Genomic DNA, 72,089 nt, shown 5'->3' on the forward strand with positions numbered 1-72,089 from the left:
GGTTGCCAAGTTTGTGGCCTTATGTTGATGGAAGTCTAATTTTTTTATTGATTATTATTCTGATTTCTTACTTTGAAGATTATTATTTTTTTTTTACTTTCATGGCGCTGGCAATTACATCCAAAATAATATATGCAAGAATAATGATCATCTTGTTTAGTATTGGTAATTTAATATTTGCCACCACTTAACAGAACTCTCCTATCTGAAGCTTTGCCAGAAATCATTTTCCTTAGGTACAATCATAAAGTCAATGTGATATAGGACCGATGTTGTCTAAATTATAATTGACATAGAGTATTGAGTCCTAAAGGACAAGAAAAAATTTAACAAAAAGTCAACTCTACAAATAACTATAACTCATAAAAGGAAGAATAAAGATACTCAGCCCAAAGTGGCACAAATGGTCAGATAAAAACAAGAGGATCAAAAGAAAATAGAATCATGAATTCCCAGAGAAGGAACAGGGGAAAATGATCATAGGTGAAGAAACCAGCCAATCGATAAATCAGCTAGATTGAGGTTAGAGTTAGACACTCACACTGGATTTAGAGATGATTTGTAATACCAGTGAGAATAATTTGAGAGAAAAGGAAAGGTGAGGTTTTTATTTTTAAAAAATGCTGAAAAGAGCAAAAGTCAAAAAACAAGCATATATGTGTTCAAGTGAGTATCTGTATCAGTAAATATTTTAAAATCTATTTCTATATTTTTCAGCCATTTTAATAATATCATACCTTCTTCTCCCTCCAAATTTATTGTGACCTAATCCCTTAGTGAAATTGATCAGGCAACGATGGTAGCAGTAACTTCACTGCTTATGTATTTGTAATTAATGCTTCACTGAAGTTGAAAATTGGAATATAGTTTCATATTTTTTTCTACAGGGTGATCTGGTTACTCCTCTTCTCATGCTTTTTTTTTTTATTTCCTGTCTTCTATTTCCTTCTTGCTAGGGGTAGTGCTTTAGAAGGGAAATGTAGACTACTGTCAAAGTCTCAGAGTCCCCGAACCACACAGTCTTCTGCCAGGTAGGACTGCAAGGCTGGTATTAAAGATGCTCATCACCTCCATCCACCAAGTCAGAGCTCCACACACATCACTGCCCACTGCCAATCACAACAAACGTCCCACCTCACACAGATGTTTGGGGGAAACCAATTGATTAATAAATTCATATTATGGATAAATCAACCACGTTTATCTTTTAAACTTTGTGTAAGAGAGATTTTACAGCATTTTCAGGCCTTGTTAATCCTCATCAAGTAGTTCTTCCCACCCTTTAGTGTGGTTCTAAAAAGGCTTAAATGTTAGATACTGCAAAACAAAGCGCTCTGTCAGAGTTCTAATAATTCAGTTAAAGTCCAAGATTAGTTCAGTCTAAGACTTACAGACATGCTAATTTAGAGTTGTAGGTTTCCCTAACATGTATAACACGATAAAAAAAAAAACAATCTCTGCCTCTTAATTAAGGGTCACTAGGAAAAATTGGTAACAAAGAAAAAGATTTCAGACATTAGATCTTCAAAAGACTAGACAAAAAGTAATTGTTAAAATAAGTGAAATGATGCCAGTGCAGTGTCCCCTGCTACCTTATCAAATTAATTTTGTTACAGACAGCACAAAACAAAAGTGTATTTCTAGTTTTCTGAGTCAGACTATGTTTAGTTGAATCATATGTTACCTGTCAAAATACAAACCTGTCCAATTGTGACCCAAAGCCTTGCTTAGAATTTCTATCAAGGAGTCATCTAATAACACAGTCCTTATTTGAAATGGGCTATCAGGGCCTGGCCTCAAACTCGGTTGTAAAAACACAGAAGCCTGCTTCTGCAATGAGAATCAAGCCCTTGCTCTTGCTTGGCAAATCCCTTTATTGGCACCTCTACAACCATTTCTTAAATACAGATTTATTTGCCCTCCTTTTGATCAATGAATTAGTTCAGATTTGGTAACAAAGTAAATAGTCCACAAACAGAACCAGATCTTTATTTTTAAACCACAGTTCCAATTACTTGTGTGAAAACATTGGAATTATTTTATAAATAGGTCTAGAAAATATTTTGTTTCCTATTTGTGAAGGATCTTAGACTCCCTCATTTTAACTATACAGAGGGAAAGACATCCTGATTTTACAGTCCTTTTTAGTGACTACAGTTCTCTATTTTTTCCACAAATATATACATGTCTAACACTGTGCTCAGAACTATTCCAAATGCTTAATTCTGCAAATCGATTGCAGTTCTGTTTTACCTATTTCCATTTGAACCAAATCCTTTGAAAAGATATGGGAAATGCAAATCCTTTAACTAAGAAGGAAGCCTGATGCCACCTGAATCCTTATGAACTAAACCAAGTATTGTGGTCAATACTGGTTATTATAGGGCTAATGATGATGGATTAATTGATGGTAGCATTTCTAAGAAAATACAAACCTTAATCAAGAGTGTACTATGTGCAGTCACTTTTTCACTCACTGAGGCAATATAGTCTCCTTGTGAAAGAGTAAGATAAAACTTAAGGGGAATAAAGGCCAGATGCTACCCAGGTCTACATAGAAGAGCTTCTGGATTAGAAAACCTCCACTTAGAAAATATTATCTGATTTAATCTGATTTGTTGTATGGGAAATGATAACCATTATACTGAAACATGGAAAGAACCTAATCATCAAGAATTATCTTATTGAAACCTCTATTTTTTTACTTAAACCTTTAAACAGACCATAAGTTGGGTATTTTTATTACTATTATATAAATAAGAGACAAAAAAGCTAAAGAGATGTACTATAATTTGTATAAGGTCACAGAGTGAGCTGGGGTAGGGTTGGAATTTGAAGCCAGATTTATCTGGTCTCAGAAAGTCAATTCTTACCTGTCTATGACAAAGCAATAGCCTTATACAATTAAACAGAATACTTGGATAACAAACTACTTTTTTCAGTGTGCAACTACAAATCAATACCTATAAAGACTCTGAACATTACTAAAAAAAATGTTTGAATGTATAATGCACAGGCTGCAGTAAATAGATGAGAGTCATATAAATAGTACACACATTCATGGTTTGAACTTTTATAAAATAAGCTTATATGAAAAAGGATGAGTCAATCAATTCAATTTATACACTCTTACATGCCCAATAGTATCCTTGTGTTTCTAAAAGAAACACTAAAATATAAATCTCATCAATCTCTTTTAGTGGGTAACAATCTATACCCATCAGACACCTAGATATAAAAAGCCAAAGAGCAAAATTAGTGATGATAGGTTTAATACTAAGATTAACATTTATTTGAAGTATATTTTAAACTGTATTACTTAATATTTTGAAAATAACATTAAGGATAATCATAACACATACAATAAAATACTATTATTAATACACAAATTAAAGAATTGTAACACAGGTTCATTCTTACTCAAAATATAGTTTGAAAAAGGGTGTGTTCATGGTAACTTATGACTCTTAAAAAATTCACTATATATCTAGTAAGACAATTACATGCAAAGTCTTTTGGTCCTGATACTTTCATTTATCTGATTGGTACTAAATTTTGACAGGAAATGAAAAAGCAACTTTTTTTTTAAAATGGGGGAATCAAAAGATTCTAACAATTCTTCCTAAAAAGCATTCTTTGGGTTTTTTAATAAAATATCTTTATCACAGCTTTGGCTTTCCATCTTAGCAGACAAAGCCAAGTACATGGTCAGTAAATGCCATCAATACCATTCATGATTGCATGAATACAGCAAAACCACATGCATAATAAACAGCTCCTGCCCAAAATGCAAAATGCAAGACTCTCTTTTATAATGAATTTAATTTTTTAGTAGTAAATATTGAGAAAGTCTACTCCTTGACTTCCAGCCCAGATTGCCAATCATACATGAGCTTTTCCCTTTATCTCCAAAGTTCCCAGAATATAGATTTTAAATCCCTCTCAGGTTCAAATTCTTTAAAATAGTTTTCCAGAGTCAGGAGAGAGAGTAGGAATAGCTTTGAGAATTATGGAAGGATAGAGAAAAGCTAAAAGACATAATGTAGAGGCTAAAAGTTATAAGCCATAGAACCTAGGGATTTTGGCAAAGGAGTAGACAACAAAACCTAATTGTTAAAATGAAACACCAGGCCCAAAACAGAGTTACTTTAGTTAAGCCCCACCTAGACTTAATACCAAAGCTAATTACATTTTCAGCCTCTCCCAGGAGTGGAATTTTAAACCAATCAGTCAATATTCCTGATCAGCTCTAGTGAGATAATCCTTATAATAAAAGTCCCCTCCCTTCCCCCTGAGGGAAGGTGACTTTGCCTGAAACAGTCCTTTCTTTTGCTAATAATTTTCTTGTCCACACCATTTTTGCCTATAAAAGCCTTCCATTTTGTACAACTCCTCTGAGCACCCTTCCGTTTGTTAGATGGCATGCTAACCTGGTTCATAAATCATTGAATAAGGCCAATTAGATCTTTAAATTCACTCTGTTGAATTTTGTTTTTTAACATAACACATGCATAAAAGCATTAAGAAAGAAACTCAAAACATTCTTTCTGTTCACTACGTCAAACCTGATATATTTTCAGGTGGATATGACTTGGGTTTAGCCTAAATAATTAGTGTTAAAATGATCAAGTGTACTTATACAATTAATACGAAACCTGATTCTGATAAATGCAAAGAGGAAATGAGGGGAACTTCAGGGTCATCCTTCCATTTCACCATCATGATCTGAAGACTTGGATTTTTCTTACCTCTGGGAGATTTTGAATATTTCAAGTAATCTACAAAACCTTTCTTGGCATTATCAATATATAACAGATAGTCACTTCAAATCCTCTTTGGAATAAGCAAAACATAGACATGTAAATGGATAATTTACAGCAGATATCCATTTAAAGAAAAAAGAGAAAAAAATCTACATTAAGCTAACTTATTGATGGTAGATATAAAAATCCATCATTTGTTTCAAGGCTTGTCTAATGGTTCCAGAGAGGACTTAGAAATTATGCAGTAGAAGAAGTAGGTGTTAGGGAAATTAGCTAAATAAAACTATAGACAAATGTAGTCACACAGTATTACTAGTTCCCATGGAGATTTTTATGTGCATCTATTTAACCCACCATAATGATCAGGCCTTAAAATTGGAAAGGAGAGTAAAAAAGAAAAAAAAAAACAACAGCAATCTTTATCCCCATTGAAAATATCTCCATATTTTAATCTCAGAATCATGCAAGACACTATGAAAATATATCCTGGTTTCCCCAAGACATGCAAAAGATGATTAATTCTCTTATGGTTTTCCTAGACTGGAGTGATCGGGTACTACACTGCTTTATTTCATAATTTCCCTAAAATTAGCATTTGCTTATAAGATCTTGATAATTGGTCTAATATTTAAAAGTCTCTGTAATTCCTAAATCATTTTATTCTAAATATTCTTTGCAGTAAATATGTAATATTCTTTTAATTCTATTCTATAATCAGAATACCAGTGATAAAAAAAATGCTTTGCTCATAATTATTCTGTCAAAAATAAATCAACCCTGATTACATATAAACTAACTGATATTTCTCTTCACATTCTATTCCTACAGTTAATCCTGTAATTGATAAATATTATGTTCCAATCTTAAAGTATGAACAGAAAATGCAAACATTTTTTCTTACTATTTAATGTTACTCTAATTTTTAATCAGGGGTAACAGGTCATGAGGTAAAACATGTTACCTCAAACACTAATAAGAAAAATAGAAAAAAAACCTGAATCAAAAGGCACAAAAAATATGCTCTTTGACTTAGTCACCTGGAAATGTATCCTAAGAAATCACTCATTTACATAAAAGGACCATTTTTAATAATGTAAATATTCAATAGAAAATATTATTTGTAAGAGCAAAACTTGGAGATTAACTAAATACGCCATCAGTGGGAAATGGTTTCATAAATTATGGAACAGCCACCAGAGAGAAATTTAGGCATGTAAAGTCTTTTTGGAAACATAGTATGCATTATGTTTAATATCATTAAATGTCTGTGACAACATATGCATGGTATCATATGCTAACAAAAACATGAAAAGGGCACTTTTGTAAGGGTGGTGAAATAATGCTAATCTGCATGCAAATTTATATTTGCTGTTATGTGGTTTTGACAGTGAAAACTGACAAAATGGTAGTACTATTAAAAGGGGTGGAAATTAAAAGGGGTGGAAATTATCATTTTTATATTATATAAATAATTTATAATCTACCAATTAATAAATGCACATTTATTGATTCATTTTGAAGGTAAGTAGTCCTTGTCAGGTTAGAATGTAATTATTTTAATCCCTTATCTTTCTTATGTAGAGACAATTCATTTTCATGAAAGTTACATGTTAAGTGAACTTCCACCTTCCATTTTTAATTCAATAACTCCAGTTTCACAAATTCCAACTTTTATGGCACATAAATAATGCTAGAAAGGAACATGTGCTACATGCCTATAAATGTTCAACTGTTTCTGTTTCTGCAACTTTTCTCTATACGAAGGATAGCAGGTTATATAATTATAGAAGTGGCATTTATGACCGCAGGCTTTCAGTATTGTGTAATCATATCATGCAGTGTGATACATTAAACGTAAGGTTAAAAAAAGCAGGCAGGCTATACTTAAAGTCAACAAGAGGCCATCAACCTAGAAGAAAAAACAATGACTATGGCATGAATTATGACACATGGGGCTATGTGAAGGAGGCTCTTTCAACCACAACTATTAACAGCTTGTGAAAATACCATTAAAGGACTCATTTCAAAATGGTAATATTTATCAAAGGCAGACAGGTTTATATGGTGTTCATCAGATTTGAAACAGTACTACTGGAATTTCATTGACTTATGAAAGAGCACTGAGCCACAAAGGCTTTCTCAACACCTCTTCCCGGACCCCTTTTTATTTTATACTTATTTGATATTTTGTCAAGATGAGCACTACATGTAATTAAGAACACTGAGTTCTAAGTCTGATTTGGTTTTTTCTTTGCCACAAGAACTTGGACATGACATTTAACATGACCTCAATTTGCGCATGTAGGAAACAAAGAAATTAAAGAAAGATAGCATCCTTTAATAAATAATGTTTTAACTAGGATATCTCTTGCTTTTCATGGCTTGTAACATTCCCCTGAACTTTTTGTTGTTATTGTTATTATTTGAGACCTTATACATTTATGTTTGTTTCCATTTTGTTTAGCAGCTATCCCCAAAATAAAAATAGAAAATGGAGAAATATCAGAAATGTGTGTCTATGGAATACACAGGGGATCTTTAAGGTAAGGAAAGAAGAAATGTAGGAGGAGTAAAAATTAAATAATAATCAGAGTGTATGAAGTTTTACACTACCAAAACCCAAGTTCCTAGGGAATTCCATTCATGTCTCAAAGTAGAACCAAGTCACAGGAGGTGAAGACTACTATTTTGGAAAATGAACAACTGCCCATCACACCCAAAATCCACCATCATTGTCCTGCCTTTTTAATGAATCCAGACCATCTAGATTGGAGACAGTCATCCTCTACCTGTACCAAATGGAAATAACCTAACTAATCCATCTTTCTAGGCAGAGGAAAATGATTCCTAATTTGGACAACACTAAGAATATGGTCCACCCTTGTCCCCAGCACTGATTGGTTAAAAAGGATCAGTTCCCTGAGGACAGCTGGAGCTGTTATATCTTCTCCAGATGCTTTAAGAGTGGGAAGTGTCCACACAGAGTAAGGGGTAGCTAAGAACACGTGAAGAATAGAAAAAAAAGATGTCAATATCCTAAAGTCCCAGAATTTATCCATATGTTAAGTTACATGGCTAGAAAAAATTAGGCATTAACTAGTTTTTAGATGGCTGCTAATCAGATGACTTTAAAATAGATTATTCTGGATTATCCAGGTGGGTATGATGTAATCACAAGGGTTCTTAAATGTGAAAGAGGACAGCCAAAGAGTAGCCTCAGAGTGGGGGATGTGAGAAGGACTCACTGGCTATTGCTATCCAGAAAGGAATGCAGCCCGCTGACAACTTCTGATTTCTGGAATATAAAATAATAAATGTGTGCTTGTGAAAGCCCCCTCATTTGTGCTAACTTGTTACAGCAGGGATAGGCAACTAATACAACAGCCTTGCAGCCTCTAAGAAAAAGCCTATTTATGTTGTACAATTTCTGAATGGAAGCAAGTTTTCCCTATTTCTTGAGGAAAAGCTAACTCTGCTGAAGCTAAACTTTTCCTGGCCAAATTGCTATACTAGAGTCACACACAGACAGCATGGGCCTGCCTTCCCCTAATTGGACACCTAGCTCACCTTACAGCCTGATTACAACCCTATCTGTGAAGACCTTTGCCTGTAGCTAAACTAGTTTATATTTTTAACTCAAATCGCTTAGACTACTAGTTTTTTTTTTCTGTAAGTAACCTTGCCTATATCATAATAATGTTGTAGGAATTAAAGCAATGATTCAGAAGAGAGTTTTCCATATTTTGGAATCAGAAAAATATAAAGCTACCAAATATTTAACACTATTTTACCAAAAAAGTCTGCTTTGATAAAAATATAAATTGTGTTATAGAGTATTATGAAATTAGGATATTTCCAGTCAGTCAAATGGAAAAAACTTAAAGAATACTTTTCAAAAATTAGATCATAATTCATAGATCTACTTTCCCTCATATGTGGAAAGTTAATTGTATTCTCTCAGATGTTTCATTTGAAATCTTATGTTTTTGTTCATTCAAGTGACTGATCTTAGACAAACATGGGAAAAAAAATACCAAATCTGAGAATTCAACCAAAAAAAATTCTCAGATTTGGTATTTTTATCCTCCTTTTTTTATAGTCCCACTTGAATTCCTCACTATGTAACACTATTTCTTTGACTAATTTTTAGCCTTTTTTTAGAAAAGGATAACTTTATCCAGAGTTTTGTCTAAAATACTATGGTTGCCATTGCAAACTTATGTTTTGCATGTATTTCTTTGAAACAAAATCTTACCTCTTTGTGTCCTCTGAATTTAATCCTGGAGGATTTATCTCTTTGTACCTAAAGAATATAAAGAACTGCATTATTCCATTTTACTCGGCTTTCAGAGATTTCAAATCAAAACCACAATTGGTATGTGTCCACCCTTTTATCTAAATTGCCTCTAAAGCTGTATCTACACAAGGACAGCAACTTAACCAATGGGGCAACAGGCTCATCAGCTAAACAAAAATAATAGAGAATTTGTCTTTTTTTTTTTATAGAAAGTAAACATGTACAAGACTTTTGAAGGCTAATGCAATTTGTCTCTTAATTCCAGTAAGGAGAAACTTTTATCAATGTTTTGTTAGAGGACTATTTTTTTAAATACTTAAATATATTAAGTTGCTTAAAGTTCCCTTTGTTTAAAAGAGAATATAAGGTGACTTTTTATATTAACCATGTGTACAATGGGTAACAAAAAGTTGTAAGCGGATTTTTGGTTGATTTAAAAGCTTCTAGGGGCGCCTGGGTGGCTCAGTCGTTAAGCGACTGCCTTCGGCTCAGATCATGATCCCAGTGTCCTCGGATCGAGCCCCACATCGGGCTCCCTGCTCAGCGGGGGACCCTGCTTCTCCCTCTGCCTGCCACTCTGCCTATCTGTACTCTCTCTCTAACTCTCTGTCAAATAAATAAATAAATAAATAATCTTTAAAAAGTAAAAATAAAAAATAAAAGCTTCTATTTATCCTGCTATCAGTTGAAATCAACTGTCCTTGCAGTTTTAATGCCTGAGCGGCTGCATGTGCACCATTAGGTGACTGGTAGCGATTCTAAACTGCAAAGTCTGGATATGCCCTACATAAAGTCACAAAGTTTCAGTTCAACAAAGACATCTTCCAATTGAACCAGATCCAGCTCAGGATTGTGTTACAATGGTTGCAGAGAGGGGTAGTTGATGAGAAGGCTATTGCCTTTCCTGATGTTGTCTCTAAAAGAGTAATATATCCTTAAATATCTTAATGGTTCTTTATGTCCTATAGTATTTCAGTGTACTTACCAAGAAGGTTTTAACCTTCCCCTCAGCTTAACTAAACTTTAGACAGGCTTCTTCCCGACTCTAGCCCCCTGACCTCCCTTTCCTTGGAGCATTTACTTTAGAAACTTTGTAATTGTAAATTCTTTCTCTGTCCCTTCGAGATATAAATACATTTTAAAGCTCCTTGCCAGTGTCACAACTCAGAAAAGCCTTTCTCAAAAATCTAGGTGCTATCTTTTAAAAATGTAATCATGAAGGAAGATAGTGCCGAATCTCCGTTTCTGTGGGAGGGTAGGAGCCTAACGTCAATAAGCACACACAGAGTGCTGAATCACAAGGAATAATATTTCCAAATTCATAAATAACTCGAGGTCCTGGAAGTATCATTGGTGGACTTCCTCCCAAATGTCCTCCAGTATTCTTCTGCTAGCTCACTCGAGTGCTTAAAAACTCTCCTGGGCTTTGTTGCGGCAAAGCTGAATTCAGACTCAGTTATGGCCTTTCTTCGCTACTGCAGTAGCCTTGAATATGGTCTTCTTTGCTTGTTTCATTTTGTACAGCACAGTTTTTGCCTTGATGGTACCTAAAATTTCTGTTTAATATGTTCAATTTTCTGCTATTCTAATCTTTTTTGTTAACAGCATTCGGGGGGGGAGATAAACAAAGCTCTTTTAGTTCTCATTCTGACAAAGATGTACCCCAAAAGAGGCATGAAAAATCAAGAAATTTCTACATTTTAATAGTGCTTTGAGTTCCTAAGAGTGATTTCACTTATTTTCAGACTATTCCAAGGAGGCCAGAGAAATAGAAAATAGAAATGCATAAAGAGGTTTGGGAGATTTCTATTTCTCTAGCCTCCTTGGAAAAACCTCTTTATGCAGCCCCAGAACTGGGTAAAGCCACAGAGCTGTACCCAGACTGTCCAACAATGGATTATGTGTTAAAAGCATGGAAAAAATTTACATTTTTCACTGAAAGCTCAGGGTTGGTATTGGATCCAAAGAATTTGTTTACTTTAGGACTAAGAGGTGAGCTATAAAATATTCTCACTGGAAACCAAACAAACAAACCAAACACAAAAACAAACAAAACCTCAGAAAACAAAGCAGACAGGAGCTCTAACACTTCTTGGGACAGTTTATTGATTCCTTTTTTTTTTTGTTACTAAATCTACCCTCATGTAAAATATACTTCCTATGTTAGTAAATGGAACAATTTAGAAAAATTAGTAATTTTTAATCAAGGAAAGGTAGCTTGTTCGCTCTATTTCTAGTCAACCCTAATATATTCAATTAGCAGAAAGTTGGGGTCAAGAGAAAAATTCAAAACAGAAACTGAATAAGTTGAACAAAATGGGGATTGAGGGAGTAAGGATAATTAGGAAAGCATCATCACTGTGATTAAGATGGATGCCTTTTTTGTCTTCTTTTTTGGCTCCTTTCACGGTCTCCATAGATGTTATCCTTTCTCCAATTCTTTAAAAGATCTTTTCTGGGGCTCCTGGGTGGCTCAGTCAGTTAAGCGTCTGCCTTTGGCTCAGGTCATGACATCAGGGTCCTGGGATGGAGCCCCGTGTTGGGCTCCTGCAGGGAGACTGCTTCTCCCTCTCCCTCTGCTCCTCCCCCTGCTCATGATCTCTCTCTCTCTCTCTCTCATAAATAAATAAAATCTAAAAAAAAATAAAATAAAATATCTTTTCCACTCAGACTCCTCAGATTTTATTGTAGTGATCTATGGATCTAATTACCAAAATCTTTCTGCTGAAAACACCTTGCCTGAACTATTTAATCGGTACAAATATACCTGTGTATTTGTTCTTTCACTTGGCTTCATTACTAAAGAAGTAGACAATATCAGGTGTGAAAAAGACATGTTGGTGCAAATAAAAGGGAATGCTAGTCATACTGAAATCATAGCCATGTCCTCATCTACTGTTCTATTTTATTTTAAATGTCACTTGATTCTGTTAAATTATTGGGGCTTATAAAACAGTGACTTTCCTCATCAAATTATACTAGAAATTTAGAGACACATTTTATAATAGAAAAAAAAAGGATAATTTTTTACTGTCCTCAAGCAGACTGGACATTCTAAAATAAGGAATATGACTACTGTCAATGTCCTTTCACAAATACAAAGGTTGAAATGTTTTTCCCTCCCCTCCAACCACTACCCAGCACCACTGTCATATGGGAAATAAACTTTAACAAATGTGATCTCTAAAGAAGATATAACAAATGGCTATTCATCTCCAACATACATAATTTCAAATTATAGATTATTATCTAGTAGGAAAACCATAGTTGACATTATAGTATAGGGATGAGTCAGTTTCAAGGAATGAATGACATGTTACTGCTTATATTTAATTTAAGCAAACTCTTATTTCCATTCCTCTTTCTTTAACACTGCTTGGTCTTAGGGTGTTATGAACACCTCACTCAGTACTAGCTTTTCACTTTCTTAGAGTCCATAGCAGTGGAGGTAGTGAGATTTAAAGGCCCACGAGAATATATTCCAAGGGAAACCTTAATCTATTTTGAGAACTATAACTTCTGCTGAAATGGGAATTATTTTCTTAGATCAACTCTTATCGACTTAGTAGGTACTTGAGTGACTAGGGCTAAAGACAACGAACAGATTTTAAGCAAGCTGTAAATTGCCATCATGAGGTTGACATTAAAAAAAAAAGTACATGGCCTAAGAATTTAATCTGAGCAACCAACACTTTCACAAACGAGTCTGTGCCTAAAAAACATGCTTTGACCTAGATTAACCCTTGTAGCACTAGCAGTAGCTGTTACCAATATAAATTTGAAGAGTAAATTAAATATATAGAAATATTTAGCTTTTTAAACACTTTAGTAACTTTCTGCAGTAAGTAACCAACCACGTCAAATACATGAGTCAGTTGCTACCATTTGACCTCATTGAGCTATTTCTACTAGCCTAAGAATTGAAAAACCTTAGTCCTAGGCCCAACTCTGCATATAACTATGTGACCTTGGAAGAGTCATTAATCTCTACTGGTTTTAGTTTCCTTTTTTCTAAAACAAGAGCCATGATTAGTTCATCATTTGTACCCTTTCAGATTCAACAGACAAGTGGAATATTAGTTTTACTCTAAGGCTGAAAAAAATGTCTGAAGAGATAAAGATTACAATAAATTAAATGTGACAAAGACCTCAATTAATGAGTTATTAATTCATTCTTGCTGTGAACCATAAGCTACATTTTTAATATGGGAATGAAATAAGAAGTCTGTATGAGCTTTTAAAAACTCATTTTTGTAATAACTAAAATTTAAATAGTAATGTGTTAAGGAAAAACAAACAAACTTCTAACTATTGTTATAGATAGTTATTCATTGACACAGTCCAAAATTGCCAGACACTGAAATCACCAGTCTGGATTTCTACATTCATTACAAGGGCAATAAATGAGTTTTAGTTATTTTCCCCTTGTTCTCACTACTAGAGTCAGCCATACTGACCTACATAAAAGACCACATTAACTCAGACATGAGCCACTCATTGGTGAAGCACTGGAGGTGTGAATCAAAACAAAAATTGCACTGGGAAAAGTTAAACAGGCAAAGACATTTTTATTTAAGGCATTGTAATAGGGCATAGAGGCCAGAACTTTGAGCTCAACTCCACTAGAACAAAAGCCTAGAGAGATTTTTAAGAGCTGTAGTGAGTGGGGAGATCACAGGGCTTCTCCTATAACTGCTGTTGCTAATGGTAACATAAGTAAACATTCTCCTATCTTCAAGACAGAGGGTAGTTTTTCAACTTAGAGCAAGGCACCAACCCTCCCGCAGAAAATGGGATCTAGAGGTGCTATCTTTCTTGATGACTGCATTTCAAAGAGATGGCTCTCAGGTCCTTGAGAAAGACTTTCCTGGATATAAAACTGGCACAAAAAATTTTTTTAAAAGATTTACATCTTAAAGGATTAGACAAATAATTTACAAGGTTTCTAAAGTAAGCAATGCAAGAAAAAGGAGGTCAGAGGCCTCGAGTTAGGAAAAGGCCTGCCTATAATTTAGTCAAACTGAGAGGAACATTAAGGCCATCTTGGTTGGATGACACTGATTTGGCAGAAAAATTAATGCTTTGGAAACTATCCAACTAGAGTAGCAGGTTCTTATAACACATAGCTATATTTTCTGAGAAAATACAACTTGCTTCATGAGTCATCAAAAATTATTTTTAATGATCATAGCTTCATTTGTATCTCATCTTATAATGTATCCACTTTAACTATGTGTATACTAGCTTGCCATTTTTCTATTTTCTCGTAACAACTAAGGAGGGTTAAGTAAGTTAGAGAACATTAATCTCATTAGTTTAGAGATGAGATTGCTGGGGTTAAAAGAAGTCAACCCACTGGTTTAATCCACACATTGTAACAGAATGAGACTATAAGCCATGACACGCGTTGGTGTAAAAGGCTCCTCAATGTGGCGCTGTGTGTGTGACTCTATGTGTGTGATGGGTATAAGCAAAAGATGCAAACAATATCTACTTCTAATTGATAGGAAAGAAAATATCTTCCCAGGAACTCTGATAACTGTAAACCTAAATACAACATGTGTTAATTTAACTATTGCTTTTGCGGAGGCAAATATTTTTACTTTACTTTTCAAGAGTGTGTGGTCACTATAAGAGAAAAAAATACATTGCTTTTTAAGAGCTAAAATAACAATTTCTCTTAAAATATCATCATATGTCTAACATGATGTGAAAATACTATTACATATTTGATTGAAAAGAGAGAGGCCATATTCATCCAGCTAATCAGTGACATCCCAGAAGTTATTTCACTGAAAAGATGTTTTGTTTTCTAATCGAAAACACCTATAATCACCAGCAGAGAGCTTGGCTGCAACTTATTTGTAAAAACTTTGAGTTTTCCTTTAAGAAAATGTACTTACTTTGATCAATTAAATATTTTGAACCACTAAATGACTCTGCTGCCAAACCCTTTGTTGTCCTGCTAATGTTCTCAGTATTTTGGGTGGCTGAGCCAAGAAATAATGATGAAGTTATATATGACTAGAGGTAGAAAGGAAAGGCATATGGGAACACCTTCATATTCTACCTCATAACAGGCTAATAAATTTTAGACTGCCCTAAAGAGAAATGCTGGCTGTGTTAGAGAGGATCTGTCAGTATAATAGACAGAAGTTCTATAAACTTCCTGGTCACTGGCAGTTTAACTTGCTCCAGGTTTGAAAATCCCTGACAGCTCCATCTCTCCTTGAAGAGAAATCAAAGTTGTGGAATGTGAACAAACAACTGACAACATAAAATTCATTTTATTTGCACTCGAGATAATATATTTATGGGTAATATAAGTGCTATGAACTTTTGATCTACCAATGATGACCCTACCAAACAAAAGAAAAACGAAAAGCAAATAGTTTTAGAAAAGAAAATTTATTGGAAGTAGAATATTTTTGCAGAATTTTGTTTTCTTTTACAATAAATCTTGAGGTAGGCTACCTTTTCTAGAGTGTTTCTGAAATGAAAGCAATGCTTTTGAGGTTAAGGTTATAATTATATAAGCTTTCTGAATCGTATTCAACTTAGCACAAAGGTATATGTAAACAAACAAACAAATACATGAAAGACATGTATGTTTGCCATTTAAGCCTGTTCTTTTCCTGAATAAATTGAGAAATCAATTTAAAATAAAGTATGGGGGCATATAGTGTCGTATTTGTAAAAATGAGCAGTTTGGATGCACGCCTGTATGTTTCTCCAGCATATGAAAAATTTCACATTTGAGAGAACAAAGAGCAGGGTCGGTGAACATTCACTTGTTATCTATGCAGCTGGAGCTGATTCCCTTGGATAAACAGGATTCCAAGCAGCAGGGATGTTTGGGAAAGGCAGCCTACATATTGTGTTTGTATCAATTGAAACTGCATATGATTGTTTGTCAATAGGGAAAACTAAACGAGATGTAAAGATTCCAACAATTACATAGTTTCTTCAAAGGAAATGAAGAAATCACCTCTATTTCTGAAAACTAGAACAGGGTGGGGTGCGGGAAAGGGAAGGGAATGCTTATCTGAACGACCCAGCTTGCCTTCCTATTGTTCTGAAATCACTGATGGCTTGTTCAACATTCATACCATCACATTGCTTTGTTTATCTGAGGTTTGATATTCTCCAAGGTGTTTGATACTATAAGAACTATATTAATACTGCATTTATTTTTGGACTTAAATTTAATTTAATGCACTTTCATTGCATATCTAATGCTGAAACGTTTCCCAAGTGCTAAAACGGTCTGTCCTGAGTTAAGCAATATTCTTCTCTACTGAATATAAAGAAATAAAAAGTACAACCATTTCACTGGTGATGTGAAACTCAAATATTAATTGATAGTTATAAGCAAGTTGTATTATCTGACCAAGTAACTTTTATGGTGACATTTAGATTTTATAATGTCCTTTATCCCCAATATTTTTTTCTTTAAAATTAGACAACATAGAAAATTCCAATGTAATCATTACATATTTTATTATATGAAATTCATTTTTATTTTTATTATACAAAAATATATTTCATATTTACTCAGGAAAGAAAGATCATTCTCTTTTTTCCTCATCCCCATACAAGAACAGTCCACAAAAACCCTCCTATCATCACTCATGTGAAAACTTATAAACTTTATAAGTCCTTTAAAAAAATTGTGTCCATCTGTCAGCACGTTATGAACTGTTTGAAAAAGCACATATATAATAAGACAGATGTATTGATTTTGTAAATAATAATTGTCACAAAATGTCTCACACATTTTATTCAACTATGACAGCCATATTTTGGTATACGACTCAGAGAAACTCTAAATAAAAGAGCCTCAAATTGTGTTTGAATAGGATCTAAAATTTTCAGTATGTATCTGACAATCTCCTATGTTATTGATAATATTTACAAATTTGCAAAAACTTTTCACAAAATTACACAAGCATCATGAAATAATCATTGGTTTTTTATTAGAAATTTAAATATATATCCTTATTTATTTATCCAAATTTAATTATTTAGTTATTTTCTTTTATGTTTCTGCTAATTGCTGTGGACTACCAGGAGCGGGCAGAATTGGGGTGATGCAAGGTCATGACTGGTATAAGCATATATTAAAAGGAAACAGGAGAGAAAATATATATACAACGATTTTACTAGTTAGATCATGAAGAGGAGTTGGCTGGAAGAAGTATACTATGCTGAGGGGAGCCACTGACAGTGTGCCTGCTAAAGGGACTCCCTCCTTCACCATCCTCTTTATAAGCCACATCAGAACGTGGACTCTAGCTTAAGGGCAATGGAAAACCACTGAGGCATTAAGCGGGTGAGATAAATGAGTATATTTTATCTCAAGAATAATCATCCTAGCTGCAGCATAGACAAGAGATCCATAGAAGCAATAAGAAACATGTGGAGGCTTCATTAATTCAGGAGCGACATGCTAGTGGTCTAGTACCAGTGGCCTGAAAGCAGACATGAACCATGTTTAGAAAACAGAGTAAACAGTATCTAGTGAGAGATTAAAGAAAAGCCTGAGTCAACAATTGTTTTAACATTTTACCATTCACCAAGATTTGGGAGTGCAGAAATAGGTTCAGATTTGAAGGAGATAGATGATAACCTCAGAGGGGACCTATCGTATTCCTGTGAGCCCCAGAACAAGAAATCTGGAGTGGGAATAAAGGTTTTGAAACTAACACCACATGGCTACTGAAAAAAAAAAAAAAAAAAAAAAAGGAATGGATGGTGGTCAGGGGAAGTATATGGGGAAAAGGTGACATTAGTTGTGATGTCTCCTCTTTCATTTCTGAGTTTAGCTATTTGAGTCTTCTCTCTTTTTCTTCATTAATCTAGCTAAGGCCTTTCCAATTTTGTCAGTCTTTAAAAAAACAACTTTTAATTTTATTGATTTTTTTTCCTATTGTTTTTATATTCTCTTTCCTTTATTTCTGTTCCAATCTATTATTTCCTTCCTTCTGCTAACTTCAGGATTAGTTTTTTCTTCTTTTTCAAGGTTCCCTGATGTGTAAAAATAGGTTGTTGATTAGAGAGTTTCTTGTTTTTTGAAGCATTAGAGTAATATGTATTTGTCTATTTACTGTTACCAGTGAGCTTTATAATTCATGCTTTTGTATTAATGTCTAGTATCCTTTCATTTCAGCTTGTAGGAACTCCATTAGTATGTCTTGTAAGGTAGGCCTGGTCGTAATGAACTTCCTCAGCTTTTCTTTTTTCTTTTCTCTCTCTCCTTTTTTTTTTTTTTTTAATCTGGGAAAGTCTTTATTTCTCCTTAATTTTTTCCCCATATTTTAAATTGTAGTAATACACATATAACATAAAATTTACTGTCTTAACTAATTTTAAGTGTACAGTTTAATGACATTAAGTACATACTGTTGCACCACCATTCATCTCCAGAACTCTGTTCATCTTGTGAAACTGAACTCTATATCTGTTAAACAACAATACCCCATTCCCCACCTTCCCCCAACTCCTAGCACTCATCATTCAACTTTCTGTCTCTATGATTTTGACTACTCTTACAGACCTCATATAACTGGAACTATAAGTATTTGTTTTTTTGTGTCTATTTCACTTGGCATAATGTCCTCAAAGTTCATCCATGTTGTAGCATGACAGAATTTCTTTTCTTTTTAAGGCTGAATAATATTCTATAGTATTTATATATACCACATTTTGCTTCTTCATCTGTCAAGGGACACTTGGATTGCTTAAATGGTTTAGCTACTGTGAATAATGCTACTATGAAGATAAGTGTACAAATATCTCTTCTAGACCCTGCTTTTGATTCTTCTTCTATGTTTCCAGAAATGGAATTGGTGGATTATATAAAAACTCTATTTTTAATTTTTTGAGGAATGGCCACACTGTTTCCACAGTGACAGTACTGTTTTACCTTCCCACCAACACTGTACAAGAATTATAATTTCTCCACATCCTCACCAACATTTGTTATCTCCCGGGTTTTTTTTTTTTTTTTTTTGGATAATAGTCATCCTGTGAGATACTATATGTTATCTCATTGTAGTTTTGATTTACATTTTCCTAATATTCTAATTAGTAATGTTGAGCATCTTTTCATGTGCTTACTGGTCATTTATACATCTTCTTTGGAGACATGTCTATTTAGGTCTTCACCCATTTTTTAATCAAGTTGTTTTTCTATTGATGAGTTTTAATATCTGGATATTAATCCATTATTAGATATGTTATTTACAAATATTTTCTTCCATTCCATGGGTAGCCTTCTTACTCTCCTGATAATGTATTTTGATAAGATTTTTTTTTAGTTTTAATAACCCACTGGAAATTTGCGGTCTAATATATGGTCTACCTTGGAAAATGTCCCATATATACTTAGTGATTGAGTCCTATTGTTAGGTAGAGTATGCTACATACGTCTATTAGATATTCTTGGTTTATTTTGTTGTCTAACACGTTTATTCCCTACTTACCTTTTGTTTGATTGTTCTTTCCATTACTGAGAGTATGGTATGGAGGTCTCCAACTATTTTTGCTGAAATGTCGTTTCTTCAATTGTCAATTTTTGCTTCATATATTTTGATAGTCTGTCATTAGCTGTGTGAATATTTATAACTATTATATCTTCTTGCCATATTGAAATTTTCATTAATAAACAATGTTCTTCTCTCTCTCATAATCTTTTTTGATTTAAAATCTATTTTGTCTTATATTAATATAGCCACCCCTGTTCTTTTTTTGGTTATTATTTTCATGGAATATCCATTTCTATCCTTCCAACCTATTTAGTGTCTTTGGATCTAAAGTGAGTGCCTTGTAGACAGCATATAGTAGGATTGTGGCTTTTTTTTTCTTTTTCTACATTACACCTAAATTAAATTTAATTAGGTCTCAATGCATAAATCATGCTACCTTGTATATTAAACTGGTCATCCACCACCTTGGTAACATAGGCAATAAAGTTTGGGAGCTGTAATATTTTTCGCAGTTGTCAACTCAGCAGGCAAAAATGTTGCAGATCTGATTTTTTTTTTTTAACGTAAGTCTGGATGCTTTGTGGTTTATCATTATGGCTTATCATTTTCTGATTATTCTACTAATTTGTTAATTAAGTTTTTCCGCTTGAGGCAGAGGTTCACTAATTTAGGCCTGGCTATGTAGGGTTTTAAGAAAAATGACATAACTTGAGGATCATAAATGATAGTCCTATATATTAAAAATCCAAAAAAGTACAACAAATTGGAGTACTATTTTAATCTATATTTATTCCTTAATAAACTACTGTGATTTATGAGACAGTAAGCCTAATCTTCTGTTGTGGAAAATAAGTCAATGCAGTCATTTAAATAATTTTATCATAATATTTAAGGATGTAAAATCAATAATATTTATAAAGATCCAACTACTAATTATCAAAAAATGAAATAATTATTTCAAAAATAAAACATTATTTCAGAAAACTAGTCATTTTGTAGGCATCTCACCAAAGAATGAATTTGACAATTTTGTTTTTAATCTTTCCAGTTCTATGTTACATGGACATAAACTGAATGGTAGGTTTAATCATAATTCTTTCTTTGATTACATAAGAGAAAAATATTCAATTATTCATTGATTTGGAAACTTTTTTCACCAAAAAAGTAAAAAAAAAATAGAATTTATCCATATATTATCTTTAACTAATTAGTGCTGTTAACCCTGTAAAGGGTAATTCCCAGAACTAAATACAAAGGAAGAAAAAATAGTTTGAATGATGTACTTATTGAGAAATCATCTGCCTCATTATTGGCAGTGTACTCTTTTTATCCAGGTCTGAATATTTTCAAGTGATAATGTCTTCCGTTTCATACCACCTCTTTCACCTCTAAGTATCAAGGATCACACTCTCTGTTGAACAATAATAATAATAATTATTTTAAATAGAGAAAAACAAAGTTTCAGGGCACGGAGAAGCTTTACTTTTGCAGCTGAGTCAAGTTGCAATGAAATGCCATCACTCAAGAGCTATGAGAAACACAGTCAAGCAACCCCTCAACCTTGACAACACACGGCATCCTCAAAGGTAATAGATAATTAGCAATCATTGGTTCATGTAGCTCACTGTAATTGGCAATGGGCTGTTTGAATTAAATTTCTAGATTCTGAGTCTGCTTTTTTGTTACATTATTCTCCTAGGAATTTTGCCCCCAGGTACATTTCCCAAGTCTCAGTCCCTAGCTACTTCCGCCAAGGTGTACCCTCATCCCAGCCTTTTCTAAAAATTTATTTATTTATTTGAGAGAGACCAAGAGAGCAGGACTGGGAGGGGCAGAGGGAGAAGGAGAGAGAATCTCAAGCAGACTATGTGCTAAGCATGGAGCCTGATGCGGGGCTTGATCTCACAACTCTGAGATCGTGACCTGAGCCAAATGTTTAACTGACTATGCCACCCAGGAACCCCTCTTCCCAGCCTTTTCTGTTAAAAAGACCAACTAAATTGATAAAGATCTAGCGAAAAGGATGACAGTAAATACAGTTTACTAATACCAGGAAGGAAAAAGGCAACATCACTACAAATCCTCCAGACATTAAAAGGATGATATGGAATGTTCTTATGCCAATAAACTCAACAAGTGAAATTCAAGAAAGTATTGAATATATATTAAATAATAATAAATATTTAGTATTACTTTCAGTAACTTGCAATGGTTAAATTCCTTGAAAATATGCCTATCAAAACTCACTGAAGATAATGATAGATAATATGAATAGTCTTATGGCCATTATAGAAACTAAGTTTGTAGCCAAACATCTTTTCACAAAGAGAATTCCAGGCTTTGATGTCTTGACTGGTCAATTCTCCACAAACCCAGAAAATAGGAGAAAGAAATACTTCCTAATGAGTTTTATGAGACCAGCATTACCCTGACACCAAAACCAGAAAAACACAATAAAAAATTGCTACATAATAATATCTCTCTTTAATATGAATGTAAAAATCTATCACATAATGTTGACAAATCAAACCAAATAATATATAAAAAGGATAATACATCTTAATCATGTGTAGTTTATCCTAGGAATGCAAGTTTCATGTAATAGTAAAACAAAACAAAAATGTGATCATAATATTAACAAACTAAAAAAAATCAAAACAATAACATAATTATCTCAAAAAGCACAAAACAATTATTACAAAATTCCACAACCACTTAGGATTAAATAAGAAATCACTCTCAGCAAACAGGGAATAGAGGGCAACATTTTTAAATTGACAAAGGAAACCTACAAAACTTCCAACTAACATCACATCTGATGGTAAATATTTGAATGTCTCCCTTCTCCTAAGATCATGAACAAGGCAAGGATGTCCAATTTACCACATCTATCCAACCTGTGAGTCCTTGCTAGTGGAAAAGTGCAAGAAGAGATAGGTGGCATACATATAATTTCTATGTAAAAAAAAAAAAAATCCTAGAGAATCTACCAAAAATCTACTAGAACTAGTAAGTGAGTTTAGCAAATTCAGAGAAGCAAAGCTAAATTTACAAAACTTGAATGTATTTTGAAAATGAATAATTTTAGCAATGAACAACTGGAAGTTGAAATTTTAAAATAACTGTTTACAATAGTATAAAGAAATGCACAGCACTTTTGGATTAGTCAACAATATACTGTTGAGAATATTAAAGAAGATAAATAGAAAGATATACCATAATCAAGGATCAGAAATATCAGCAGTGTTCAGATGTCAATTCTCACTAAATTGATTTATAGAATAACTGCAATCCTTTTTTTTTTTTTAAAGATTTTATTTATTTGACAGAGAGAGACACAGCGAGAGAGGGAACACAAGCAGGGGGAGTGGGAGAGGGAGAAGCAGGCTTCCTGCTGAGCAGGGAGCCCGATGCGGGGCTCAATCCCAGGACCCTGGGATCATGACCTGAGCCGAAGGCAGACGCTTAACGACTGAGCCACCCAGGCGCCCCAATAACTGCAATCCTAATTAAAATTTAAGATGGCTTCTTTGTGGACATTGATAAGCTGATTCTAAAATGTATATGCAAATGCAAAGGACTAGAAATACTTAAAGCAATCTTGATAAAGAACAAAATTAGGAGAGTTAACTTTAGCCTACCTAATATAAAGCCTTCAGTTAACAATACAATAACCAAGACAATGTGGTATTGGTCTTTAAGCATACACATACAGACCAATTGAACAGCACAGAGTCCAGAAATATTTCACACATATTTTTTCAATTTATTTTTTATAAAACTGTAAAATATCTAAAGGAGAAAGGATGGTCTTTTCAATATGGTATTGGAACAATTAGATATTCACATGGAAAAAATGAATATTGATCCTGGACTTAAACTATATGTAAGTATATACATATACATTATTATATGCAGTATATACATTAACTTGAAATGTGTTAAATTTACACATTTAGGTAAATATGTAATTTACCTAAATGTAGAGATAAAACTAAAAATTCCAAAAGACAATATAAAGAAAATGTTTGTGACCTTGGGTTAAGCAAAATTTTCTTAGGTAGAACACAGAAAATTTGTAACCATAAAAGAAAAAAAAAATGATAAATTAGACTTAAATTTTTTCAAATTTGCTCTTCAAACGATACTATTAAGAAAATTTAAAAAAGGAAAGGAAAAGACTGGGAGAAAATAATTTCAAAACACATATTTGATAATGGATTTATATTCAGAATATATATAAAATTCTTACAACTCAATAATAAAAAGTTGAATTAAAAATGGGCAAAAAATTGTACAGATACTTCAAGAAAAGTTATACGAAAGTACATATCATATGAAAAACATGCTCAACATAACTGTCATTAGGAAATACAAATTAACAACTATAATGAGATAGTTTCACCCTCACTAGAATGACTAAAATTAAAATAACTGACAACACCAAGTGTTGGAGAAAACTGGAACTGGAACTTTTATATATTATGGATGAGAAGTCAAAATGATTTCAGTAACTTTGAAAAATAGTTGGGCAGTTTTGTTTTAAACTTAGACATACACTTATTGTAGAACTCAGCAATTTCACTCAAGAAAAATGAAAATCTGTATCCACAAAAGGCTAGTATATGAATGTTTATACTCACTTTACATATTTTACAACCCCCCTCATTGGAAATAATATAAATGTTCATCTACTGGTGAATGATTCCATAAATTCTGATATACCATAACATGGATTACTCTTCAGCAATATAAAGTAACTATGAAGCTACTGGGAAAATCTGAACACAGCCCAGATATTCAATAATATTGAGGAATTATTTTTAATTATTTTGGGTTTTATAATGAGAAACACAATAAAAATGATAGATAACCAATATGTAAAGATGTAAATATTTGACCATAAATTAATAATTGTTGAAGCTGAGTGGGATTATATTGGATTCATTATACATTCTCTTGACTTTTGCAAATGTTTGACATTTTCCATAATAAAATGTAAAATAAAGTTCACTATATTCTATATAAAAGTAATCATTCTAAAATATTATGTGAGAATATTGTCTCAAAGCTTCCTCACTAAAATGAACTACTTGTTTATTTTTTCCAATGTAATTATTAAAAATGGAATTATGTTAATTTGTAATTACTTGGTGATTATATTTATTGTACATTTTTATTTCTTGTTTATGATTTATCTCTTCATGTCAGTAGTTTTTGAGTCTTTTTTCTTTTTTGTTTCTGCTTTACTCCAAGTTGAAAAAAAGCTAGTAATATTTCTAGGAAATATTTACTGAGTGCTAACTCTTAACAAAGGATTTTGTCAAAAAAATTAACTCAAAATTAGTTCATTAGAGCCATTCTATGGGTTGAACTTCATTGCTATCTATACTCTACAGGTGAGGAAATAGAGGTTCAGTATGATTGTATAATTGACCAAAGGTCATATAGCTAAAAAAAAGGAGCCAAAGACTTAAATTTTATCTAACTATAATAAGAAATTTTGATTATTCTATGCCTGCTTGCTTTCTTGATTGCTTGCTTGCTTTCTTGCTTTCTGTAGGCTCCATGGAGCCCAGTGTGGGGCTTGAACTCATGACCCTGATATCAAGACGTGAGCTGAGATCAAGAGTCAGTTGCTTAACCGACTGCGTCACCCAGGCACCTCTATGCTTCTTTATTTAACATGTACATTCGTTTCATTTTCTCCATGCTCTTTTTAATACCCCAATTTAAGACCTAGTTCTTATTCATGCAAAGAAAGCTTCTTTCTCTCACTTTATGCCTTTAATTTTTCTTTCCTCTATGTCTGTTTTTGTACTGGTTACAAAGTATGTAATCATAGTTCAAAGGCAACCTCCTTCATAAAGCTATCTAGTGTAGTGGTTAGTATAACTGATTGTGTAATCATTATCTGGATATTGAACGTGTCATTCATTGGCCATATACTCTTGGATAAATTACTAAATATGTCTGTTTTAATTTTTCTCATCTACATAATGGGATAGTAATATCCAAATTACATTGTTTCTCTGGAGTAAATTAGATGAGTTTGACAATGTTTTTAGTCCAGTGATTGACACAAAAATAATTATTAAGTATAGAAATCCTTTCTAACAAGCCTTTGAAGTATAATTCACCATCATGGAAAAATAAGTTATCTTAATCGCATACTCCTCCAAGCTTCTGTGGCAGGCAGCTTCTAAGATGTCCCCAAATGATCTTCACCTTTTATTATCAACAACCTTATGTAATCCCTTCCCTTTGTGTAACTTGCTTTTATTTTTTATTTTTTTTAAAGATTTTATTTATTTATTTGAGAGAGAGAGAATGAGAGATAAAGAGCACAAGAGGGAAGAAGGTCAGAGGGAGAAGCAGACTCCCTGCTGAGCAGGGAGCCCGATGTGGGACTCAATCCCGGGACTCCAGGATCATGACCTGAGCCAAAGGCAGTCGCTTAACCAACTGAGCCACCCAGGTGCCCCTGTAACTTGCTTTTAAACAAGAGGATATGGCAACGCTGAGGGGATGAAACTACCATGATTAAGTTATAAGATATGGTTATTTTCACCTTGCTAGCATTCTCTCCCCTCTATTTCCCATTGGCTTTGTTGAAGCAATCTACCATGTTAGAGGGCTCTACATGGCAATGAATCAGAACCGTCTTCAGCCAACAGCCAATAAGAGAGAGACCGAGGCCTTCAATCCAAGAACTATCTAGGCACTGAATCCTGCCAACATCCAAGTAAGATTGGAAAATCATTCCTCAGCCCTAGATGACTTCTTGACCAAAGCTTATGAAAGATCATGAAGCAGAGTGCCAAGCTAAACTGTGCCCAGATTTCTGACAAAGAATCTGTGAGATAATAAATGTGTGTTGTTTTAAGTGATAATTTAAGGTAATTTACTGTGCTGCAGCAGATAACTAAAAAATGTCTTTTTGGTCTTGTGCTAAGTATTTATTTTGTCTACCATACAAATCTGTGAATAATTAAAGTATATAATCTAGGTCAACATTTCTTATTTGTTCTATTAATATTGGCTTGATGGATATTTTGATGCATGTATGAATGGTTATTGTAACCCTGGCTTATTCTGTCTTTACCCAAAGTACCTAAACTACCCCCTGATACATCACACAGCTCAATTTCCAGAGCATTTTCCATTTGCATGATGCTTCACAAAACATCTGTTATGGAGGCATGCCATGAAAAATGTTTTCTATTTACATTGGTTGAATGCACAGTGAACAAGATGCAGTGATCCAGATGGCATGCGACTTAACTCGAATCAATATACAACTTCTTTCTTAGTGTGTCTTAAATATTTTTGTTCAATAGTAATTAAGTCCTACTACTGTTGCACAAAATCTCCCATACACATAGGGATTTGGTACATTAAATCTCAATTGTTATAGCATTGCTTAAGGAAAGAAAACCACAAGCTCAGCTATCCAAAGTGTGCTTGATAAGCATAAATAATTTTTGATAAAATAATTCCACATGTAATTTGAATCTCAGTTTAAAATTTTGACATTCTTCATCTGGTTCTGTATCTTTTTTCTTTTTAAAGATTTTATTTATTTATTTGACAGAGAGAGAGAGAGGGAGAGGGAGAACACACAAGCAGGGGGAGCAGCAGAGGAAGAGAGAAAAGAAGTCTCTCTGCTGAGGAGGCAGCCCGATGTGGGGCTTGAACCCAAGACCCTGGGATAATGACCCGAGCCAAAGGCAGACGCTCAACGGACTGAGCCACCCAGGTACCTCTGGTTCTGTATCTTGATGGAAAATTATGCCCAAGAATAGCTATAGCAGGAACTTAGTATGTATCTGTTGAATTCAACCAAAATGATTTATCTTCTTTCATAGATTCTTTTTTGAATAAAATTTCCTCGTGACAGAATAAGCCACTTTACTAAAGTATCACATGCAGCAAATTGTCTTAATAAGATGAAAAAAAAATTCTATTTCAACAACAGTAATATGGATAATATTATATTTTAGTACAAATAATAAGAAGAAAATATCTCATCAGTGAACTAAAAAAAGCAAATTTAATGAAATATCTATAAATTAACAAATATGCTAAATGGATAATGTTCTGTTGAAATAATAGAATCACTGACAATGTAAGATTGTTGGCATGTCAGTGATTGGAAATTTTACTTCTCTTATTACTGATTTTAAATTTAAATATATATTTTACTTATATTTGGTTACATTGGTAGACAACTTTGGCTGAAGAGTTCTAGTGCTTTAACAGTCACTATGCATGCTTTCTTTCCTTCCAGAAGTTTTGGATTGAGGTTTTTCCAAATTCTTTATGCTACTATATAAACTAAAAAGGAATCTACACTTAAACTACCTTTTCAAAGAAATAATTATATTAGCATCAAATCCATGAAAATTTTGTGCCTCACTTGAAGAGGACTAGCCCCATGCCAGACCCCCGGCCAACATACTTTATTCTGTGTCACTATTTAAATGTGTATTATCCCTTGAATCCTTAATATTGAAGTTATTGATTATTTTAGGAGGGGTTTTTTTTCTTATTTTTTTTATACTATTTGTCAATCATATATAGAAAAATACTGTTCTTTGCAGACATGACAATTTGGGCTCCCTTTGGGAAAATTATCTTTCTGGCTGAATTCTTTTCTTCTTCATTTGAACTTTATGGAATGTTTGGATATAGCTCTGAAAGACTTGGAGATACCTCACAGAGAACAAAGTTATATGTCAGGAAGCAGTGTAGGAAATTGGTTCCTAGTACTGTAAGAGACTAAAATTTACCAATATATACCTGTACCAAATGAAATAATGCTTCATAATTCAAAACCTAATAAGTTTGCATTTCGTTTCATCGACTATTAGAGGCAAATTGTGTTATCGTAATTTTTACGGGTGAAACAGTCTGGGTGAACTTGTGAAAAGGAGCAGCAAAAGGTATATATGAATACTACCCAATCCAATTTCCTAGAAACCATAGCAAATATTCTATTTAAGACTGGATATGACTAAACTTTATTAGACTTGAACTGTATTCTGGGTAATTGTCCAGTAATAACCTTTGCTAAATTATACGAAGTCTTTACTTTCCTTAACAGAGAACACAGACTCCCCAACCTCTAATATTATCATCTTTCAAGATAATGAGCAACACAAACCATTCTATTACCAATCTAAAAGCAATAAATGTCAAAGTAAAGAAGTATGCAATATTCTGGCCTGAAAGAACAAAGGACAAAAGTAATGATAATACCTCTTTATATTTGCAGTCTATTATATCATGCATAACAAATGATGCCGTAATTGTAGACAGTGTAATTTTAACAGGTTGTAAGGAGAAGGTAGTGGGGGATGTGAGAGAATGTTTTGACTATTGCTCTAAAAAATGCTTCCAGCTTCTTAATTTAAAATAGCTAGCAAGAGGTGGATATCATTTTTTAGAGTGCATTTGGTTTTCGTTCATCTTGGAGTCATATAAGCTGAAGATTTCAGTGTTTGATTAACCATCCAACTCACTGCATTGGTGACTTCAAGGTAGTTAGAACATAGGACCTAATACAATATATTTCTTTCCAACTAAATGATCATCAGAATGAATAGGGCGCAGATAAATAATCTCTTAACTAGTTATTTCAGTCTAGTGGGAACCAATGTTGGAAAGGCAAATGTGGGTTAAGCAAAGAAATTCCTGTTTCTCAGTGAATATTGAAAAATAAAAATGATGTGCATTTACAGCTTATGTGTGTCTTTGTCCAAGTGAAATCTTAAGGTTTTGAGACTGTGCAGGAGAAGGCCACTGGGGCCACAGATGAGGAAATCTTGGCTCAAGCTCTGTTTCCCCTAGCTAAAATATAAAACTATTTTTTAAATATGCTTTTCAAGTGGAAAAGGACTTGAAGATCCTGTAGTCCACATAAATTACATAAAATACAAGGATAGACAGGAAGTTCTGATGTATGTGAAAGTTTTTCACGCAAGTTTTGGTCTTAAACCTATCGTCTCAAATTTATCCAGAGACATGGGGTGATGCGTCGATTCTTTGTAGAGAAAGTCTATTGATATTTGATGGAAATCTCCCCTTTCTAAGGCTTTGATGGCATTCCAAACTGGTAATGCTATCAGCTTCTCTCTTCTTTAAGTTCTTACCCTCCCCTGCACCACTGAAAATTAGGACAATATAATCCTTTAAGTTCAGGATCATAAGAAGAGGTTGAAATTCTTTCTTTTTGGTCCACAAACAAAATTACCATTGTATCTGTGTCCATAATGAACAGCATCCACAAACTGTTTTTGATAGCAATAAAATAGAACATATTTTCCCCCTTTGAAATATGTACAAGTGGTCATAATTTACAAAGAATGACTAAGTTGAGTGTGTAAATAAAATCACTGATTGCAACTGGAAAACTCACTAAGAGAAAGGAAACGTTTTGCTTTATAATAATTGCATTGGCTCTACCCTCTGGGTGTGACATTTTCTTAGGTACCTTCTGCAGCAGGATTAGTATAGGAGTTCATGTCTCACAACTTTGTAAATGCTCTGTGTTGTCAGTTAGCAATCCCTGCTCCAAGTGCATTCCTATACTGGTTGATAGGTGATATTTTTGCATGTCTTTGTGCATTAATCTCATCTTGTGCAGAAGTAGTGCTTTCTTTAAAAAAGTCACAAATGAATAATATGTCATTATAGCATTAGTATATAAATGAACAATATTCTAAGGAATATAATTATTTCAGTCTCAATTTTGTTGCTATATGGGGCATATTTTCCTTCAGTGAACTTTATTTCAGAGTTAATGAGATAATTTCTTTCTTTTCTCTCTTAGAAGGACCAGAATGATCTGTATATATCAGAAGCTTATAAATTAAAAAACTTGTGAAAATAGTATTTTTTAATTTTTATTTCAGCCAATATTTAATATACTTTCTTTAGAAATAGCATATTTTAAGGGTGTCTTTGGAAGTTCTAATTATTTGCTGAATGCATTTGTTACAAAATTCAATATCTTTGCTTTTCCCCTCCTTTACTCCTTTTAAGAAAAATGTTTACTTTGAACAATCTGGAAGAAGATTTTTAGGAGTATCCATCTCTGGCAAGAACAGTTTGAATTTAAGCTGATGATGTTTACCTTACATGCTATCAGACTCTTATTTAGTCATGTACAGGGTCCCTTTCAATGAACTGTCTCTTGAGAACAACCTGATAAACTTGCTTATGATTGATGATTAAAATATTGCTTAACATTTTTATTAAATTAAATTTGCTAAATAACATAAACAAATAACCTCCCAAAGCATAAAGTTTTATAACTCCATCTTCTCAGAAAACCATCTTTGAGGTAGAATTTTTCAGCATTAAATCAAAGTCTGCAACATATTTTGGATTTCACATAGGATGATTCCTTTTTGGGGTGCCCTAAAATTATTCCAGGTATAATACGGCGAATTCAGAGTACAGTTTGTCTTTTACTGGATAGTTCTCATTTGACTCTAAGTTCATTAATGGCAAGAATCTCCAGCTTTTACATAGTGCACCTGATACTTGGAACTCAACAGATATTCTGTATGTATTTCTCCAGATAACAGAAATGAAGGAAAATCTTAGTCATTCCAGATTAATGTGGCTAGCAAAGTAGCAAATTCAATACCAAACAAAATATTTTTGGTTTTAGTGAATTTGTGGGGTTTAATTCAATTCTTAGGTTGTTAAGTTGGATCTGAAATAATTAAGAAAATGAAGCATTACAGACACACTGGGCTAAGCCAAAAATATTTGACCCAACACTTCTTTATAATAAAACCACTAATTTATAATCTCTCTAATCAAAAAGGGCCACATCCTGCTTTTATATATTCAGGTAAAATTATGTATGATTACTACAAGAGTACAAAATAAGTTCTTGACAGCAAAATTTAGCCCAGTGCATTTAATTAAAATTAACAATCCATTATGATGTGTTCATTATTTAGAAGGAAGAGCTAATATTATATATCCAGACTTTAGTACGATAGTCAAAATGAGAGGGGAATAGGTTTGGTAATAAAACAATTCATTGATGATGCTACTTTAAGTGACTTTTAAATTCACTTTTAATGTGTCCAAAGAAAACAGAATATGTTGCTGCATTCTTTCCTACCTGAAGCTACCAATTAATAAGGTGCTTGCATTTTGAAATACATTTGAATTCCAACTTTAAAAAAAATTAAAGTTTAAGGCAATTTAAAATATATCCCTAACACTATCTTATAAACTCTGTCTCTCTCGTACTTACTACTGTCTTATTTGGCTCTAGATTTTGTTACAAAAGTAGAGAATAAATTACATCTGAATAGTTGGATTCATTCTTTAATTTTCATGGCATATTCAAAAATGCATTTGCTTTAGGCTATTAATATTTTTAAATAAATACCATCTTCCATTTAGTCCCTCAAAAACCACAATGCGTATTTTGAAAACATGAGCAATTTGTTGTTAAAAACTAATGTGTATTATTTCTAAACCAAAAACAAACAAAAAATCTGAATATTTATTTGTTATTGTGCAGCTGAGTACTAACTGCTGTAATTTATGGAAAATGGTGCTAGACAATGACTGTACCCAACCTGGAAACATGGGAATTTTTTTCCCTGTTTTACAGATGAAGAAATTGAGGCTTAAAGATATTTCTTAAAAAACTGTTGGAAGTCAGACACTTGAAGTAAAATCCAGTTTTGTCTGAAGTCAACATCTCTTCCAAGCATGATACCACAGTGCCTCAAACCATACTATCTACAATTTTGTTCACTGTCCTGAAAGTGTGAGTCACCAAACCTGAAGAGAGAACATGGTTCAGGGACCAAAAACCCTAAGGGAGAGATGTCCTAACAAATTACCCCAGATGGATGTCAATTTGGCTTTACAATGGAATATGAGAATCTGTTAAGAGAAAAAGAAATGTGCTTTTTACTCCCCTTCTTTGTGTTTGGTAGAAGATAGATCAGACTGGTTTTTGTTCAAGTTAAAAACCATTGAGCCCTTCCCATGCAAAAATAATCTCTTCAGCAATAATGATTATTTTTAAAAAGTTAAGAATACCTACTTGTCAGGGCGCCTGGGTGGCTCAGTGGTTAAGCCTCTGCCTTCGGCTCAGGTCATCATCCTGGGGTCCTGGGATCGAGTCCCCCATTGGGCTCCTTGCTCAGCGGGAAGCCTGCTTCTCCCTCTCCCACTCCCCCTGCTTGTGTCCCCTCTCTCGCTATCTCTCTTTCTGTCAAATAAATAAATAAAATCTTAAAAAAAACAAAGAATACCTACTTGTCTAATAAAAAAAAACAAATAACATGTAAGTTTCTTCTGGATATTATGCAGGAGAGTGCTGGCATCAACCTAACATATATTATTTCAAAATTTGCAAGCTGAGAATCTCGATGCAAAAGTAAAATTGCATGTAGCAAGACCAATATGTACAACAAATTAAAGCAGAGTTTGGTTTGAATGGTGGGAAGAAGGGTTGCTGGAGCTTCCATTCACAAGTCTCTCCAATTATTTGGGGATCGGGGTGTTTCTATGGAATCACTTGGTGCTTCACATCAGAATAGTTTAAGAATCCTTGATCTAGATTTTTAAAATATAAATTTGTAATATCTTAAGGGTGTCAGTTACATTTTAATTTTCTCTATTGGGAAAAATGAAACATGACCAAGACAGCCAAGCAATACTTCTGTGTTCCATGAAAATCAGTGCAGGCCGAGTCTTTAACAGGCAGATTATATTCAGTAAGTAGTGGGTAGATTGTGGTCAATAGTTCCAACAGTGTGAAACCTGGATAGAGTCTCAAGACTGGGATAAGAAAGGACTGTGAAAGGAAGGGTTACGAAGATAGGACACATCTCTGGGACTAAGATGATGGATTCTACATGAAAATAAGAAAACCCTGAAACAAAGTAATAGCCCGGTCAGTGGACTTTGTCTAATGCCTTTACATTTCTTTCCTTCTCAGGTTACCATGTAACCTTTCCTTCTGTAATGTAGTCTGTTCGTTTGGTTTATTTGGTATGTACAGGAGAAAACCTTAGATGATTGTATTAGTTTCCTGTAGCTGCTGTAACAAATTCCTACAAATTTGGTGGCTCAGAAAATACAAATGTATCATCATATGGTTCTGGAGGCCAGAAGTCCAAAATCAGTTTCAATGCATCAAAGTCAGTGTTGACGTGTCTGGCTCATTCTGGAGGCTCAGGGGAGAACCTGTTTCTTTGCCTTTTCTAGCTTCTGGTGGCCACCTACATTCCTTGCCTCATGACTTCTTCCTCAAACAACTCCAACCTCTTGCTTTAGTCAACACATCTCCTGCTTCCTCTTGTGTCTTTATGTAAGTTACCCCAAGATCTCCATAAGATTACTTTCTAAAGAAGACAGGGGAAATTATCAGGGAAAATACAAATAAAAGATGTTCCTTGCTTCCATGCCTTTGTACCCCTTCTTCCCAGAAAGCCTTTCTTCTTTCCAGGCATATTTGGTCTGTCTAACTGTTTATCCTTTATGACTGAAATGAAATATCAGGTCCTAGAGGATGGCTTTTTCATTACCTCCCCCACATTTTCAGGCCTGATCATATATCTTTTTTCTCTTTTCCCTTCATATATCATACTAATTAATGCATTGTCCCTCCAGAAGTAAATTTATCCATTAATTTGTCTTTCTAGACTAGACTCTGAAATCTTTAACGATAGAGACTATGGCATTAAATTTTTTTCATCTACCCAGTTCCTAGCACAGCACCTGGTGCATATAATTATTTGATAATTGTGTGTATGTGTGTGTGGTGGAGGGTAGTGCCAATCATGCAAATAGAGTAATGTTTTTTTTTATGGTATATGTGTGTGGTGGGGGGTAGTGCCAAACATACAAATAGAGTAATGTATTTTTTATGGTATATGAGCACTTCCATTTAAGTTAGTTTTGAGAAAAAATTAAATAAATTCTATATTTTATTTTAGTGTATCTCATTTTCCAGTTTAATGCAGGGATTAAACATTTTGCTTTTCAAGCCATGTTCTTTTGATTCAAAACTTTGCTTTTCCACCCATAAGTGATGTGTTCTTGGCAACTTACTTAACTTTTATTTATATTAATTCCCTAAAATATAAATAGGAATGTTAATAAACTTCCTACAAAGAGTTGTTACCATGGTTGAAGATTATTTGAGCCAAACTCTCTGTGTTCTTTTAATTACCACTGAATCTCTTAATAGGTCAAGTAGCATTCAAAACACTGCCTGATATTTTATAATCAGTCAATAAATGTTGATTAAGATGATGATGATGATATGGATTCAATGGATTTGATGATTCAAAAATATTTATTATTCAAGCAAATTAACTACACTGTGTTAACTTAAGTCATATCTTAGAGACCTTGAAATTGCTAACTTCTGATCTAAGCTTTCCTAAAGACTCTTATCATTTATTTTTAATTAATATCTTAGTTTTCTCTTCAGTCTCTTAGTTGTCATTTCTTGCTATTGTCAGTAGCCTAAATTCTAACATCACTTTCTGTCAGTTAGTGCATTTAGGTACACAAACAGTTAAATAATATTGTTTGAGAGTATGGCTACTTGACCAAAGAAGGGAATAGCAGAGAAGGAGTAGACTAAGTCAAGGTGACTGCACAGTTTGTTGAATGGCTATTTACTTCAACTAGTTCAGGAAATAGTCTGATAATATTTGAGGCAGAGACCACAGTATGATGAAAAAGGCTTTAGTAAGTGGTAATTTTAAATCCATGTTACCTCTCAATTTACTATGTCTGCACATTAAATATTAAATTATATACTTTATGTTTATGAATATGTGTATGTTTATCATTAATTTATAACTCTGTTCTTCATTACTGAACATTGAATTTAAGTTGAAGCAGCAACTTTTAGAAAACAATGGAGTCCATTTCCATTTCCTCAAATTCTGACTTATCTCAAGAATTGATCTATTTTTGGAAATCATATTCATTTGCCTGTGTTTTTTATTCTTCCCCAAATTGGCAAGGATGTCAAGGCAGCAGCTTTGTGGTGTTCTGTGCCTGAGAACTCTCGCTGGTAGTCAGCCACCCTGGGAATATGATTGGCAGGTGCCATCTAATCTCCAAGTCATATCATTTCCCTTCTTCCTGATTCTGCCAACCTTTGACTATGAACAGCCATTCCAATAGTGAAGAAAGAGAAGCAGAAAAGAAGCAAAAAGGAGATTTCATTTATTGGCTTACTAGTCTTGTTGATAAAAGTGTTTTTGGTGAAGTACACTAGAATTTATGATTAATCCTCCTTCGTAATCTTAACTAGCACGTTGGTCATCGGTATCATCTGTGAAGTGGGGCATCAATACAAATTCAACAAATAATCTACTAAAGGACATTAGAAATACCTTCTTCTTTTTTCACTTGTGTCAGAAACCACCAACTCAATAGTTTAATATATTTTCTTTTAACTTAACTTTGAAAGAAATATTTGTGCATATAGTCATAAAAACAGAGAAAAAACTTTTTCTAGCAATGTTGACTTTTAACATTTTACAGTGGCTTAGATTAATTCTCATTAACTTGTTAATTTATTAATAATTAATTAATTCTTTATTACTTCACTTAATGAGATCTGAAATCTTTGGGCCATTATATCAGAGCTTACTTTATTCCATGGAAATTTGGGAGCTGCCACCTTTCCAGACTAGTTTAGGGAAACAAGTCTAATGCTTTAAGTTACATTCTCTGTTCTTTTTCTTTCCTTATCGCTTCCTAAAGCTTAATTTGTGCTTATACATTTCTATGACACAGCAAAATCAATAAATGGAGGAGGGAATATAGTTAATGATGATTTTTTTTGGACTACATAAAGTCAACCACCTTCTTTTATGGATGTTTTTTCATTGTATTAATTCTTCTGGTAGGGAGTCAACATAATCAATAAGTATATATAGGCTGGAATTATGTTCTTCTGTTATATGTTTACATTCCTCCCAGATGGTTATGTGCAGCTCCATAAGCTTTTAACACATTTTTAAGGAACCTCTTAATCATTTTCTGTGGCTACCACATAAAAAACAGTGCAACTCAAATGAGGATTTTTATATTTTCCCATACCATTCCCTACATATGCTGAAATGTCCATTTTTTGATTTGCAAATTATCACAAGCTTTCGTTTCTTGTTTGTCTATAATGGGAAATACATGTCAGAATATGATTTTAAAGGAAATAAATAAGTTTTAAAGGACGTGGCTGAAATTATTTTGACATACTGGGATGGTGTTGGTGTGAACTCTATTTCACAGAGTTTGAACCATAGTAGACACATGAAGACGACAATGTAGACAGGGTAATATTTAGGTAATGAAAAATAAGGTACTGGGAAAATGGAAAAAAAATTTTAGATTATAAACATTAACCAAGGCAGTTCATCACACTTAAGTGATAAATCTGTGTTATAGAAATCCATAAGATTAAAAAATTGAAAAATGGCTTACTTAACAATGTAACCTTCGAAAATATGTGAAGTGCAGTGCCATATAAATGATATAAACATACTCAGAATGAAGTAACTTACAATTTTGATTTATGCTTAATATACATCATCATTTAATTTAAATGTAAATCCAAATCAAAATGTGAATGAAATAATATACTACCTTTAATATTTAAATTTGTTTTATCATTTGCCATTATTAATCTATTATCTCTCAATGCCAAATCTATTCTGCTGCATTTTGCTTTCTCATACTGAGGGTAAGAACTCTACAATTACCAATTCTTTGCCAGTTGGCCTTCTATTATATTCTGCCAATAAGGAGCACTAAAGACATATTGGAAGCAGAGGCAGAAAAGAGAAACTTCTGTATTTCTCTTTGCTTACTGCAACTTTACCAGAGTTTCAGCAATTCCTCACAGCTTCCTGCTTCTTTTTGGCACACTCAACCAGCCTCCTTGGGCCCATGAGATGCCACGATGATTAGGTCATAGACTATTAATCACCCTGAGCTCTAGCACCTTTGTTCCTCAGGCCCTTTGGGTGGAAGTTATTTTCTGAAGTTAATAATTTTGAGTCTTTATTAAAACCCAGATAGTAAGAGCCTTGTTGCTCTTTCACTTCCACATACTTGTGTAAAAGTATTCCTATATTAAATTCCCTCTATTCAGATATCTAGTGCGATTTTTATTCTCTAGACACTAAGAATCATGTTTTTATGGTCTGACTCCCCTATATTTTTTGTTTGTCTTTCTTTCTTTCTTCTTTCTTTTTCTTTCACACAAGCTAATCAGAATTAAATTAAACATAATCATTGGTTCTTTATATACTATCACCATTGGTCCATTTGTACTCTATTTTCATTTAGTTGATTTTTTAATTTAATTATTTTTGACAATGTAATTAGCACCAAATAAAAGGTAGTATAGTGCAGTAGGGACATGGCTGGTATTTTCAATGAATGGTAGCAGGTCAGTTGGATATGAATGTGAGGAAAAATGTATCTTGATTTCTACCTCATACCACAATCACAGATATAAGTCTAAAGTGAAAGGAAATATTTCAAAGAAATCATAGTAAATTATTATGAGTTTGGAGGTGAAAAATATTTCTTCAACAACAAAGTTTAATAACCATAAAAAAATTCTGCAAATTGGTCTGTAGTAAAAATAAGATATTTGATTACTAAAAAAAACACTAAAAGTGTAAACAGGCAACACATAGAGTGAAAGCAAGTTTTTCCAATACATATATGTGACAAAAGATTCATATCTAAATATAGAAAGAGGAACGAACAAAAAAAAAAGAAACTCAATAGAAAAATGGCAGAAATTTGCATATGCATTTCACAAGAGTATATCAAATTAACAATAAATTTATGTAATGAATTTCAACTTCATTAGTAATAAAGAGGATGCAAATTTAATCTACAGTGATACCCATTAAACACATATGAGAATGGCTAAAGTAAGAAGAAGAAAAAGAAGGAGATGAAAAAAAAAGAAAACTAACTATTGTTAGCACAGATAATGGAGTATGATAGTGATGATAGTAGAACATGATAGTTCAAGTTGCAATTTTGAGAAACTCCTTGGAAGGATCTACTAAAGTTGAATATCTGTAGACCTTATGTCCCAGCAATTGCTCTTCTAGATATCTGTTCACCATATATACATGTACACATGTTCACCAAAAACTAATACGAGCATTATTTGTACAGGCATTATTTGTAATAACCTCAAATTGGAAAAAAATAAGGTTTGATATAATCTCACAAAGAAACTATGCAGCAAGAACGAGCCCTTTATAACTATATCATGAAAATATGGATTCATCTCACAACAATAATGTTGAACAAAAGAACCTGATAGTAGAGTATATACCATCTGATTTCAGTTATATAACTTACAGAAACAAGCAAAAACTAATCTATGACGTTAGTGTTAGGATAAATGGTCACCCTGGATGGGAAGTAATGACTGAAGTAATGAAGTAATGACTGAAAGAAAGCCGAAGGGGTATATTTCTAGTTCTTAATGCCCTAGTCTTCAACCTGAATGTCAGTTAAAAGAGTGTTTAGTTTGTAAAAACTCACTGGGCTATCCATCTGTGAAGATTGTACTTCTCTATAAAAATGTTACACTTGAATACAAAGTTGAAGGAAATAAAGAAAGCTAGGACTTGGCAAAGCTCTAACCATATGCATTCACCCAACCTGTTTTTTTTTTTTGCCTCTCACTAGCAGAGGTATTCATCATCCAGAATCCTATGTGGGCTTCCTTTTCCTGGGGCTTTCTTAGCATATCTATTCACTCCCAAAAAGTATTTTTAGGAATACATGGAATAATTGTTGTTAACTTTATAAAAGGATACTATGGTGTCTATGTAATGGCTGTTGAGATTCACTTTTTTCCCCCATATATTATATTGTTTAGATTCAAATTTGAGTACCCAAATTGACACTATAGAGTGTCTTTGTGTGCAAGTGAGTGTATGTGCTTATGTAAACATGCATTTGCCTAAATATTTAGATACATAAATAGTTAAGCTCAATCCCAGTGTTTTGCTGTCTGATTTCTTATGTGTATTATTCAACAAAATTAATTAGAAAACTGGCTCTTCACATAGGAAATGTGATATACTTTTCATTTAATTTCTGTTCAAACAGCCACATATTACTATCAATTTAAAAAGTAGTTTTAGATATAAAAAAGTTTAAATTAGTTTCCCATTTTTTACAAATTTTTACTTTTTTTGGATACTCTCTTTTTATTAATAGTAAGAGTCAATTCCAATTATCACATATGGGTGTAATAAAGTTGTTAATCAACCTTCTGTCTTACTATTGTTAACATTAATTTGGCATCACACATACTAATATATATAGACAATAAATATTCACTTGCTAGGCCATAATCAGGCTTTTATTGATTATAATCACCAGATACATTGAGGGACATAATTTGACTTATGGTTTATATGAATTCAAGCAATAGCAAACATGTTGAATTAAATTTTAGTATACATAAAAATTAAAACTAATTTCTTAATTAATTATAGCACTTGATTTCTAAGAGTGCATACTGATAACGTGTTCTAAGCATAATTTCTGAATGATAAATGCAACATTCTTGTTATTACCTTTTTAGTCACATGAGGATTAGAATAGGCTATAATCATCATTAAAATGAAATCTCTCTATTTCTTAGAAAAGAAGAGGAAGAGCTAGCATAAGGAGTGAAATACAAAATTCACAGATGGGAAAATGATATATTTTAATCTGCTTTTGACATAACGAATCCTGAACAAGGGCCTTAACATCATAGAAAATTTATTTATTCCTCAGAGTAACATTTTCAAGGCTGGTTGGAGATGGAAATATTTTCATTTGTTGGAAAATAGTGCTCCTTAGAAGATTTTTTACACCTGCGGAAGATGAAAACATATTTACCCCTGTGGGAGTTTGTCTGGAATATTATAATTCATGAAGAAATGCCTGAATGAAACATAGTTTATTTCACAGACCTTCATTTTTATATTAAATTCGAAATGGAAATAAAACTCTTCATAATTAAACATGTCTGCCTTCATTTTTTCAACACAACCTTTCTATTTCCAAGTGAACAAAAACCCCTAAAATTAGTATAAAAGAAAGTGTTTTAATCTTTTCTTAAATTTATTCAAACCTGCATCAGCAAGTAGGCAAGACTCCTATTTATGTGTGCTCTTTTATGAAATTCTTATTAAGGCCTTCCTAAAAATTCGTATCAAATAGTTTACTTAATAAAGATAAATTCTACAAGGTTTCATAAAGCTTTTCCTAAGCAGATTTTTCTTTCCACTGTTTTTGTATCTTGTTGATAATTAGTTCTTTTAACAAGGAGGAAAACTATTAAAATATGTTCCTTTGAATCATGGTCCAATTTTCTTCAAATATACAGAGAAGATTATTCCAATATACGTGATTTGTAGTGTAGCCAGAGACCTGCTTTCTAACATATTTGGTTTGTCTTAGAGTCTAATTTATTTCGTTGGAGTCAAGTCTTTAAATTACAGCCCTTTTTTTTTTAGAATGATTGTAACATGTGACATAATAATGCATTAATAACCATTTTGTCATGTTAGCCTATGGTTGATTTTTATAACAATCTATTCTAACTCCTGGATGACAACTCTGGAGATAACATGACATGAATCCTGGAAGGAAACTCTGTTCAGGATGCTGAGGTAACACAAAGGATCAGATTGAGAAATCAGACTTATGAGAAGAAGATTGAAGTGATTATAGGGCATAGAAAAAGCAAGGAGAGGTCTGGAATCACAAGTGCAGTCTGGTCCTTCCTTGCTTCATTAGAATGCTCTCTGGTTCAGATTAACATAAGAAAATTCTAAGTAATTATGTGGCTATATTATTTACACAGGAAGGAACCATTTCAGCATGAAGCATCTTTATTTTAAACTCAGATTAATTCCATAGTTCATGTGACATTTTCAGTAAAACCATGCCCCATAAACTCCTGATTTCCAGGTTTGTTTAAAATAAACAATCTTAGGGGCGCCTGGGTGGTTCAGTCTTTAAGCGTCTGCCTTCGGCTCAGGTCATGACCCCAGGGTCCTGGGTTTGAGCCCCGCATTGGGCTCCCTGCTCAGCGGGAGGCCTGCTTCTCCCTCTCCCACTCCCCCTGCCTTTGCTCCCTCTCTCGCTGTGTCTCTATCAAATAAATAAATAAAATCTTAAAAAAATAAAATAAAATAAACAATCCTAGACAGACTAGGTATACTCTGATAAAAGATTGCATAGCTAAGGTCTCCCTGGCTTACAAATACTATTAGTTAGTTTTCAAGGTAGTCTGTCTTTGAAAGTTTACAGGGAGGGTTGAAGGGCTCCTTCTTTGTTTAGAGCATCTGCCCTTGTAAAAGGAAAGAATGGAATGCCCATTGCTAATCATTTTCTCCCAAACATTACTGAATGGGAAAGAGAACCAGATGAAGTAAAAGAAGTTGGTGATAAAAGGAGAAATAGGGTGCCTATCAGATAAAACACCAAAATGAGAAATAAGGATTTGGGAAAGAGGAAGTCACTTAGGAGAATATTTGCCTATTTCACAAATCTTACCTATACCTACCCTAATATCTGTATAAAATTATTTAAGTTACTATCACCTCCCTGTGAAGAACTTTTTCAGTTTATGTTTTGTTTTCATTATTGAAATTGCCTTAATTTACTGTGTTGTTTCCTTGGTGAATATTACTTAGGATTTCAAATCAGAGCACTAAATATTACCTTATGATTTCAACCAGGGTACTAAAAAACATAATGGAAATTCTGTGCAAATTAATAAATTTTATTATATTTACCAGGTTAGTAGCCACTAAAATGATTGAGAACATTCTGCTATCACTTCCTTGAGAATAATGTATGTTGATTTTAATTCTTTAAAAAAAATAAATGATACAGTTAATAAAACACAAATTATACCTAAATCATAAGGTTAACATAATTTGTGTGGGTGGTTATCCTACATGGCACTAAATCTTGTCACAGTAAAATCAAAGCAGTGAAGGAACAGCATCCTTGAAAATAATGTGACTCTTAAATTGCCCCTAAGAACAAAATTATTATGTCTGAAGGAGAAAATACAGTTTTCATATAAGCAGATTTTCACCCTACCCCAAATGCTTGTCTGAAGTAGCTGCCAAATATAAATCATCTCTCTTTCTCAATAATGTATCAGAAGCATATTATTATTATGTCAGGAAATTGGAGAAATCTCTATTGGAGATCTTGAAAAGCAGGAACCAGAAGAAATACTTTTTATTTGTAACTGATTCACAACATAATAATGTATGTTTTATGTATTCAGTAGATAATGTTAAGTTAATGAATGTCTTACTACTCCTCATTAAGAGTTACATGATTTTGTATTTATGATAGGTGTTATGTTGGATTTCATTGTGAAGAAACTGAAGAATGTGTAAAACTAAAACTACAATTCAGATAGCATTTTTGACTATTATGTTTCAGGTGGGTACATAATAATTGTTCATATATGTCTGAGGACATATGTGAAGTGTTTTACATAAAATGTTTCTAAATTTTTCCTTCTTGTGATATTCTGTCAAATTGCAACTGTCCATATATTCTTTCTTGATCTCATGATTTCCCATCAACCAATAGTTGCCAAAAAAATCAGATCTTATTATAATCCAGAAAAATAAAATCTATGGTTCAATCTTAAATGCCAAGTGTGGAAACACAAGGTTAGTAAGCAAGGTGAGAGCTCAATATCTTGGGAAAAGATTTAAAAAATTGTGACAGAAATAAAACATATATCTCAGATTTAAAATGCCACCATTCCAGGGAACCTGCGTGGCTCAGTCAGTTAAGCCTCTGAGTCTTGATTTTGGCTCAGGTTATGATCTTGGGGTCATGAGATCAAATCCCACATTGAGCTCCATGCTGAATGTGGAGGCTTTCTGGTATTCTCTCTCTCTCTCTTTGTCTGTCCTCCACCCCTAGCATGCTCTCTCTTTAAAAAAAAACAAACAAAAGAAAGAAAAAAACAACTGCTACCATTCCTTATGAAAGTAAAGCAGGGGTAATACCCTTATAAGTACTTTAATCATATTTTACTTGGTAAGACTATTGGATAATAGTTTGAGCAGATAGCCAAACATGCCTTAGTAATTGATCCTGATTAATAATAGTGGCTAAGAAGGGAATAATGAAAGCATAATAAGTAATTCACATCAAAATAGACATGCAGAGTTAATAATAATTTTATAATGGTAATGACAGGAATTCTTATAAAGTCCTTCTCAGGTTAAAAATAAGTAAGTGTCAAGACTTCTGGGAAGATGGCAGAGTAGGAGGACCCTAAGCCCACTTCCTCCCATGGACATACTTAGATAACACCCACATCAATGCAGCTCACCCAGAAAATGACTTGAAGACTAGAAGAACAGACTTTCTACAGTTAATCATAGAGAGGAGGTCATATCAAAAAAGGGAGGTAGGAATAGAGATGTGGTTGGGAACCAAAATCCTGGCAAGACTAACCACAAATGGAAGAGACACTACAAGTATGGAGAAAGGGGAGGAGCAGACCCCACACCAGGAACCCCAGAAATGGGGGACCTGACCTGCACTGGGTATACAGGTGTTTATAATATTTGGCTTTGAAAACCAGTGGGCTTAACTTCCTGAGTATTTATAGTAAATAGGGCTTAATTATGGGTACTTTAAAAATCAACCCCATCAAGATGCAGCAGTTTGAAAAGTGCCTAGGGTATTTTTGAAGATTTATTTATTAATCCCAGAATGTGTGCTGGAGGGACAGGGATCTTTAGGAAATTTCTCTAAGAACAACAGAGCTAGCAGGGCTCCATTTATCTACCCTACTCCCCAGCCTGTGACCACATCTCTGGCAGATGGACTTAGGCAGGCATGTGCTCTGACTACTAACACCACCCAACTACATGTACAGCAGCCCCAAGATGGGACCCTAACAGCAAAGGGACCAAACCCTGCCCACCACAGGTAAAGTGGGCCAACTGGATTAAAGGCAAATATGGCTCAGTCACAATAGTAGGGCACATGCAACTCACATAAGAGATACCCCTGAAGAGATAACCCTCAGTTGGTTAAGTGTCCAACTCTTGATTTTGGCTCAGGTCATGGTCTCAGGGTTGTGAGATCGAGCCCTGCATTGGGCTCCATGCTAGGTATGAAGTCTGCTTAAGACTCTCTGTCTCCCTCTCCCTTTACCCCTCCCCACTCTTTCTCTCTCTCCTCTCTAAAAAATAATAAAATAAAATAAAATAAAGAGATACCCATGAAGCACCTAGTTCTAGTAAACAGCAGACATTGTGCTACAGGGCACCACAAGAACTCTTAAAGCCACTAATTTCACAATCAGGAGACATAGTTGATTTCCTAATACATAGAAACAGACACAGAGAGCTAGACAAAATGAGGCAACAGAGAAATATGTCCCAAATGAAAGAACAGGACAAAAACACAGCAAAAGAGCTAGAGGAACTGGAGATAAGCAATAAACCTGATATAGAATTTAAAGTAATGGTCATAAAGACATTTACTGTACTTGAGAAAGGCATATAGGATCTCAGTGAGACCTTCAACAAAGAGATAGAAAATATATATAAAAAAAATCAGAGCTGAAGAACTCAATAATTGAAATAAAAAATCCACTAAAGGGAATCAATATAAATTAGAGGAGGGAGAAGAATGGATCAGTGACCTGGAAGACAGAGTAATGGAAAGCACCAAGTTGAACAGCAAAAGAAAACAGTAATAAAAAATGAAAATAGGTTAAGGGAGCTCAGTGACATCATCAAACATAACATTCACATTATAGGAATTCCAGAAAGAGGAGCGGCAGGGGGGTAAAAAATTCAAGTGAAAAAATAATAGCTGAAAACTTCCAACATCTGGGGAAGGAAACAGAAATACAGATGCAGGCGGCATAGACAGTCCCCCAAAAAATCAACCCAAGGCAGTTCAGACTAAGACACATTATAATTAAAATGGCAAAAAGTAATGATAAAGAGAGATTTTCATCCAAAAACAATAGAATATACATTCTTTTCAAGTGCACATGGAACATTCTCCAGAATAGATCATGTGCTAGGCTACAAAACAAGTCACAATAAAATTGAAGTTTTGAAATTATATCATGCATCTTTTCCAACCACAATGGTATGAAACTAGAAATCAATCACAAGAAAATATCTGGAGGTTAAACATGGGGGTTAAACAAAATGCTACTAAACAATGAATGGATCAGCCATGAAATCAAAAAGGATATTAAAAAATACATGGAGAGGGGTGCCTGGGTGGCTCAGTCATTAAGCGTCTGCCTTCGGTTCGGTCATGATCCCAGGGTTCTGGGATTGAGCCCCGCATCGGGCTCCTGCTCCGCGGGAAGCCTGCTTCTCTCTCTCCCACTCCCCTGCTTGTGTTCCCTCTCTTGCTGTGTCTCTCTCTTTGTCAAATAAATAAATAAAATCTTTAAAAAATAAAAGTAATGGAGAGCAATGAAAATGAAAACTCAATGTCCAAAATCTTTGGGATGCAGCAAAAGTTCTTCTAGGAGGGAAGATTATAGCAATACAGGCTTACCTCAAGAAGTAAGAAAAATTTCAAACAGACAACATAGTCTTACACCTAAAGAAGCTAGAAAAAGAACAAACAAAGCCCCAAGTCAGGAGAAGAAAGGAAATAATAAAAATTAGAGCAGAAACAAGTGAAATAGAGACTAAAACAAACAAAAACAATCAACAGATCAATAAAACCAGGAGCTGATTCTTAGAAAAGATGAAAAAAATTGATAAACCTTTAGCCAGACTCAGAAAAAAAAAAAACATAAAGAGAGAGAAAGAGATAGGACTCAGATAAATAAAATCAGAAATGAAAGAGAAATAACTGACACCACAGAAATACATGCAATTATAAGAGAATAATATGAAAAACTATATGCCAACAAATTGGACAACCTGGAAGATATGGAAACATATCTAGAAACATGTAACTTACCAAGATGGAAACAGGAATAAATAGAAAACTTGAACAGACTGATAACCAGAAAAGAAATTGAATTGGTAATCAAAAAATGCCCAACAGAAGTCCAGGACTAGATGGTTTCACAGATGAATTCTATCAAACATTTAAGGGAACGTTAATACCTATGCTCCTCAAACTATCCCAAAAATGGAAGAGAAAGGAAAACTTCTAAATTCATTCTCCAAGACCAGCACTACCCTGATGTTAAAACCAGATAAAGACACTCCAAAAAAGGAAACTACAGGCCAATGTCTCTGATGAACAGAGATGCAGAAATTCTCAATAAAATATTAGCAAACCAAATCCAACAATATGTTTAAAAAAAATCATTCACCATGATCAAGGAGTGATATACCACATTAACAAGAGAAAGGATAAAAGCATATGATTATCTCAATAGATGCAGAAAAAGCATTTAACAAAGTATAACACTCATCTGTGATAAAAAAAAAATTCTCAACAAAATAGATTTAGAGGGAACATACCTCAACATAATAAAGGCCATATATGAAAAACCCATGACTAACATCATACTTAATGATGAAAAACTAAGAGCTTTTCCTCTAAGGTCAGGAATAAGACAAAGATGTCCACTCTCTTCACTTTTATTCAACATAGTACTGGATGTTCTAGCCACAGCATCAGACAAGAAGAAATAAAAGGCATCCAAATTGGTAAGGAAGAAGTAAAATTTTCACTATGTGCAGATTACATGGTGTTATATATAGAAAACCCTAAAGACACCCAAAGACTACTAGAACTGATAAATGAATTCAATAAAGTCAGAGGATATAAAATTCATGTACAGAAATCTGTCACATTTCTATACACTAATAACAAAGTAGCAGATAGAGACAGTAAGAAAACAATCCCATCTACAGTTGCATCAAAAATATTAAAATACCTAGGAATAAACTTAACCAAGAAGGTGAAAGACCTTTATTCTAAAAACTATAAAACACTGATGAAAGAAATTGAAGATGACACAAACATGTGGAAACATATTCCATTCCCTTGGGTAGGAAGAAAAAATATTGTTAAAATGTCCATACTATCCAAAGCAATCTGCAGTTTTAATGTAATTCCCATCCAAACACCAATAGTATTTCCACAGATCTAGAATAAATAATCCTAAAATTTGCATGGAATCACAAAAGACCCCAAATAACCAAAGCAATCTTGAAAAAGCTGAAAGTATCACAATTCCAGATTTCAAGATATACTACAAAGATGAAGTAATCAAAACGGAATGGTACTGGCACAAAAACAGACACATAGATCGATAGAACAGAATAGAGTGTCCAGAAATAAACCCACATTTATATGGTCAATTAATATGTGACAAGGGAGGCAAGAATACCGAATGGGAAAAGACAGTCTCTTTAATAAATGGTTTTGGGAAAACTGGAGAGCTGTATGCAAAAGAATGAAACTGGACCACTTAAGCCATACACAAAATCAAAGTAAATTAAAGACCTAAATATGAGTCCTGAAACCATAAAATTACTCAAAGAAAACATAAGCAGTAATTTCCTTGAAATTGGCCATAGAAACATTTTTCTAGATATGTCTCCTTGGCATGGGAAACAAAAGCAAAAATAAACTATTGGGACTACATCAAAATAAAAAGATTTTGCACAGTGAAGGAAACCATCAACAAAACAAAAAGGCAACCTACTGAACAAGAGAAGATATTTGCAAATGATAAATCTGGTAGGGGTTAATAAATAAAAAACACAAAGACCTTATACAACCCGCAAATAATCCAATAAAAAATGGGCAGAGGATCTGAATAGACATTTTTCCAAAGAAGACATACAGATGGCCAACAGGTACATGAAAAGATGCTCAATATCACTAATTATCAGGAGAATGCAAATCAAAGCAACAATGAGATATCACCTCACATCTGTCAGAATTGCTAAAATCAAAAACACAGGAATAACAAATGTTGGTGAGGAGGAAAAAAGTACCCTTATGCACTGTTTGTGGGAATGCAAATTGGTGTAGTCACTGTAGAAAATATTATGGAGATCTTTAAAAAATTAAAAATAAAATTACCTATGATCCAGTAATTCTACTACTAGGTGTTTACCCAAAGTAAATGAAAACATTATTTCAAAAAGATATCTGCATGCCCATGTTTGTTACAGTATTATTTACAATAGCCAAAATAGGGAAGCAGCCCAAGTGTCCACTGATAGGTGAATGGATAAAGAAAGTATGAGATACACACACACACACACACACACACACACACAATGAATATCAGCCATAAAAAATAATGAAATCTTGCTATTTGCAACAACATAGATGGATCTCAAGAGTATAATGCTAAGTGTAATAAGTCAGTCAGAAAGAGAAAAATACCATATGATACCACTCGTATGTGGAATTTAAGAAACAAAACAAATGAACAAAGGAAAAAAAGAGACAAACAAAAAAAGCATAGGTATAGAGAACAAACTGGTGGTTGCCAGAGGGGAGGCGGGTAGGAGAGTGGGTGAAAGAGATAAAGGGGATGAAGGGTACACTTATCTTGATGAGCACTGGGTAATGTATAGAATTGTTGAATCATTATATTGTATACCTAAAACTAATATAAGACTGTATGTTAATTATGCTTGAATAAACCACAAAAAAAGTCAAACTAGAAAGAAAAAAAAAACTACTACTAAAAATGAATATCTCTAATTTTTATAATCACCACTCCTTTCACTTGCAGATTTAGCTACACTGTGAATAATACTTTTCTACCCTCACTTTAGGTCAGAAATAGACTCAGGGATGAAGATTTGCTTGCAGCTGCTCTATAGGGGAGGGCTCTTGGAATAATCACCAGTGAGGGAGCGGGATTGGGGTACAGGAAGATATTGAATTGTGAAATATTTGCAACAAAGGCCTCAGGTGATCCCATGGGCAGCTTTATAGGTCGAACATGACTTCTGAGTTGCCCTCCCCTCCATCACTGAAGCAGAGGGCTTGGTTTTTGTATCCCCATTTTGACCAGTTTCTGGATGAAAGTAGCCCTGAGGAAGAGGCTTACTTTAGCTATGGGTGAAGCAGTTTTCTTAAGCCTAGAGTAATTTCTGGGGAGAGACTCAGCAGTGAGCTGTCTATAGGCAAAACTCCTAGAAGCCAGAAAAACTAATGCCTCAGTCCTAAAAATGAGGAAAATATAGTGTTCATTCCACCCCTTTAGCTAAATAAATAACATAAGAAAAATCCTTCAGAAAATACCAGCAATTTATAACCACAGACTGTTTCACAACAGCTATTCATATAAAACTTACTTATCAGGAAAACTTGTATAATTCAGTCAAATAATAGAGTCTTTTGGAAGACTGCAGATATATTTCTTTATTACTGTTTTTCATGTTGGATTTTGGCTGCAATTTAAGATTAGAGGAATAAAATATTTACCCAGTGTAATGGTTAATTTTATACATCAACTTGGAAGATATTTTTGGATGAGATTAACATTTAAATCAGTGAACTTTTGTTAAAGCAGATTGCTCTCCAAAATGAGGGTGGGCCTCATCTAATCAGTTGAAGACCTTAATAGGAACAAAACAAAACACCTCCTTGAGCAAGAGAGCCTCCCCTAGCAGAGAGCCTCCCTTAGCAAACTTCTTTAGCACTGGAACTGTGTCATCAATTCTCCTGGGTCTCTAGTCTGATATAAACATATCCTATTGGTTCTGTTTCCTTGGAGAAACAGATTAACACAATTAATTTAAAAATGGCTATTAATCTATTGATGAAAGTTAGGAAATTATCACAGTGATTTTCATATAATTATCTTCCATCTCATTTTGGTCTCATTTTGCACTAATATTGTATTCCAAATAGATATTCCCACATAACTAAATTAGGATTTAGTGCAAGAATACTCTAACCTTCTTTTATTTGTCATGGGGATGCTCCTCAATAAAATTATATCTAAAATGCACGTCTTTGACTAGAGTCAAATAAAATGGGACAATGTTAGACAGGGATTTAAAAACATTTCAAATATTAGTTTTAGTCTTCTCCTTTATTGCCTTTCCCAAAGACTGGATATAGGTCTTGTAATGAAATTATTAAAGCTCTAAACTCAATTAAATATTTTTAATGTGCATAGTGTTTTGTCCATATGGTCTCACTAGTTCATTTCTATAAATAAAACTGTAAACTATATTTGTTTAACTTCATGAATCTCATTATAAGCTAAACCTGAAATTGAATCTGATGAACTCATAAGGGACCAGAATACTTGTCTCCAGTGATAGTCTTTGAAGGCAACTAAAATAATAAATTAAAAATGAAACATCCTGCTGCCTTATAAATAGAATCAATATATTCAAATGTATATCGGGTACTCTGACACTGTATATATGAAATTTATATATACAAATTCAAACTACTCAAAAACTCTTGGAGTGGTGCTCAGCAATTTCTGTTTTTAAAAGCCCTCCAAGTGATTCTGATGCATGCTAAAATTCAAAACACTGGCTAATACAATCATTAAAAATAAAACAATGAGTTATCTAGGAAGTGATGATTGAAGATAAAATGGAATTATTCTTAAAAAATCAAGTAATCAAAAAGAAAGCAGGAAAAGAAAAAAGAAGGAACATGAAAAGATAGGACAAATATAAAACACATAATAAAATGATAGATTTAAATACATTATCATATTGATAATGAATTCAAAGTAAATTACCTAATATTCCAATTATAAGACAGAGTTTGTGAAACTGGATAAAATGGCAAAATTCAATTAAGTGTTGCCTGGAAGAATAGTGTTACTAAAATAATCATAAATATTCATTTACCATAAATATAATATATAGTATATAAATATAAGATACATATTTCAAAATATAAAAAGTATATTGTAGATTAAAAGCAAAAAGGATAAAAAAAAGATGTACCATAAAAATATTAATCAAAGGTACACTGTAGTGGCTAAATTAACATCAGATAAGGTAGATTTCAGAACAATGAATACTATCATGAGTAAGAAAGGACGAAGATAAGAATGGTGTCAATTAACTAAGAAGACAGAACAGTTTGGGTTTTTTTAAAGATTTTATTTATTTATTTGACAGAGAGAGATAAAGCAAGAGAAGGAATACAAGAAGAGGGAGTGGGAGAGGGAGAAGCAGGCTTCCCGCAGAGCAGGGAGCCTGACGCAGGGCTCGACCCCAGGACCCTGGCTGGGCTCGACTCCAGGACCCTGGGATCATGACCTGAACCGAAGCCAGATGCTTAACGACTGAGCCACTCAGGCACCCTGAAGACATAACATTTTTAAATGTGTATGCACTTAGTAACAGAACTTCAAAATACTTGAAGCAATAATTTATAAACTACATGAAGAAACAGACAAAACCATAACCAGAATTGGAGAGTTTACCAATCTTCTTTTAATATTAAATATATAGATAGGAAATCAGAAAGCATATAAACTGCTTGATCAATACTACTGGACAACTTGACCTAATTTATACTTGACCTAGATGACTTAAGGGTGAAATACACATTTTTTTCCAGTGCACATAAAACATTCACTAAATTAGAAGTCTTAGCCATAAAAATAGGCTAAATGAATTTTAAAGGACCCTTATCATACAAAGTATATTCTCTGACTATTGTAAAATTTAATTTGAAAGCAATAACTGGAAGATATCTGGAAAATTTTCCAACTATTTGGAGACTAAACAATGTGTTTCTGAATAGTCTATGGTAAAAAGAAATCTGAAATAAAATTTGGAAACATTTTGAATTTAATGAAAATAAGAACCCAACACATCAAAATTTGGAGGAAACAACAAAACTAGTGCTTACAAGGAAATGGATATCACTAAATATTTTTATTAGAGAAGAAGGAAGTTACTGAATCAATTATCTAAGCTTCTACCTTAAGAAACCGGGGAAAAAAAAGAGTACAAATGACAGAGAGCAGAAGTTCTTGGAAAATAAATTTGCTCACAAATTTAGATCACAAGACTGCATCCTTCCTTTCTCCTTTGGGACCTTTTCTGTTATTCTTCTCTCAAAGATAAGCAAGCAAATATCAAAATATGCAAAACCTCTGGTTTTTGAAATAAATTTTTTTAGATTTCAAAACGTATTTCTAACAAGACATACTGAGCATGTTTTGGATTTAGAAAAGAAAAACTCTCCATTTTCTTCAACTATTTCATTTCAGTATAACTAAACTAATTCTCAATGCAGTCTACATGTTCTGGGTGATACATAAAAGAGTCCAGTAATAAGGAAGTATTAGGAGAAAAGCACATTGACAAATATCTCGAGGTACGTTCTTAACACACAAAATATCATATTTTTAAATGCACTTTAAATGCATTGGTATTGACAGAGCTGCACCTTACACCAATGATTCACATTAGGTATACATGTGAACTAAATAATGTCTTTTTAAAAAATCTCATGCAATTGCTAAACAGTATCTCTGCCATCATTTACTTGTACATTAAGGGTTTTAACCCAGGGAGGATTTTACACTGAACTCTACTTAATTTCATCTTTTTTAGATTCACCCCATTGCTACAGCTTTAGTGCTTATTATAAATTCAGATTCTGACACTGTTAGGGTTGCTGTACCAAAGTACCCAAACTGGATGTCTTAAACAGCAGGAAGTTCTTGTCTCACAGTTTTGGAGGCTAGAAGTTCCAGATCAAAGTTTGAGCAGGATTACTTCCCTCCAAGGGAGAATGTGTGCTATGCCTCTGGTGGGTTGCTGGTAATCTCGGGTTTCTGGTGCATCATTCTAATCTCTGCCTTCATTCTCCTGAAATTTCCCCTCTTTATAAGGATACCAGTCACAGTGGCTAAAGGGCCCACTCTACTCCAGCATGACCTCATCTTAACTAATTACATCTACCAGGATTCTGCTTCCAAAGGTCACGTTCTGAGGTCCTAAAGGTTAAGACTTCAGCATATGAATTTTAGTGGGACAGAATTCAACCCATAACAGAAAGCATATTCTTTTTCTTACACCCTCCTTTTATTTAATTTTATAACACCTCTTAATGGCTTCCCCATTGCAATTTGAATAAAATCCAATATATCAATATATTCTGGAAAAACCCTGCATCATCTGACCGCTGCCTGTATCCTCAGTGTCTCCTCACACCACTCTTTGCTCTTTAAGTTTCATTTATACTTCACGTCCTAAATTTTTCTGGCATGATATCTTGGCATCAGAATTGCTTCACTTTCACTGTTTTCTCCACTTAAAGTCCTCTCTACTATGGTCATCTATTTATTCACTTAGCTAAGTGAATATCTTCTAGATATCCTACCACCTACCTTCTAGACACATCTTAAATTATCGCCACCATATGCAAACATTTCCTCGGTCTAAACCCTAGTCCGAGTTAGCATTTTCATGTGTATGGTCCAGTAGATACCTTTGTAAGTGTAAGACACACTTAAAATTGTGTATATTATGTCTTCTTTGCTGCTTGTAAGTTGCATAAGGCAAGAAATATGTTTGTTCATCAGTCCATTCACGATGTATGGTAACAATGCATTTGCCACTTGGTTAATGTTTAAAAAATTAACTGAATGAATACAAGAGTCATATACTCCACAAACAGCCTGCAATGAAGTTGTTCAACCTGTGGCATAATAATCACATTCATATTTCTTCCTTATGTCTAATGTATTCCATGAATCTTTAACAAATAATTTATGGCATCTAGACTCAACTAACATTAATGATTATCAGTGCCTAACACATTTCTCTAGTCTACCAGAATAACAATCCTTACAGAAAAAAAAAAAAAAGGCAAGAAAATTTAAGGCTAAATAGTTTGTGTTAAGTGAACCAATACTGACTCCTGGTGATTACTGCTTTTGTTTCAAATGCCCATAAATTAGAACATAATAAATGTTTGAGAAATGTTTGCCTCACCTATGTTAAATGAGCCATTCTTTATTTTACAGAAGACAATTAGGTCTATTTTGGAAAACTAGAGTTGTGCATTTCAAATCATTTTGTAGGATGATTCAAGTATGACAAAAAACAGTTTGAAGATAATTATAAGTTAACACCATTCCTGCAAGTTCAGGAGATTTTAACTAATTTCAGAACAATTAGCTTTTATCATAAAATCTGTTCTACACAATAATTTAGCTATGTTAAGCCTTATGTTGTTCTCTATGTAAATTCATCTTAAAGCCCCTTCCAGAATAAAAGCTTTGTAAGAGTAGAAACCCTAGGTTATATTTCCATGCTCCCTCCAGTATTGGCTCATGCTGAGTGCAAAGATGGCTCTGGGTAACACCTCTCTAACCTCACGTCCCGAGCACTCTATCATTCCTCCCTCAGCTCCAGCCACACTGACTTTCCTGCTGCTCCTTGTATATGACAAGCATGATCCTCCCCGGGGGACACTGCCTTTACTCTTCCCTCTAGCTTAGCACAACCCTCCACCAAATATGCACAGCTTGTAGGTGTCTACCAAACAATGTTATCAGAGAGGCCTCCCAAATGGCCCTCACTAAAATCACTTCATATTCATCCTGCCTTGTTTTTATTCATAGTAGTTTTCACCATATAGCATATGGTTTGTTTATTATTTGTTTACCCTGTGTTTCTCCGGACCAGAATGAAAACAGGAATCTTTATTGTTTTGTGACTGTTCTATTGTCAGTACCTAGAACAGTGAATGGCATGCCATAGTAGGCACTCAATGAACACTCGCTGATTAAATGAGTGAATTATAAATGAATAAACAAATGAAAGCATTGAATGGTCATAAGCAGTTCATCTTTCAAAATAACTCACGTTAAATCTCTTTCAAGCTATGACCAAATCTTGATACTGACAGTAACTCATACCTTCTACACAATCCAGGTTAGTATTGTCTGTATAACTATTAGCAAGAAAAATGTAATTGAATTTATTTTGTAATATAACATGGTTTTAGAAATTTAGAGACAATGATAGAACTGTGAGTGGTCAAACCAAAATGGTTTTCTCTGGGAGATTTAAAAGTTACCATATTTTCCCACTCATAAATGGGTTTTATAATATACACAGAGCCTTCAATAATATTGACCATCTCTTTGCCATTATATAGCTGCAAAATCTAGTTGAAATTTTATATGGACTCTTATTTTAAAATGATTTTAGTAATATCACATAGAAGTAGCTCAAATCAAGTAAAACCACTTCCTCTTCATTTCCATTTCCCTTTTGTTTTTTTATTAAATAAGACTCATAAGACATCAAGAAAATATGATTCTATGATGCAGAAATGAAAACGCTATTAAAGATATCATTACAGCTTTTTGTGCATTAAAAAAATTTTGCAAACATAAAAATTTGATGGCTTAAGTGTAAATGAATCAGAACAGCTGAAATCAGATTGTTCTTTCAGTGTTTAGTAATAAAGGGATGTGATAATAGATAAAATACTTACTTATGATTTGAGTAGGTATTCCATTATAATTGGAAACCTAAATAGGCATTTTAAAATCTGCTATTCAGCAGAAGATAGATTATCAAATAAGTATTTTCAATGTATGTTTCTCTTTTCAGGATCTAAAGTAATATATTCTACAAATTTTCTCATAAAATATCATCTAGTTTGAAAGTAGGGAGAGGGAATCACCTTCATAAGAAATCACTTTTCATGGAGTAGTTAGGTTGGCCTTAGGAAATTCCTTATTACTTTATTCAAGTCTATATTAGCAACATATGTCTCTTAAACATAATGATGCCTCAAAAAGAAAACTGTATTTGATGGTTAGCTGGAAGACTCCAATATCAGGTAATATTTTACATGAGGAAGTTACCTCCACTCATTACAGAGGAAGTTTTAATTCACAGAATATATTAATTACATCATGTACATTTAATTCTTTTAAAAATTTTCAGCAATAATTGTATTGGAGGTACTAATTAATATTTTAGGCTTATATATTCTCTCCAGTCCATTTACTTTATCAAAATAAATTTTCACTCTGTCTGCTTCTTATTATGGTTGAAAATAATGCTGAAAATTTTACTGTGTATAGTCAGAGAAAATGTGCATCAAGCAATCAGAATCCACAGAACATCATTCTTTACTCCCCAAAACCCCTTCCCAGAAGCATATATTTCCCATTGACTGTTGCATAGCTATCTAACCCATTGCTCTAATGCATCTGAGATGAGTATCAATTTGATATTTTCTATAAGTGATAAGATTAAAACAGAAGTTTTCATTAACAGTTGTTAATAATTAGAATTTGAGTCTTAGAAGTGATGACACATGTCTTGCCAAAGTCTCAGTATTATTTCCATTTGTATGTATGGCTTTCCTTCCTCTTAACCCTGTCAGCTTGGTAAGTATAGTGTTAGAAAGAAAAAAAAATAAGTAGAGATTCAAGAACTATACATATTTCCTATTTTTCTCTCCTTTAGTTCAGTTGTTAAATTAGTACCAGTGTTTTAATTTGGAATAGATCTGGATGTAATTCAAGCTCTTCCTTTTATTTACCAATAAAATCTTGAGCTCTAGCTAAAATATGTCTCAAATACATTTGATGTCCAAAGAATATCGTGCCCTCCCCCTTCTTGCTCTTTTGTCTATTTTCCTGGATCAACTTCATTAAAGAAGATACCTGTCTCTAGTCATTTCCTCAAGATTCTTTTCCACTCCAAATCTTTGAATGTCATAAGAAGGCATAAAAAATAGAAAGTTAAAAAAAAAATGTAATGCTAACCAAAATAGGAAACTGGACCATCTGGAGAAAGAATAAATAATTTTCATTCAAAAATTATTAAATTAGTATTTGCTATTCTTCCTATGGCTCATTCAATTATAAATTGTTAAAACTTAAGGGTTTCAGAAATGCCTTACTTTAACTTTTCCATTTTTGCAAAAAGTGAAGAAACCAAAAAAGTAATTTGTTTATTATTTTCTCATAGTTGTCCTTCAAAATTAATTTAAATTTAAATAATTAAATGCATGCTACATGAGTCTTCAGGGGGTTAAGTAATCTCAACTGAGTGACCACCAAGACCTAGAATCAAAAGAACATGCCACCAGCTTGCTGGCCTACTGTTTGCCCAATATCCTTAAGTATACCAGTAAACTAGTATCCTTAGGAATCAGTGATCTGTAGTTGCTTCTAATGGCAATAAAACTTTTAGAAAGTGCTCTTGCCCTAAAAACAAGTGAATAGCTGAAAGCCCCAGATAACATTCTCTTTTCCTACTTTGTCAGAATTGATGAACCACTCAGAAACCTGCAAAAAAAATTTTTTTAAAGAATAATAAATTCAGATAATTAAGGAGCTTGGGTGGATTTTTAATTTGCAGTTGTAATTATAACTGGCTTGCAGCATAACCAAGTGCTTGCAATGTAGCACAAAGGAGACATAGCCCCAAGGGTCTAAATGGACAGCTATTCAAAAATATGGGAAATAATGGTGATTCTAGTCTTGTCTGCTCCCTGCAGATGATATTAAATGCCTCTGCAGTACTTCAGGAGAGCATAATAAGATATAACCCTTTAAACAAATATCTGTATGAGTGGGTGCTAGACAAGTATGCATTTACAAGTAAAATAAATCTGTCTACTACTTATTTGATACCATTTTCAGGGATATCAAAAGTGGTATCATTATTCCACAGATGACTTGTTCTGGGCATTGTATCATTTATGTAAAAGAGATGGCACTTCTCCCTTAATGGCATGTCTGGTAGGTATGGATAGCTTTCAGCCAACAAAAGTTTTACAATAAATTTCAGATGGTCTGCATAAAAAGGACTTGTGTCTCTTGGCAGCTGTAATAGAGGCATTTGCTGCTTTGTTTAAGTCTGTTTTTTCTTTTCTTCCCTGCTTTGTTTTATCTTTTTTTGTAATTACCATTGTACATCTCAATTAACCAATCATATAAATATTATTATTGTTATGGATATGAATATGAGTATCGCTACTTAGAATTTGTCCCTCTGGTCTGTAAATTGGTGATTTTGTTGGTTTGATAGTCTATACTTGATAGTAAATTTCATCTCCGGCCATCACTCCCAGAGCCAAACAAGGTTCAGCATAGCTAGGGCAGCATTTTTAAATAATTAGGGTAAGACTTAAGAAGAACTTATAATATGCTTGTGCTTGCAAAGGAAACTGGAGTTTTATCCTCTTCTTGTTATGTATAAAGTTTCATCTGTCAAACACTAAAAAGGTAGTCTCTCCACAATATCTGTCTTCTAGTTGGGTCAGTGACTTATCACAAAATTTTGGCTTTAGACTTGTAGTACACAATGTTCAAAATAGTAGACATGTTAATTAAACACAGAATGCATAAAATGGGTGAGTAGGAACTATATTGTATAACATAATTAGGATCTAGAGATATAGACAACATCTAGAATAGTGGACAATTTCTATGAAGATAAAATTTAAAATAGGTGAAAATCATATTTGAAAAATAAAATATTCAAAAATTACATGATGAGTCAGTCATAAATAAGAAGCAGGATGGGGCGCCTGGGTGGCTCAGATAGTTAAGCATCTGCCTTCAGCTCAGGTCATGATCCCAGAGTCCTGGGATCGAGTCCTGCATCGGGCTCCCTGCTCCTTGGGAGCCTGCTTCTCCCTCTGCCTGTCTCTCTCTCTCTCTGTCTCTCATGAATAAATAAATAAAATCTTAAAAAAAAAAAAAGAAGCAGGATGAATGGACAAGTCCCAGTAGTAGTATAATTTGTTCATTACACTAGCTAATGTGATGTAGGCCGCATTTAGGAAAAAGAAGGAAGCTAGTTATGATTTCCCTGTATGCAGTAATAATTGCTAACATTTACAGAGCATTTTCCAAGTAATAAACACTATATTAAATTCTTTATATCTGTAATTTTATTTAAAACTCACAATTAAGGATGTACATTGCTTCTTTTATCATTAATAGGCAACGAGGGTAATGCTTAAATGTATCATTAATCAGATCATTTTTGGAATACTGCATCAGTTTGGGAATAACAGTTTGGCAGGAATATAGTGGAAGCTGAGTATATTTAAAGAAGTGAAATCAAACTAGTGAAAGCTTTAAAAAAAAAAAAGTTCACATTACTTGTTTGTGGTCCATCTCCTCCACTGCATGGTGAATTCATGAGCACAGGTCCAGATCTCTCCAGTCTAAGACTGTATCTCAAGTACCTGGCACAGAGTAGGTCATCATATATCTTCTGATAGACTTAACAAAATTAAATTTCCCTGCATAGACAATCAATATTTGGGGTTCCAGGGCAGCTGTCCTGAAATAATTTAAGAGCTTTTCTGTGGAAGATTAGATTTATTCTGCGTGCTAGTGGTAGGAAGAAAACAGCAAAAAAATTTATTTAAAGAAAAAAAAGGTAAGTCATTACTCCCCCCAAAATAGAGGAAGTAGAATGAGAAGCAATTATTTCACTGTCACTGAATAGTACAGCATAATCTGGGCATAAGTTGTCAAGAGTAATGAAAAAGTATTTTACTCTCCAAATGATAATAGGTGTCCTACGCATTAAGGTCATTTATAGACTGAAATACCTTGGTGTTAGTTTGCATTCCAGAAAGGAAGAAAACATCTAAAAGCTTTTAAGTCTACTAGGAATAGTTTGATGATATTTTGAGTTTATGTTAGAACTATTTTCACTTATAATTATTATATTACTCACAAATCATTTTGGAAAAATCATTCAGTAATAAAGTAAATAAAGTAAATTAGATCATTCAATACAATGGTGCAAGTGATCAGTTTATTTATATGAGAATAATTTAAATGTACAATTCAGGAACTATAAGGTAATTTATAATGTAATTTAATTACTACAAAATTGTTAATTGTATCTAATTAATGGCAGAAGCTGTAAATGTGAATCTGTTTGATTTTTATAGGAACCATACAGATTCTAAGCCAAATTAATACTCCTTTCCCTCTAAGTACACATCACATAAACACAGACACATATAAATCATTTGAGTCAACCAATACATTTTATTATACACCCTATATATTACAAGTTAAACAATTCCATTTCCATAAAATAAGAAGGAACTAAAGACTAAAATGAAGATAAACATTATTGTATGCTGGAATATCAAGGAATGTTCTTTCAATATATTTTCACTGCCTATGGGAATATTGTCATTTTTTTCAACAAATATATATTAAGTTCTTGGTGGCTCTCAGAACCTTTGTAAATGCTGAGGATATGCAAATAAATAAGGCAACAAGTATAAGTCTTTAGGGATTTCAAAGTCTTCTGAGGATCAAAGACAGGGCATCCAAATAGTATTTTGTAAACAATAACCCCTATAATGAAAACAGGTATCAGTATATCAGGATGTCCACAGAAAGAACAATTTTCATCGCTTAGTGAGAAATGCAAGAGTTTATGAGAAAGAATAAAGGTGATGTTTGAATTGGACCTAAAAAATACGCAAGGATTTACAAGGGAGATAAATATAAAAACATGAAAATGCATCAGAGTCTTCTGAGGATCAAAGACAGGGCATCCAAATAGTATTTTGTAAACAATAACCCCCATAATGAAAACAGGTATCAGTATATCAGGATGTCCATAGAAAGAACAATTTTCATCGCTTAGTGAGAAATGCAAGAGTTTATGAGAAAGAATAAAGGTGATGTTTGAATTGGATCTAAAAAATACGCAAGGATTTACAAGGGAGATAAATATAAAAGCATGAAAATGCATAGCTTATTCAAAAAAATACAAGGAACATAATGTCCAAAAAGCCCAGGAAACTTTGGGCTGTATTAGTAGCAAGGTGGTTAGAGTCAAATTCTGAATATACTTATATGTGATGATGACTATGGATTTTAACCTGCAGAGTATGCAATGCAAGAATCAAACTTTTATTTGGAATAATTCATAATTTATTCAACTATTTTGAAGACTGATGGTGGTCATTCTAGAGATAGCCTAGAGTGGAGGAACAGTGGATACAAGCAGGCCCCAAATCAGCATTGTGATTGAGTTTTGGAGTGATTTTAAGAGTGGTTACAGTTGTGGCCATAGTTTTCAAGTCATGACCAATAGAGTGTGATGGTTTTGAATCAGTTTTGTTAAGCAGAAATAAAATTTCCCAGTGTCATTCCTTTCCCTGTGTCCTTCCAGATTAGGTTGGCCACAGAGAAATTTCCATGAAAAGCAAATGGCATTATGCTTTCAAGGTTAGTATAGGGCACCAAGTGCTATTTCTGCTCATGCATGTTGTCCTCAATCTCTCCCTTTTTACATCTAGTTGGTCCCAAAGCCCATGCCACAGGTTTCAGGTTTCTGTTAAGGTAGAACCTCAGTTTTAGAATTAAATCATTTTCTGGTATTGTACTGCTGAGTAACAAGCTACCCCAATACTCAATGGCATAAAACAACAACCATGCAATTGTGTTCACAAGTTTGTGGTTCAGGAGTTTGGGCAGGGCATATTGGGGATGGCTTGTCTTAATACTATGATGACTGGGACTCCAGTGGAGTCGCTCAAATGGCTAGATATGCCTGGGATGGTTGAATAGATCATATGTCTTGGACCCTGGTTCTAACTGCCATCTGGATTCCACAGTTCTCCATACTATCATGGTGGAGGCCTGGAATATTCGAGAGAGCCACTTCACTCATTTGCTTAGTACCTGGGCTAGAATAGATGTAAAAGCTAACAGCTTTTTTTCTCTCTGGGCTTTTCCCTCTTTCCATGTAGCTTCTCAGCGTGGTCTTCCTCATGTTTGGGCTTCCTCATTGCCTAGTAGTCATTATAATGAAAGTCAGACTTCTTACAAGATAGCCAACTTGACCCACAGCAAGCATTCCAGGGGACCTGTGTGGAAGCTGCCAAGTGTCTAATGAGCTAACCCCAGAGGTCCCAGAATGTCATTTCCATTAGATTTTATCAGTCAAACTTACTAAAGCCAGTCCCAACAAAGGGAAGGAATGTTGTCTCTCAATGAGAATAGCAAAGAAGTTTCAGTAGTCTTTAATCTACCACAGACTAAACAAAATCACATGCAGAAAAAGCAAAGGTAAATGGAGTCAGGAATTAAATTAATTATCTCATTAATGGACAACAAGGTCCATGCTGGCTTCTGTGGGTTAAGCTTGAGGCCTAGCACCTCATTTTAGCTAAATGCCTAGAGATCAAACACTATTAACCTACACCCTCATCATTTTCATATATAAGACATAGGCTAAGAGAGAACGCAAATTTAACTTCATGAGAACCAGTAGGGTAGTACTTGATGTATGAAAGAGAAACAATTTTAGATACATTTTATTATGCCCTTTTAGCGTTAAGACCAGATTTTTTGCTAATGATAGTTCGTACATGAAGAGAAGCTTAGAGATCCCATTCATTAGGTTTCTGCAGGATATGTCAGCAAATGGCTGCGCTGTGGATGTTGACAGACCAAGAGTCTCAGTATCACATTAGAATGAGAAACTGCCTGTGTCTCTGCTTGAACTGTGAAAGTGTGGAGGGAACGCGGCTAATCCCATGACTTTTTTTTAAATGCATGATTTTGTTTAGATTATCCTTACCTTTTCTCATTTAAAGTAATCATAAACCTGGGATTTTCAGGAGAAACATTATTTTTTAAAAATTCTAACTATTCCTCCCTACTATTTAGACCACATATCTGAGCATTAAGTGTAAAACGTTGGTCACTATAAATACACACGAGACTCCATGCTCAAAGGGAATAAGTCTCCAAGATAAGGAATATTTGTCTTTAGCCAAAAGTATATGAGAAGTTGGTCTGTTGTCTAATGCCAAAATAAAATAAAATTTATATCTTATAGAGAAACAAGGAAACAGGAAAAAGTATGTATTAAGTGTGAAATACAAAAATGACTTCCTACTAATTAATGACTATGAAAGCATATTTTGATTTATCAACACCAATATATTTTACTTTCTGTAATGGTTGTGAGGAGTACTACTTAGGTTTTTTGAAAACACTACAGAATAAAATATTTCCTGGTTCTTCACATCATGAGAGTCTTTTTTTTTTCCTTTTTCCAAAATATTAAATTATTCCCTAAATGTATATAGAATGCAAGTGTTTTGCTCAATGTCAACATATGCTTTATGTGAGTTTAACAGAGGTAAATATTGTCAATTTTGAGATAGGAAAAAAAAAAGCAAGAGAGAAACTAATTTTCCAATGATCACTAATAAAGACTCGATGAGTAAATTTATATCATGTTTTACAAATATTGGCAAAACTATTCCTGAGTAGCTTTAAGTCAAAACTGTCATTTCTTAGCTGATGAAAATGTGAATACAAATTCTTCCAAATGCATGCTAATTTTTGCCCTCACATGAGACCTGCAGCTGGTTTTCAGAAAGGTTGCAAAAGGAATGGTTTGGAAAGAGTTCTGCTGTCAACAGTGTCGCTAAAATGAGACTCATCTTTTGCTGTTCAACAATCCAGGCATTTAATCCCATTATAGCCCATGTTCAAGTAGACAAAGGGATGATCAGGACAGGGAAGAAGAAAACATAATACCTACAGACTCTGTGAAATGTCAGTATCACAAGGCTTAGTGCGAGACCTTCAAAACCAGATGATAAATGTGTACCTTTGTCAAGTTGTTATGGGTTATGGTCAAGGTCTCTCTGGTCATTTCTTTAAAAGTCAGGTTTCTTTTTAGAATGAAAGGTTGAAGAATCATCTTCTTCTTTGGAGAATTTTAAGGAAAGACTATTTTAAAGGATACTTGCAGCAGAGTTTGTTGTACCTCAGAGAATGAGCTATACAAATTCCCAAAGTCTCATCTAGCTCTATAACAGAATAAGGTGACAAGATATGTAATGATATGCATATAATGTGACAAGATCATAATATTTTGTAATGGATAAGAAGGCACAGATTAACAGGCAATAGAATCATAAATTCTAAGGCACAATTATCAAAGAAATAAAAGTAAAGTGGAGATATCATAATACAACTCTGTCGATAAACATATACCTCTAGACAACACAGATAAGCATCCAGATAAGTCAAGGCAAATGATTTTTCTTTTTAATTAAAATGTTATTCTTTGAATTAATGGGATCATTAATTAACCATTCCAATGTGTTCTTGCTAAAATTGAATATATTTTTTTCATAACATTCGAGGTTAGAATAAAAGAAACAGAGAAAAAAAAAAAGAAAGAAAAGAAAAGAAAAATTTAAATATTAAAAGTTTATCCCTGACCAAAATTTTTGTGATGGTAGCATAAAATCTATGATCATTTTTACCACTATTCCATTGATCTAGGTCAAAGCCCTCTCAACTATAACTTTTTTCTCCTTTTTATTGAAAATGAATACTGACATTATAGAATCACTACTAAGGTTGGACAGATGACTGAAATGAAAAATCCCTGTTTTAAGGGTGAAAAAAGACTGTTCTTGGACGTCTGAAATAAATTATTTGCTGGGACTGTGTGTATATGCACACAATAGTCTTTTCAGCAACAGACAGAAAAGCTTGCCAGGCTCATAAATCTGAGGAAACAAAAGGGGAACAAATACCTCAGAAAACCCAGTCCCCACTAAATCAAACAATGAATAATCTCTCTCTTACTTGGAACAGAAATGTAATGTGAATAACAATAATATTACAGGCAAAAAGTGCATAAAAACCTGCTGCTAGTTTATAGAATTGGATTCAAATACAGAGGTTTTTTTTTTTTTAATCCATATTATTTTGCTGTATTTGAGATTGTTGTAAAAATTGAGGTGATTTCAGATTTAACACTTTTCAAAGCCTTTTCAACAGCCGAGACTGAATTGCATAGGTATTAAAAATGTGGATATTCTATATGAATAATAATATCTACATAGTGCATAGTGTTTTAATGCCCTCTACCCAAAGACCACAGAGAATCCATCTGTGGTTGGACAAGTTGCAGTGAGGCAGACCATGCACCATCGGAAACTATGAGGTGTCAGTAAGAGGGTTTTATTTTTCTTTATTTTTAAAAAAATTTTGCAAAAGATTTTATTTATTTATTTGAGAGAGAGAGAGGGAGAGGGCAGGAATAGGGGCAGAGGGAGAAGGAGAGGGACAGGCAGACTCTGCACCGAGTGTGGAGCCTAATGTGGGGCTCAGTCCCACTACTCTGAGATCATGACCTGAGATGAATCCAAGAATCAGATGCTTAACCGACTGAGCCACCCAAGTGCCCCTATTTTTCTTTTTTTTTTTTTAAGATTTTATTTATTTCAGAGAAAGAAAGCAAGTGTGAGCAGTGGGGAGTGGCAGAGGGAGAGGGAGAAACAGACTCCCCACTGAGCAGGGAGCCCAACGTTGACTTGATCTCAGGTTCCCGGGATCATGACCTGAGCCAAAGGCAGCCACTTAACCAACTGAGCCACCCAGGCTCCCCAGTAAGACTCTTTTAGAGAATGCTTATTACAGGCTGTGTGCTATGGTTAGATGATTTTGGAGGGAGGTTCAAGAAAGGAGACGTTCACTCTAAAGTGAGTGAGGTCAGAAAGTTGGGAGAATTCTACAAACGTGTATCTTAATAAATCTCAACTAGAAGGAAGAAAGACTGGAGTGAGACTAAAGTTGTTAATGTGTAAAGAAGCAACGACGACCCATGTTCCTTGGGAATGAATGCTGTGTGGGAAGGGGGTACTTAGACAAAATCGTGTTCATCTTTTTTTTTTTTTGGTCTCATTTTATCAATGTCACAAAGTGGGCTTATTTGATGTCAGTGTTCTGTGAGATCATTTATGTCCGACAGGATTGGACAACATCATGACAAGCAGCTGTATGTGCCAGACCAGTTCCCAACTGTCAAAGGAGTTTTTCTCACTCTCAGGTGTAATATTTAGTTAACCATAAGGTGATCAATAAAAGTGGCCTGAAAATCACATACATACACACAAATTAAGCGTATCATTTAATGGATTTTATAAAATAATTTCAAACACAGTTATTTAATTTTATGGAACTCTTACATAATGTACGACTCAATCCACCCGAACTTTCCAAGTATTAATTCATTTAGTCTCCATAAAGTAAGTATTATTTCTACCTCAATTTTTAAATATCAGGAAACTGAGCCACAGAAAGATTAAGCTACTTGCCCAATTATGCAAAATTAATAGGTAGGAAAGTTGAAATTTAAACCCAGGCAGCTGGCTTCAGAATTTAAACTCTTTACTCTATGTTATGCTGCTAGTAAAAGCTGGCTCTACTCTTTTGGACTTTAAATCAATTTTCACATTATACACATAAAATTATGAGGAAACCTATCCAAAGTTTGTTTCCCTTAATATTTAACCATCCCCACCTCCTGCTCATTATCAATGTTCTAAAACTTAGCACACTTTGTTGTTGCTTGATTAGGAAGGAGATAGTGCAGGCTACTCTGGGTTCAGCTGTTGTACTAGCTATTATTCAACCCAGAGGGCTGATTAACAGGGATAGGCCAAGCAGGGGATAGAATGGAGAATGAGCAAAGAGAGATCAACCTTGACCTAGCCCCATTAGAACAAAAATCTGGATTACCCAATTACTTCTACCTTTCAATATTTACTGTGTTTTGTTTTAATTTAAAGTTGCCGTACAGCTAGTCTGCTTTGGCCAATCACAATTAGATGACTATTTCTGTGCTTCCAAACATCATTGTAGCCCTCAATGATATTTATTTGATTTGAATTAAAAACTAAAATTGAGGCTTGGGTAATGAGTCTGTGCTACTGACTCAGCTGCTTCTTCTATAAAACCTTTCTATCTGCTCTGCCCTATGTGTCAATACTCTTATTTTTGCTAACATGACCTATTAGCAGTTATGATGTACACAGCTTGTCCACAATGATAAATACAGTATAGATTCCCTTAAATAAAATTTTAAATTCCTCACGTAATAGACCCATGCATTCTGGAAGCGTATGTATTTCATAGGAAGAACTAAGGTCTTTCAGGTTGTGATAAAATTCTACAAGCTGCCTGTACCAGTTCTGGACTTTGTATTACCCTCAGTTCTAACCACTGAGGTCTTTCACTGGTAGATTCAGCTTATCACATTTCCTGTTACTAAGGAATGGGACACATTGATATACTCCTCAGCTTTGTTCTGAAAGTCACATGTGGCCTAAAATTTCTTATCTGGTGTCTTTGGAATAAGTATTAAATGTCCAAGTTTAGGTAAGTTGGATCTTCCTCCTGTTTTGTCTGGTGGCTCCCATTTTATCACTCAGCTCTTAGAACTGGGTACCACTAAATATCTGAGTTATTTTTTCAAGTGAATCCTGTATTGAAGACTGTGCTTAGTATCAAACATTACAAATCACAATAGGTCACTACCATGTCTGATATTTTTCCAGACACTGAACATAAAATGAACTACAAAGTAAACAAAAATCCCAAACTTGTTGAATTTACCTTTTAGTAAGAGATTGTATTAGAGCAGGCAGCTATAAAAACAAATAAACCACAAACTATATAATGGCTCAAACTATATAATGGTTCAAATAATGATTCATTTCTTATTCAGATAAATAGTCAAAACTGCTCCTTTGGGGCAAGGTGGAGGAGGGGTTACATTGCCCCACACATCCATTTAACATGTGGCTTTAAGATAGTATTGGGATACAATATGTAGACAGAAGAAGACAAACAAACATGCAGACAAATAAAGGAGTGCATGTGGAATCTCTGTATGTCTTTATATCCCAGGGGCTGGAAGTAATACTCTTTACTTCTGCTTATATTCCATGGCTAGAACAAGTAATGCCCTTAAACATGGGCACATAGGGCCTCTGTCTTATGCCTTGTATCTCTGGAGACCAGTGCTTTAGGGTGCTTTATTTGAAATTTTCTAAGTCCCCTGGCACTGACTTGGATTTGGCAAAGAATACTGTCCAAGTAGGACACCTGGATCCCAGACTAGGTCCTCTGTGGACTCCCACCTCCATTTCTCACCTGGAGTTACTCTGTGATCTTCTACCTCATGTGTGGGGTCAACCAGATGCTGCAAGGAGCACCTGGACTTAAGTCTGCAAGGTTACCCTGATCCTCTGCCCAGGCATTGGCTCCAGGAGGGTGCCTTAATGAGTAAATCACTCCCACTGGCTAGTATGTTATATATATATATATATATATATATACATACACACACATACACACACACATATGTATATAATTTTTTTTTTATTTTCAGAGGTAAACTAGTGATCCATCATTTGCATATAACACTCATTACATCAAGTGCCCTCCTTAATGCCCATCACCCTGTTACCCATCCCCCCCACCCATCTCCCCTCCAGCAACCCTCAATTTGTTTTCTATAGTTAAGAGTATCTTATGGTTTATCTCCCTCTCTGATTTATGTTATTTTTTTTTCAGTGTTGCCTGAGATTAGGGTGCCTAAACTGGTTGCCATGCTGATATTGAATGACTCACTCATGTTGGACATTTGTTGAGTTTAGAAGTCTAGACTACCTATGACTAGCACCAGAACTTAAGCTTGAGCCACATGTATGAACCCATACATTAGCCCTTTTATATCCATCAGCTCTCAATGGTCCAAGTTCTGAGCTAAGCCTGGTCTGTGTACCCACAGGTTGTAGCTAGTAGCAGAAGGTGTCTTTCATTCTGTGAGCTCCCTTCTGCTAGTACCAAGTACCCCCATGTCAGGCTATCCTCCAAGAGTGGCTACACCTCTTCCTTTCCTAGGATTTTGAAATTTTGCTCCACAATGACAAAAGGTCCTTTGATTGCTGTTTTCTTGCCTCTATTAGATGGAGCAGCACTATGCTCATCCAAGTCAATCTTAAGCCATGCCGGAGGACAGATGGACATTTCTTGTGTAGACATAACTGCTCTTCTTACTTCACCCACAGGCCCCTTATCTATCCTCTCCACTGGTGGTGATGTGTGGAAGGCAGTGATACAATCAACACTGTAAGAGATCACATTCCAGAATATAGTGATTATGGATTAAAGCGTTCAAGAGAAGACATGGTTGGAAGATGCACTATTATTCTTTCCAAATGGTAACTGTAAGGTGATAAGAAAATGAATCATCTTTCACACTATTCTTCATTCTCTGGATAACACTTGCATTTTTGGTCATCACCAATAAAGCACAATAAGAATCTCTGAAAAAGTCATTGAAAGCTGGTACTCTTAAACAGTATGATGGATAATGCAGTGTTTTGAGTAATGATGCAATCAGCATTAAATAAATGGTATTCGGACCCACAGAAGAAAAAAGATATATATGATTTAAATACAAACAGTTTCAAAAAAAACATGGCATTATTAATAATAATAGCATTGCTACTTTTTTCTCATAGTGGAAGATAAGAAATTATCCAGGAATGTCACATTTGACAATAAAGTATCTACAGAGGTTTCTTAATCTTAACAGGAGATGATGGTACCTGGATACTGTAGAGAATGTTTGCATGCATTTGTTGGATAATAAACCAATACAGAAATAATTCTTCTGTGCCCATTATTCTAAATGTTCACAGATAAGTCACTGTATCTCAAATGGACTCATGAATTCCTTAATATATTTTAATCAGATAGTTTAAATAAATGAAAATCCCACAAAAATATTTTCCTGGGTCTCCACACACCCCAAGGGTGGACAAGACTAGAATTCATTCACATGGACACATCTAAGAATGGAAAATGTAGTCAGGCTCTAAGTCAAGGAAGAAATAGGGAGTATTTGTGTGTGTGCACGTGCACACAGCTAGCAATGCTGTCATTTATAGTCAAACGAAGAATATGAATGTGCAAATTAGCAAGTATATTGTAGTATAAAATGTGCTATGGAGAAAAACAAAGTTAAGAAGAGAGATGGGGAATGCCTAATCCATGATAGACTCAACACTGGGAGCAAGATGCTGTTCACCGATTGCTAGATTTGATCTTGATTTTGTGCCAAAGGGACTACTTTCTTACCTCCATTTAAACTTGTGTCTATAGTGAATTCTCCTCTTCTTTGATTACCTAGATTTAGTTCATTGTTAAATCCAGATCAATTAGCATTTATTCAATCAACTTTCTCTTCCCATTGATCGTTCCCTCCTCTAGTTTTCCCTAGCATTTTGTTGATGTTTCAGCTACTCCCTGATACCAAGATCCATTACTTTCTTTTTTGTCTTTGAGTTTCACAATGCTCACTGCCACTGACTTAAGTTTAAAAAGTCTTCTACAAATGTTTGTTGAATTGGCTTTTTGGCCTGCTCACCTGGAAAGGTAACAAAGACTTACACCTAATGTAAATAGACCTAATAGAACAAAACCCATAAGGTCTCTTGACTTTGGCCATTTAGACCAGTACCTTTTAATCCTAAATATGGAAATAAAAACACCAATAGGGATAATAACTGAAGGTAATTACAATAGCAAAGAAATGGAAATAACTAACTTTTTAGGGAAAACAAACCCACATATACACTTAATAATCTGTTTACTGTAAATAATAACCCCTTTTCAAAACCTAATCCCTTTAATAGATGATCTGATGATAAATGAAAAAGAGAAAGCCTGATGAACCCTCTATAGGAACTCAGCAGTTTCTGTCTCCTGGCCAAGGCCTGAGAAAAATCACCCATATGTCACAGTGGCCATGTCAATTGAAACCCCATTTGTAAATAAAAATATTACATATGATACTAGATTGATAGATATTGGATCACAAGTAGCAAAGATACAAGGACATCCTACTAATATAGAAAGCCTTAAAATAGAACAGGACTAATTGAGGGAATAGGAAGGAAATTAACTCCAGGGACATGGGTGCATAGATTTCTAACACTTGATGATAAACCCTCCTGTTAAGTCTAAATTAGTTAAAGGTCCCAATTTAGAAAACATTCCTGGAATGGATGTGATAGGACATCATATAACAAATAAGGATTTAAAAATTCCTAAAACTAATTTAGCTATAGCAAAATGGACTGCAATTAAATGATCTACCCTGTCTAGAATAACAGATGTAACCCAATACAATCTTAAGAGCGGACATATTCAAATTAAGGAGATAATTCAGAAACTCCTAAAAGAACAAATTATTGTGCCTACTATTTTACCATATTATAACCCAATCTGGCCTATTAAAAACCCAGAGAAGATATAAATTTATGGTAGATGTTAGGAATTTAAATAAACACTCTCCCAAAATTAGGGAGTACTCCAAGATACAAGCACTATCATAAACAATATCACCACTGGATCCTTAACTTATTGTATAGTAATAGATTTATTAGACATATTCTTTGCTATACCAGTTGATGAGGAGAGCCAGCTCATGACTGAATTCATATGGGAAGGTAGACAATATCAGTTTAGTAGATACCTTAACAGCCCAGTGATAGCCCAAAACCTTCTCATACAAGACATCCAGTCCTTTCAGGAAAACACAACACACACAAACCATTATTTCCTATATTGATGACACCCTTATTTATGATGATAACTTGGAAGAATAG

Source organism: Zalophus californianus, chromosome 1 (assembly GCF_009762305.2).
Source record: "Zalophus californianus isolate mZalCal1 chromosome 1, mZalCal1.pri.v2, whole genome shotgun sequence".
In the NCBI taxonomy this organism is placed as follows: Eukaryota; Metazoa; Chordata; class Mammalia; order Carnivora; family Otariidae; genus Zalophus; species Zalophus californianus.